Source organism: Furipterus horrens, unplaced genomic scaffold (genome assembly GCF_987537825.1).
Source record: "Furipterus horrens unplaced genomic scaffold, mFurHor1.1.pri manual_scaffold_2, whole genome shotgun sequence".
In the NCBI taxonomy this organism is placed as follows: Eukaryota; Metazoa; Chordata; class Mammalia; order Chiroptera; family Furipteridae; genus Furipterus; species Furipterus horrens.
The window spans coordinates 167,774,443-167,846,531 of record NW_028327172.1 but is presented as its reverse complement, the minus strand read 5'-3'; the positions used below and the strand labels follow the sequence as shown (position 1 = coordinate 167,846,531).

The 72,089-nt window shown below is 41.3% G+C and overlaps 1 protein-coding gene and 3 pseudogenes across 2 annotated transcripts in view; 1 reads left to right on the top strand and 3 right to left on the bottom strand.

The window, feature by feature from the left end:
* CCNG2 (cyclin G2) overlaps positions 1-4,507 on the top strand; it is an 8,888-nt gene extending 4,381 nt beyond the window's left edge. For both annotated transcript variants that reach the window (XM_090268092.1, XM_090268093.1), the window contains exons 7-8: positions 1,921-2,126; positions 3,265-4,507. In XM_090268092.1, coding sequence (XP_090124218.1) covers positions 1,921-2,126; positions 3,265-3,388 — 330 coding nt within the window. In that variant the 3' untranslated portion in view covers positions 3,389-4,507. The remainder of the gene's footprint in view (positions 1-1,920; positions 2,127-3,264) is intronic.
* A 14,731-nt stretch (positions 4,508-19,238) lies between these two features.
* LOC150019900 (DNA/RNA-binding protein KIN17 pseudogene) lies at positions 19,239-20,655 on the bottom strand (annotated as a pseudogene).
* A 1,753-nt stretch (positions 20,656-22,408) lies between these two features.
* Positions 22,409-23,568, bottom strand: LOC150019899 (RNA-binding motif protein, X-linked 2 pseudogene; annotated as a pseudogene).
* Positions 23,569-27,129: 3,561 nt separating this feature from the next.
* LOC150019898 (RNA-binding motif protein, X-linked 2 pseudogene) lies at positions 27,130-28,139 on the bottom strand (annotated as a pseudogene).
* Positions 28,140-72,089: the final 43,950 nt, after the last annotated feature.

Below are 72,089 nucleotides of genomic sequence, written 5' to 3'. Positions count from 1 at the left end.
CCCATTAAGTAGCATTACCAAAATAACAGCTATGTTTTTCTTTTTAAACCCCTTAGGCCAGCCCAATAAGTTTTTGCAGTCATAAAGAGGTGTAAAACAACAAAAGACACAGTCCTTTTCTTAAACAAATAGTCTAGTTGGAGATATATGGAACTTAAACATGTAGTGGTGTGTTCTGTCATTGATTATTCTGTGTCTGAGTGCCAGGAAAGACTGAATGCAGGGAGTACTTTGGGGTTTTGTTAGCAGAGAAGTAAGGCAGACTGTGAGAGGCACTGTGACTGGGAGGCTGGTCCAAAAGAATCTTAGTGAAATTTTGGGCGGCAAAGGTTTATGGCCAGGAAGCTGATAGACTGGAAAGGTTTGAGAATAATTTTAGGGTGGGCTTGTAGATAGAATGTCTAGGTGATAGTCCAAACAGGAGTGAGAATATTTAACTCAAATAGTGGTTTTGGAAGCCAAGCATGGAAATGAGGCAAGGAGCCACAAATGATCAAGATTTAGACCTAATGATGGAGAGAACGTTGGTACCATTGAAGGAAATTGGAGAGAAGTTAATTTATGATCAAAAAAGTATGATTTGACCTTCCAGGTAGTAGATGTCTAGCTGATACTTAGCAGTTTGGAATGAAAACTCAGAAGATAAATTGTAGTTGGGGAATCAAGATTTGAAATTTGTGCCCTTGCTGGTGTGGCTCATTTGGTTGGAGCATCACCCCATAACCAGAAGATTGCAGGTTGGGTTCCTGGTCAGGGCGCATATGGGAGGCAACTGATAAATGTTTCTTTCATGTTGATGTTTCTCCCTTTCTTTCTCAATCTAAAAGTAATGAAAGAATGTCCTCAGGTGAGGATTTAAAAAAATGTAAACAGATTTAAAATTTCTCATGAGGGAATAATAATTGAAACCATAAGAAACTTCTAGGAGTCTTTTGCTCCGAGGTTGGTGGGATTCTAGGTTTTCAGTGGTGACAGTTTAACCATTAGGAGCCGAGTGAAGGAAGGTACACTGCACAGGTAAGAGCACGATCAAGCTGGGAAGAGGTTGTCAAGAAGAAGGTAGTCAAGAAGAGGATTGAATTTTGATGAGAGGCCCAGTGTAATGAGAATTGAAGGAGGTCACTGGATACCTGGGAGGCGATGTCAGTAAAATGAGAAGGGAGTGGTAGAAGCCAGAATGCAAGGGGGTTCAGATGTAGCCGAATTAGGTGGAAATGGAGGTCAAGATGATATAAAATTATCTTCTGTTTGTGGTGAAAGTACTTGCAAAGTATTTTGTTTTTAACAGGTAACTTCTAGCTTGTGTTTTAGTCATGAATTTATGAGTTTTAATGTAAACCTTCTATAATGCTATCTGGAAACATCTTCAGTGAACATTGATTCCTTGAAATAAACTAGGGTGCTCCCGAGCAGTGAAGGAACTATATACCCTTTTGGGGAAATTCCTCTTCTGTCATACTGCTAACTTCTCCATTAGCATATATCTGGTATCTTAATGTAAATACCCATTTTTAGCAATCAAACAATGCTTTGTTATAGAAACCTAACTTATGTTAAATTCCTTTGCATTGAGACTATTAAAGAATATACTTAATAATTGATTTGATTGATTATTAGATCATTGTTTTTAGGTCAATGTGTTTTCTTAATAGGCAAAACATTCTGTGTATTGAATTTTATGTAAATTATCTATATGTATGATGCTCCTCTCCTAAACCAGTGGTTACCAAATTTGACTGCCAACTAGAATCACCTGGGGAACTTTTAAAAATCTTGATTCCCAAATTGATTAAATAAGAATATCTAGGGTGGGAGCCGGGTATTAGTATATTTTTAAGGGGTGCAGGGTGATTCCAAGGTGCAGCAAGGTTTGGCAACCACTAAGTGTAACTACTTTATTGAAATGTTTTTCTTTTTCAGGTTAATGACACTGAATTCATTTACTGGAGGGAGTTAGTTTCTAAATGCCTAGCCGAATATTCTTCTCCTGAATGTTGCAAACCAGATCTTAAGAAACTGGTTTGGATTGTTTCAAGGCGCACAGCTCAAAACCTCCACAACAGCTACTATAGTGTCCCTGAGCTGCCAACAATACCAGAAGGAGGTTGTTTTGATGAAAGTGAAAGGTAAGCAGGTTCCTTAACTAATTAGACTTCCCCAGACTAAATATACTCAAAATGAGAATATTACAAGGCATCAGAGAAAGTCCCTACTCTAATAGCATCATTTATTCAGGTGAGAAAATTAGCCAGAAGTAGTTAATTATTAAAAGAGGTAATAATTTAGAAGTGTGCTCCCTCCCCACTTTTTCTTATTAAAAAAAAAAAGCCAGAAGACCATGCTGTACATTATATCCCCAAGATTTATAACTGTAAGTTTGTACCTTTTGACCATTTTTACCAACTGCCACCCCCCTTTTCTGGCAACTGCCAATCTGTTCCCTGCATCTATGAGTTCTGTTTTTTTCATTTTTAGGTTGCACATATAAGTGAGATGATACAGTATTTTGTCTTTCCTCTGATGTTTCACTCTGTTAAAAAACTGGTTGTTTCCCATCTCCTTTGCTCTTTGAAATATAGTTTAGTTTAAAGAAAAAAAGTGAAACAGCATTCTGGGCTTTTCCATGTTAGTCTGAATTCCTAATATGGTACATGGGAAGAGGCTGCAGGTTAGATACATGGGGGAAAAAAGGGAACTACCACCACAAATGTGGCAGAGTTCTATAGATACTTTTACGGTTTTTGACAGGTGCCATTGTCCTATTCAGAGTTAATTTTGTTTGTAAAATGAATTATTTTGTTTTATTCTGTAGGGATAAAGGTCCAGAAGTTCCATTTCATAGCCTATTGGGTTTTTTGGTTTGATATTTGAAAGCATTAGTGATGCAGTTATTGATGCAAGAAAGACATCAAAGCCATGCGATAGGAGATATGTTGCCCTTAACCTGCATTTATTGGACTTAAAATACTTAAAATTGAATTCTGTTAGTTGATGGTAGAGTTATTAATTGGTACAAGAATAATAGTTTGGCAAATAGTATTTGTTTAAACTTGTTAAGAAAATCTGTTTCCTAAGGAGATTGATTACAATAAACTTCACTTTAGGAATTCCTAATAGTTAAATTTTATCTCTGTAAAGCTTAAATTTTGATTATAAAAATCCTGAGACTAGACATACTCATTTAGCAGTTTTATTTTGTCTGTAAAACATTTAAGTATACTTAAAATAATGGATTTGTCTTTGTCTTTTTTTTTCCCCCTTTAGTGAGGACTCTGGTGAAGATATGAGTTGTGGAGAAGAGAGTTTCAGTAGCTCTCCTTCTGTTGATCAAGAGTGCACTTTCTTTTTCAACTTCAAAGTGGCGCAGACACTGTGCTTTCCATCTTAGAAACTTAATTCTTCTGTGTCAGAATTTAAAGTGTGCGTACAGGTTTTAAAGCAATAAATGGGGGAGTAGGTAGTTTTCTGGTCCAGCCCCCATCTAGACAGGAATTGCATAGACTGGAATATACCTATCTTCTATTTATTATTCAGATCAGATCTGGCCTATTTTCATATTTAATCCTAAGCCATCAAATGGGTTAGTGCCTCTCAAACAATTAACAATACTTTAGACATTGGCACTTTATTTTTCTTGTTGATCTTTAGCTACTTGGGGGAGGAGGGAAGGTGTTGATACCTTCAATTTATTACTTTTCAAGAATTTTTAAAGATGAATAGTATAGCTAGTCTTAAACCTTTTATAAAGCCTTCAGGTGTCTTTATTTAAACAGATTGGGCCAGTGTTTCCTTAGCAGGGAAAATGGATAATCCTTTAATGGTTTATCTTAAATTTCTCCCCTCCCCCCATTCTCAGAACAAAGAATATACACTTAAATGTCAAACACTTTGTTGTTTTTAAATGATCACTTACTATCTGATGCAGGCTCTATAAACTTAGGAATTATAATATTGCCATTTCTGTGAATTTTAGTATGTAATGTGTTAGTTGAGGTTTCTGCCAAAGCAGAAATAATTAGGCTATGGTTGTTAGATAATTGCATTTCTATTGCCTAAGTATTGTCAGACTGTAGTATTATTTTAATGTTATTAAAACAATCCATAATCTGCTAGTTTTGCATGCACCTATATGAAAGCAATGCAGGAAGTTGAACAGAACTAGGTAACTATGGAATGGATAAATGTTGATCTAGTAATACATTTTTTCTCATTTTTATATATTAAAAAAAGTCTGCATGATTACATTTTACTTCCTTTGTAATACACATTTCAAAAGTAATGTTATTAGTATATGGGTGCCAAGATTGAATATGAAGTAAAAAAAACAAAAAAACCCCTTAGCGTTAGAGTTTTAAGTATATCTGTGTGGTGGTACAGCCATAAAAATAGGGATTTATAAACTCTGTACACTTGAAATTTTGTACAGAGAATTTTTTACACTTTATAAACTATGAAAATGTAAATCTTAAAAAATGTACATAAAATACTGTATTTTTTTACCTTGTGTGTGATATATAAATTGCATGTAAATATAATTTATTGTGTATTCTGTATTATAAATCAAACATGATGACTTCCTTTTTTAGTGGTAAGTCATCATCTGTTGGATGTTTTCTGAAGTGGGTCTTTTTGAAGTAATAATGGATTACAACTCAAAATAAAAATATTAATGAATCATACTACCTTGTTTTCAGTCACATTTTAATTTTTTGGTAAAAGACAAAGTGCTTACTTTATTTCAGTGAGAAGCCTTGAAATGAGGCTGAAGTGCCTCCAGGATAAGCCCTCTATTTGGTTACCAGAAGTCCTCTGGGTAGTATTTCCTTATCACAGTTTGGCCCATAGCCTTGGAGGCACCGAAAGTGAATCTGTCATTTGAGAATTGACCTCTCTGGGATGAACTCACATTAAACAAAATGCATATTAATTTATAGTGAAAGGCAACAGGTATCAAGTAGACCACAATACTCAGGTTGTCAGATTAGTACAGTCTCTGTGGACAAGCCAAATTCTAATCAGATTGCTTGGTGAAGAAGCACTTGGGGTGATATTGGCTGTGAGTGGACCTGGCCAGCCTGTGGCTCTTTGGAACTCTTACAACCTTGGGCCTGTTTTGCAAGTGGTTGGGGTGGTATTTTTCTTTTTGGTTTTTGTTTTGGCATAGGTTCACCATCTAGTTTGATTTTATAAACCTTTGTTTTTTCTAGTTGGTTAGAGAATCAGATATACTGAATGTGGTGTTAATGTAATACCTCTTCTCACTTGGCAATATGGACATGTTTTCCTACTTTGCTAGTGGAGAGTCTCTGCTTACATAATTTTGGTAAATATACAATATAGTCTGCTTTCAGAGTCTGATATGTTGAGATGTAAATGTTATTTGTGGCATTCCAAATTTTGAAACCTTTAGTTCCTCTAGGGCTTTACTGCTTTTATTACTATATTCTTTTTCTGTGTGAATTTCTCCACACATGACTTCATCTGTTCCCCTTTCTGGTTTTCAGTATGTTTATTTAGTCTAGAGCTCTTTACCTTACTCTCAACATGTTTATTCACAACTGACCATCCTACTTGGAGGTTTCTGATCACTCCCGAACCTGCTCTTCTGTATATCTGTCTCGGTGAAAATGCATTCTGTCTACTCAAGTAGGAAACTTAGGTGATATCCTAGTCTCCCACTTTTTCACAGGAGGTCACCATTTATCACTGAGAAGGTTTTATTTACTTTTAAGTTATTTTTTATTTATTTACTTTTAGAAAGGGAAAGAGAAGGAGAAAAGGAGAGAAACAACATGGGAGAGATACCTGGATCGGTTGCCTGTTGCATGCCCCCAACTGGGGACCTGGCCCACAAGACAGACATGCCCTGACGGAATCAAACCAGCAAACTGGTTTGCAGGCTGGTACTCAATTCACTGAGCCACACCAGCCAGAGCAAGACTTCATTTGTACTGGATAGCTCTACTCTGACTCCTATTCTGCCACTGATTTGGTTCAGACTTGTGCTCTCATCAGCAGGGTTACTTCAATCTTAGTGATCTCCGAGCCTTCAGGCTTGCTCCTGATCCAGGCTTACTCCATGGATATTCTTTTACAATATGCAATATAATATGTCTCTCCTGAAAAAATTGTTCAATAGGCACCTCAGTCAGGATAAAGTCTACCACGACATGCAGGTCTTTTCCTATCAAAACACTACACCTGCCTCTGGCCTTTTTTTCCTATTTCTTGGAGCAAGGTAACTCTGGAAGCTGTGTGGAAGATGGACTGGAGCAGGTAGAGATGAGTAGGCAGGAGACCAGTCAGGAGTCCTGCAAAAATCCAACAGAGGTGATGACGGACTGAACTAAGGCAGTGGCAGTGGGGTTGAGAAAAAGGAAGGAATTGGGAGGCACTGTTCATTCTCTAGGCATTATTCAGCTACCCAGACAAGCCCAGGAGCCTGGTTATACTCTCCCTGGGCCATTCAACCAGGTGGCTTCGCCATAACTGTGATGAATAAAATTAAGATTTCATCCTCCTGCCCCTTTCAGAGAGTGAAAGAAGGCAACCATTTGGTCTTGTATGTGCTCCTTGACTTGGCAAGAGATTTGGCTTTTCAGGTTTTGATTCTGTCATTTCCTAGGATGTGGTGTGCAAACTTTGCAGCTTCTGCTGTTGTGCATGCTGAAGTATCACTCTAGTCCCTGGTCTCCACCCATTTGTCCTTCAGAAAGTGAGATTGGACAAATAACATGTTTTAATCACTTGTCATACTCAGAGTCAATAGGCAAAGTGTAGAGGCGTTGGTTGCAGAATCCTCACAACATTTTTAACTTTTTTTTTTGTCTAGGATCTGAATTTTTCCTTAAGTTCCTTTTATTTCTATATTAGGTTTAAAATGGAATGTCCCCCTCTGCCTTCCACCTTCCCCTGTTACACATGCAAATTGTCAGCTTATTTAGGTAACCTATTTATCAGAATCTATTATGGACAAAGACCATGTATTTGCATTTGTCACTTTTGAATTCAGTTTTTCCAGTTACTTGTACAATACCAGAAATAGTCAACAACTTACTGTCTTTGTATTTAGCAAATCCGATTGTGTGGTACATAGTTTTCCCAATAGTTAATAAGTTTTCCTATCCCCTCAAATTTCAGTTGGCCTTGTGCCTGGCTTTGCCTACTAAAGTGCAGTGGAAGAAGTTCGGTGCATGTCCAAGCCTGGGCTTTAAGAGGACTGGCAGCTCCCTTTTATCCCTCTTGGAAGCCAGCCACCATGCAGCAGAGAAGCTCAGGAGGGATTACTGAAAAGATGAGAGGCCATGTGCAGAGAGGATCCTGAGGATGAGAGGCCATCTTGGATATTCCAGCCTCAGTTAAGGGGCCAGCTGAATGCAGCCTGCAGAGCATCCTCAGCTAAATAACACAGCACAGGAACCACCCAGCTGATCCCGATCAATCCAAAGACTCATGAGAAACAAATTGTTTTAGGCCACTCAGTTTTGGGGCGGTTTGCTACAGAGCAACAGATAGCTGAGACAGTTTGCTGGTAATTTACAGTCAAGTGGATGGTCATATCTGAGTAGTAAGATCACAGGTGATTTTTTTTCTAATGATGATGATCTGTAGCTTTCATCCCCCCCCAAAAAATGGATTTGAATTATTAGTGTAATAACAGAATAAAGAATGAATATTTACAAACACTGATTGTATTTTTTCCTTGATTAAAATCCTTAATGGCGTCCCAGTGTTCTGGAGCATCAAGTTCAAACCCCTTACTGTAGCTTACAATACCCCATTTGATTTTGTCCCTGCCCTCTTAGCCTCATGTGCATGGCATGCACATACACACACTTTCTGGCCTAATTGCATTTCAGCTCCTCCCCCTCGCCATACATTTGCTCACTTTGTGACTTCATGCACACTATTTCACCTGCCTGGCACATTTTTCCTGTCATCCTCACTAGGCAAACTCCTACTTATCACCTGAGGAGTCCACCTTAGTCCCTCATTTATTCATTCTTCATTCACCCACCAATTTCAGTGCCTCTTCTGTGCCAGGCACCACACGAAGTGCTTGATAGAGAAAACCAAACACGATGTCCCTGCAACTTATATTCTAGTTGCAGAACCAAATAATTAAATTCATAGGAAAGAACTTAATTTTTAAGGTTGTGATGATGTTTTCTCCCAAGAAACCTTCCTGGAACTCCTCAGCTTTCCTATTCTTGTCAGTGCTGCATGTTTCCATATAACTTTATATTTTCTTGTTCCAGCCATTAATACCTTGTCTGTCTGTCTCCCATGTCTGCTTACCTTACCTGTCTGCTCTGGGAAGGAAGGGGCTGTTGGTTTTTCTTGTTCATTGGTGAATTCCCAGCACCTAGCATAGTATTTGGCCCAAACTTCTCCTGCTGTTACCAGTAGCAGGTAACTTCACTGACTACTTAATATGTTTCAGGCACCTTACATAAATGGCTTAATTCACACCACAAGACAAGTACTGCTATAGTTTCTTTACATATGAAGAAACTAAGGATTAGAGAAGTACTTAGACATAGATCTGGTAGGTAGCAGGGCTATGATTCAAACCAAGTCTATCTGCCAAACTCTACACTTAACCACAATGCTAAACTACCACTCAAACCTTGACAGTGCTCATTAAACAGCTGTAGAACGCATGAAACAATAAAAGCTCTTATAAAGAATATTCTACTCCTAATACCAGTAAAATAAACCACAGTGTTTTCCTGTTGTTCAATTCTTAAGTGCTTTCACCCATAGGAAAAAATGGTTAAGATTTAGAGTTAAAATATCTTCAATCACCCTGCCAAACATGGTAATGTGCCAATTCCAAGCAGTATAGTGATAGAGAAAATAAAACCTCATCAAAAGCTGGGGATTTTAATTTGCCCTGGGAACTTTTCCGTTCTCAGGCTTATGGGCCCTTCCCAACCCCTATATGTTGAGTTCCTTTTACATGTAGGTTATAGTTTATACTTGATCATTACCTTGGGTTCCAAGGCCCATTGTCATTCAGTGTTAAGGAGGTGGAACTTTGTAACAATAGAGGACTCTTTTGTTAAAGGCTTGCTTGCCCTTTGCCTGTTTTACTATTATCCTGCATAGCAATCATCTGCCACTTACTCATTGACTGTTCTGGGATTATTCCAATTAATTCTTTCATGTGTCTGTGGCTTATCCCCTTACCTAAACTCAGAGCTTCTCCTGAGAAGAGACCGTGTCCTCTGCTTTCTTTATATCCTTTATACATGTCTAGCATAATGCTGGGACATATGTCAACACATTTTTACACATGTCACACCTGACAGTGTCTTTTCCACTCCTGATTGCAGCAGTTCATAGTTGGTAAAGGTCAACTTCCACGCATGCAAGGATGAATTCACCCTCTCCCATGTTAGGATTTCAAAGGTGTGCAGGGGGTGTACTAGGGTGTGCAGGGGGCATAGCCACTGCTACTATTATGTGTACCTTACTCAAGAGTAAGATGTAGTGATCGGGAATGCAGGCTTTTTAACTAGACTGTCAGGGTTTGATCCTGGTTTGGCCACTCACTATCTGACTTCACTGGCTATTAACTAAAGTGTTTCTGCCTCAGTTTCTTCACCTGTATAAAGGGGTCAATGACATTAGCTACCTGTGGTGGGTATGGAAATGTGTTACCTAGATGTCTGGCTACTGTGAGTGCTGTTGGTGCACACCCTTCAGCTAATGGCCCTTTTGTGCCTGCCTACCCAGAGAGCAGCCTGACCCAAGGTCATGCCATGTCCCGAAGGGCTCACATCAAATGACTAATTAAGGTAGAGGGAGATGTAAAGTCTTGGTCACTTTGATCCAAGAACAGAATAACACAGATAAGATCATTTTGGTCCCAAAGTTCCCGGTGGGGTTGGCTGAGGCTGTTTTGTGGCTCAGTTTCCCCACCCAACCTTGCTTTCTTCCCCTCCCTGCTATGAGTGTTGATCCCAAAGGCACCTCCTAATGAGCATCCTGCACTCCAGCCTTTGTCTCAGATTCTTTTACCTACAAAACACCAACTGCAGCACCAACTAGGGTTCCCGTGTGTATTGAGTGCATAGTAAAGAATTTGGAACAGTGCCTGGTATGCACTGTTACTTCCCTGCTGAGATAAGATTAAATTATTTATCACACTATTATTGAGCTACTGTGATGTACTGAGTTTTGTTCTAGGCACTGGAAAAGCAAAAAAGAATCAGAACACAGGTCTTACACCGAGGACTTAATACATACTCTAAAGAGAGAGACAGACATATCAATTACCATGCAATGGAAGAAGCACAGTAGTGGAAATATGTCTAAGGTCCTGTGCTAGTGTCCTGGCCTTTCCTCTGCATGGATTCTCCAATCTTCCAGAAGGAACTAGAAAACCATTTGGCGTGATTTCAGTCATTCCAGGGAGGTCTTGATTTTCTGTCCTCTCCTCAGTACCCCTCACATCACTATTTCCCTCTAGTTCATTCTGTCATTCCCATTTCTAGAAAGACTTTTTTTTTCCTAAAGATTTTGAGTCTGGATAAAATCCAAATATCTCCAACAGGGTTTACACTTTCAATGGAATTCAGAAACTGATTTGGGCCCGGGACCGAGCACCTATTCATTGTGAGTAGAGTTTTGGACAAACCACACGTTATTTTGGGTACCCCAGGAAGCAGATGAAGTCAGAGTGCAGTAGATATATTGGGGTGACACCTATTGATGAGAAAGGGTAAGGAAGGAGGGTTGGGCAGGGAGAACCTGGGAGTGTGGTGCAGATCGAACAAGATTCAGCCAATCTGGGATGTGGCAGCACAAGTTGACAATTAGAAGAACTCCATGTTGGGCGGAACTGGGCAGGCCTAGCACCCCCAGTGCACAATCATTGTCTCAGGATTATTCAAGAAGAGTGTGGCTTTAGCTGGAATGCTGAGGGTGGCTCCTGAAGGGGCTGCCACTTGAGGCTGAAGCTACTGTCCTCCTTGTGGTGGACGATTTGTATGGTGCACCTCCAAGGTACTGAGCCATATAACCTTTCTGAGAATTAGCTTTTTAATCTGAAAAGGGGAACTACTGAGACCTGCAAAAGCTTTTGGCAAGAACACTTCATTCAACCCCTTGCATTAAGAGACTTGACCAAACTTTTGCATGGCTTCTAGAAGCTTAAGACAGTATCCCTGGGACAACCCAGCTTCCTAATGAATTTCTGTCTGGGAAAGCTCAGGGCCATCAACAGAATTTACTGTTTATTCTAGCCAACACCCATGGCCCTATCCTAGAGCACTTACTAAAAAGGACTTACAATTGTGAAAACTTTTTCTGTCCCTTAGAGATACGTATATATGTTTCCTATAACTCAGGGGTATTTTTCTCAAGGGTCTGAAAGCCATTCCTTTGAAATATAATCACCAGAAAGGAAAGGACCTCTGTCTCCTCTCCAGCCTCTCTCTCCAGCCTCCCTGGGAAGATAGAATCCCAACTTCCATAATTGCCAGCTTGTAAACATAGCTGGCCTATCATATTGAAACTCACCAACTCTCTGTGATTTTTCATTGAGCTGTCACTTGCTTCCCCTCCCTTTACCCTCCTCCTCCCTTTGAAACACCCAGTCATCTCTGCCCAGAATCTGAAGGGAGCTCAGCTATTTCCTCCAGTCTTAGAGGAAGGTGTCACTAAAGGGGATAGAGGAAGCATAGACCACAAAAGCTGGGCTCAGAAAGTAACCTGCTGTCTTCCTTCAGTTTGGTCCCAGGTCACAGCTCGTACACCTCCTAAGCCACTAGAATGCTTGGACTCCTTTAAGTAGGACGTGGGAGGCAAGCAACTGCAGGGCCATCCTTTGGCCTGGGCCAGCAAAATCCTTTCTGCACAGTGTTGGAGAAAGCCTTGCCTGCAGTTATAACTGCCTGGCCCAAGCTCTTGTCCCATCTTGCACATTAAAGAGGAGCAAGGTTGACGTGTCCCATAAAGGAAAGGCATTCAAAGGCTAGACCAGCTGCCAACTCTCAGAAGTGGTGCTGTGCCTGAACTTGGGGCCTGGCTGCAGGAGCAGACATTTATCTTGGTTGCTCCAGGAAGGTTTTCATATTATTTTTTGGGTGGGGAATCGGGGGAGGGGAAGGAGGTGAAGAAGACAGGGAGCCACAAATTACCTGCCTCTGTTCCTGTATTGTACCAGCTCCAGGGCTCTTCCTTTTCCCTCTTCTTTTTTTTCATTATTAATTTTGCTAAAATTGAAAATATTTGAGTATATAACTTCTATCCTAAACTTAAAAATCCTAATCAAAAGCTCATCCATTATGTATTCATTCTAATGCCACAAATGTCTTCATGATATACGTTACCTGCCAGCTGTTGTCAAGGAAGTTTCTATATTTCACATAGCTTCATCTTACACTAAGCAGCTTTAAGACACAATAGTGCAGCTGCTGAACAGCTGTTGCCTGGACTTATGGCAGAGGCCCTGTCTGAGGTTCAATGACATAGCTCCTTTATGTAGTTTCCAGGACTCTGAGTTCCAAAATAGACAGGGCTGCTTAAGCAAGAAGTGTAATGGTCCTGAGAGGCCTTTTTCCTTTGTCCCAGGAGTGGGGAGAATGGTGTGTCTGCTTTCCCAGGGCCAAACGCAGCAGATTCTCAGGACTGCTCTCCCTCCCTTTTTTGCTGCTGTTGGAAGAGTATGAAAAAAGATAGCACAGAGAGGAGCTGGCCTAATTATACATTTCCTCAACTCATTAGTACCCACTACTCTTGCGATTGTCCACTCTTGAAGGGAAAATAACCTACCATAGTTAAAGCAAACAATTATGCACAATAGATAGTTGTTATTTTATCAACAGGCAGAAGCTATAGAGGGCCCTGAAATGCTAAGAAGGGAAGCTGGCTGGACATTAGGGCAGAGCTCATAGTGACAACACTTTCATGCGGTCACCAGATGTAAGGTAAGAGCCTCAGCTCTCCAGGTCCAGAGCTAGAGTCTAACACATGGAGTAAAAGGGTCTTTAAGGGGAAGGAAGTAGGCGTACCAACTAACTAATTTATACAAGATGATTTCTCCTCCTTGGATCTTGAATGTTAATGTCATTCATCAGAAATGTTAGTGTCATGTCCCTTCTGCTAGCAGAATATATGAGAAACTGATTGTAATCAGGGAGTCCATGATTGCAATGGACTGAGAATAAACAGTGGGTTTTGTTCTGTGTATGGGCCCATTCAAACCTGATAAAACAATGCATCATCTTGCCCCAAGCAGCTTTCTCCAGTTTCTGTGATGGAAGTTAGTTTGTATTTGTTGTTTGTTTGTTTTTTACTCTCCCCAGTCACTCATTTCCATTGCTACTACAGAGAGTTAATATCATCCATTGCATTTTGAACTGATTATATTACAGAAGACTGTAATTCCTTTAGAGGAACCTTATATCTTTTCTCAAGTACTGAGGGCCCCTAAGCAGTCATTTCAAAACCTGCTTTACCATTCCACATTCCAGAATTACTTTTGTACTAAGTCTTGGGAATGTGGTAGTATTATTTTTCCAGTAGGCTTTATACTGTATTTATAGAATTGTAATTTTAAAGATAGTTCAGAATTTTCATACACAAAAAGCTTTTTTAAAAAAAGTACTGAATATAGAAGACACAAAGATAAACATGCATACTGGCTTCCTCTGTTAGTGATAACGAAGAGAGAGAAAAAACGAAGGGTTTAGGAAGAGGAACACACAACACTGACAGGAATGTAAAAATCCCCATGGAGGGAGAAGCAGGAGGGCAGGAAAGGAGGCTGCAGAGGACAAAAGATGATAAAAGGCAGGTGCGGTGGGGATTAAAATATGGGAGGGAGAAGAACAAGCTGTGGAAGCCAGTGAGACCAGGCAGATTCAGTGTGGGGCCACTGTCAGGAAAAGCTTTGTTGCGGAGTAAGGATCCTGGGGTTCAGCCCCATAGCTGTCAAAGCTGTCTGACCTAAGCAAGCCACCTTATCGTTCCAGAGCTAACGCTCACTCCTCTTTACAAACTGATGGGGTTGAACCAGGTGACTTTGAGGTCCATTGTAGCTTTGCTGTTCTCATTTCACAACTTGGAAGAAAATGCTGAAGCAACTCAAGACTCGTGTCTTCTGGGGAAATGTTTGTTAAATTCTAGACTAGAGGACTGCCATTATTTCTAGTTGTAATCGTTTCTTAAGATTACATCTAGTCCATGATCCAGTCGTGTCTGGCTTAAGCTTTGGCTTACATGCAGTCCAGTCTGTTCTGAGCTTGGTTAATTTTTACTTAGAAGGACAGAACTGATAAATGATTGTATCAATAATTATGGTGGGAGAAAAGAATAATAAGTATCTTTGAATGCGAATGAGCACATTCAGCACAAATACAATCAGAAACCAAGACAACGGTGACAACTTCAATGCAGACATAGTTCCCACTATGTCTCCTATGTGCTAAAGTATGCCTTGTGCAGAAACAGTCACTGTTTGGGCTGCTCCATTATCTGTCAAGCCCTGGTGAGGGAGAAGCCATTTCAGGCAGGCAGGCAGTACTATCAGCAGACAGGATTTGAAGAGGGCACCAGACAGTGCGAAGCAGCACTGGTCAGCAGAAAAGAAGCCACATGCATATTTAATATCCAGTGCATGCAGAGAGGCTATGCTGATCTGAAAAATCTCTGAAGTTGTATCTCATGGCCGATGGAAAGCTTAAAATATTTAGGTTGCAAAAATGTCCTAATGAGTGATTCTCTTTTCCTTGGTTTACGCCTCACCTCTTCTGACTTCATTTCCCCAACTTTGTTTACCTAAAACACAGCTTCCACGAACTTCTTGGGTAAGTGTCTGTGTCTTCATTTTTGTACACCCAGGGTCTCCGAGAGCCTGTCACACAGTAGCTGCTTAATAAATGAAGGTTGAAGGAACAAATGAAGCTACTGCGGGTTCCTCAGAGGGATTTACGCTCTATAACTATATGATTTAGTTTATTTATTTATCTTTCCCAAGGACATTTCTTTTTTTCATTGATTTCCAGAGAGGAAGGGAGAGAGAGTGACAGAAAGAGAGAGGGAGAGAGGGAGAGAGAGGGAGACAGAGAGAGACAAAACATCTATTGGTTTCCTTCTCGTATGTGTACATAATGGGGTTAGAACCCGATACCTGGGTAGGTGCCCTCAAGGAGCCTGGGGCCACTAACCTTCTGGTCTAGGAGAGGACCCTCCTACCAACTGACCTACACCGGCCAGGATTATCTTATTTTTAGCTTTTATATTTTTATTTTTTCTGCTTCTAAGTTTTTGCAACATGACTTTTTATAAATAAGCACCCATACACGTGTGGGGGGATGAGAGTGGAAGAAGAGGGCCGGCAGGGCAGGACAGGCAAGGCCCTGGGGTAGAATTCTGCTCTATGGGTAATAATGCTTCAGTTTCAACCCCTTGCAGATTTCACAGTCCGCTGGAGAAATGGAGTCCTTGGGGAAGGAAAGGAGGCTGCAGAGGACAAAAGATGTACCACTTCTTTAGGATGATCTTGTTCCAATGGGTACCCATTTGGGCTGCTATCAGCTACATAAGGTCCCCAATGGTGTCATCGGTGCTGCACTTCACGAGTACCTTCTTGCCCAGGCGGTCATTGCAAACAACTTTGATCATCCTTTCTGGAGCTCCAGTCGCTTAGAACCTGTGATGCCACAACCTCCCTGCTTGATGGAGAGCAAAGCCAGGGCCAGAGCAGATGCTGAGAAATGGAAAATGAAGTGCGCAGCCCAAAGGTCAGTCCCTCCCTGAGTTCCTCCCAGTGGTGCCAGTGAACACTTGGTAACTTTTTTCGAAGTTTCAGCCCCTCCCACTCCCAGCTCTCCAACATGCCCCCAATCCTGCCCCTGGCACCCCTTCAGCTCCGCCCGTGGGTTTGTGGTGCCCAGTCGAAGTTTTCGGCCCCTAGACTTGTAGCCCCTGTACTGCAGGTCTGATTCCCCAGGGCTGGTGGGATATAGGTAAAAAGGTGTTTCTAGGGAAGTAACCTCACAGGATGATGGGATTATAAACTTGTAATTGGAAGGTTTAAGGTGGGTAATTTCCTCCCAGTTGGTGCTATTTTAGAGACATCTGGCAGGACCCTATAAGAAGTAAGAGGGAGTTGCCAGTGAGGCTTGTTCGAAATCATCAAGCTAACATAAAAAAAAATATATATATATATATATATATATATATATATGCATTTGTTTATTTATATTTGTATTGCCAATACTATTAGAGCTGTCCCCATTTTCTTTCCCTTGCACACTTCCACCCAGCCCCCTCCCTCCACTTCCCTGTGGCCTTCACCACACTGTTGTCTGTGTCTGTGGGTTATGCGTATATGTTCTTTGGCTGATTCCTTCACCTTCTTTCCTCCAGTCCCTCCTACTCTCTCACCCCTGACAGCTATCAGTCTGTTCCATGTGTCCACACCTGTGTTGTTATTTTGGTTGTCAGTTTATTTTGTTCATTAGATTCCACATGTAAGTGAGGTCTTATGGTAGAGAGCAGCTTTTTGAAGAATTTCCTTAAAGCAAAGACAAAACAAGCACACAAATGAAGAGAAAAGAGAACACAGTGTCTCCTGGACCCCAAGGTGGGGAAAACAGGGCTTGGCTGTAGCCCTCCATGTTGGAATCCAATGGTTAAGAAAGCATAAACCAACAGACTGGGAGTGATTTGAATGGAAAGAGGTAAACAGGAGTCAGAGAATCAGAGATCAACTTTGCCAGTGTTTAGCAGTGTAGTCTATGGGCATGGACATCCCTACTGAAAAGAAGAAAGAAAAGCACTGATGTTAGGAGTATCTTCACAGTGAAGACGGCTTAGTCAGAGAAGCCTAGCTTGTTCTGATCCTATATTCTTTTAGCACAAATATTTGATTTCCATGGAGACTTCCTTATAGGGAAGATACTCAGATGTAAGCCCTCTGCTGTAAATTCCACTCCTATAGAAAGTGGGTGCTGAGGTGGAGTTTGGAGTACAGAGGTTTATTGCGAGGTGGTGGCAGGTAATGGCCATGTGAGATAAAGGGGGAGTAGGAGAACAGGATTGGGCAGGCAAAGACTTGAGACCACAATGCATACTTGACACCTGTGAAAGGAAATGAGAAGGAAGCAGAATTGGGCAGGGAGAGCTTCAATCTGTGCTGTGGATCTGAACAAGTCTCTAGCAAGCTCTGGAACAAAGATTAGAGGAGTCCCACACTGGGCAGACATGGCCAGACCCTAGCCCTCCCAGTACAGGACTGGCTGGGGGCTACCCAGGAACAAGGTGGCCTCAGCTTGGACATGCAGTATATCCTGAAGGCCCTGTGGCTAGAGGCGGTGAGCCAACTGCCTTCCTTGATGCGGAACAAGCTGCCACACTATTCAAAGCCATTTCCAAAGCTGTTATTTCATGCTGACCCTCACTATAGAATGTGGCTGGAGAGTTAGATGCTTGTTTTCCCAGCCTGCCTGATCATTGGAATGGCCACATAACCCAGTTCTGGCCATTGGGGGTTCTGGGAAGCTAACCAGGTAAAAAGACAAAGCTTTATCAAAAGAGAGTAGTCTCCCCTCCCCAACCAGCTATTTGTTTCCTGACTTCGAATGCAGCACTGATGTGTGTGTGTGGTGGCAGGTGCCTTGTTCCCAGGAGGCCATAGGCAAACATGCTAAAGGAAAGAGTTCCTTGAGGATAATGATAAGACTGCTTTCTCTTCTTGTTGAATAAGCCATGAAAAATGTTATGGTTTGATTCATTGGTTTGCTTTCCTTTACATGAAGCTATCTGATACACCTGTTGCTGGGCTCCCATCAGTTAGAGCGTATATATAAAAATTCCCATATGATAGATCTTAAAATAAATTAGTTAAGTTGGCATTCTGCTTTGTATGGCCACCTGTTATTACTTGGGTTACAATGAGCCAATCCTTGTGAAATCAGCATCCACCTAGTAAACTGAGAAAATAGTGTTAAGATGTGAAAAGCTAAAGACTAGACCTGAAAAAGGGTGTCATTGCATGGTTGCAAGTCTCCTAGGGAACTTTAGAGTTTAGGAGAAAGAAAGTTAAGTCAAAAAGGAGATCCCAGTGGGTGAGGCTTAGGGTAGGTGAATGCTAGCTTCTTTGAGGGGATTTATCTGATTCCCACAGTCCAGTATTTCAGGGGAGGTCTCAGGGGAGGATCTCAATAGACTACTCATCAGCATTTCCAGGTGTGTGCCTTCAGGGTGGTGGTCTCCACTGATGGGTTGGCACCATAGGTCAAGGCATTAGCCATCTCTGTTGGCCCTGGGGTTGTCCGCCTGGTTTTGCTGCTTCTTTGCGGCCTGGAGCTGAAATACCACTGAGGCACAGGCATTCTCTCAAGGGAGGAAAGCTCAGCAGAGGGACGGAACCGAATGACCAGCCAAGTGCCAGGGGAGGAAAGGCCACCCTAGGAGCGAAGTCCCCCACCAGTTTTGCCAGTTGCTAGACACTCAGGGCTTTCTGCCCTGGTTACCTTCTGTGTCTGGCTATAAATAGCTCAGCAAGCTTGTTTATCTATCTGTCTCATTTCCTCATTCCACCTGCCAACGAATTTTCCTAGCTTCTTACTGTCCTGACTTGTATTGCACCCTCATTAGTATTCTTGAACTTCTTAAGACTTATAAAGCTGTCAGTGATTCTCATCCTGGAGAGAAACTATTGCATGTTTTCCATGGACTCTTCCAGATCCCCTCCCAACCTCTTTTCACCCTGCTCTGTGTCCTGCACAATGGACCGATGTTGATTGCATCATTAGCTCGCTCCCTTGCCCTCCAGCTTCTGGTTGCTTTGGCTCTTGAGAGGCAGTTTCAGGAGCCTGGGAATGAGAGAAGAGTGAGTTTTTTATTTCCTCTCTTTCAATCATGCCACGTTGGACTCATATCCACTGAAGGCAACACCTCCTGTCAGCTGGTCCTCCTGGGCAGCAAATCTCTGAGAGCTACACTCTCAGACTCCTGCTGTAGCTGGCCGCATGGATACTTTATGTTTTTTTTATTTTACAATTCTAAATTGTCTTACATAAAACTTATTGAAAAATTTTTTAAAAAGGAAATATTATTTAAAAAACAAATATAAGAACAAGTTCATATAGGTTTGATACTTCATGAGATATAATTAGATTTTTTTATTTTATTCGATTTTTTATTAAAAAATTTTTATTGTATTTTTTTCCATATGTCCCCCTTATACTCGCCTCCACCCCAGTGCTTGCAGTCACCCCACTACTGTCTGTGTCCATGGGTTCCTTTCCTTCCCTTAAAAATATTTTTTAGCAAACAACTATACAATAATATTTAGATAAATCCATTTGTTTTATACAAAAGAAACTCCCTCCCACAGAAGAGTCTTATAACGCTTTGACAAATACCAATTTGATGCTTTAGGATTTTAATATGTTAACAAAATCTGAAACTCAAGCAAGTTTATAAATATCTTCATATGGAATTCCTTCAACTCTGCGTCTTTTTGAAGGGCCAGTTTCAATGACTATAGTAGCTGAAAAGGTCTTCTCATAGATGGATTCTAAGGTAGCTTCGCTTTCTCTGTAGCCTCCATTTAGAATGAGAATTCTTTTTCCTGGTGCTGGAATTACTGTTTCTAAATGGGTCTGGTCAAGTTTCAGCTTGTCTCCAGAGTCAATCATTTTTACAACAGCTGTATATTTTCCAGTTACTTCCTCAACAGTGCCCTTTTTCTTATATTTCTCTCCAAGTTGTCTGGTTATCATTTTCATGATGATTTCAGGCTGCAGCTAGCAGTCTGTTCAGGCATCTCTTTTCTTTCCCTGTTCTATCTCAATGATTTCAACAAGGGTGGATTTCTTTCTCTTCTTTTCTCTTGGTTGCGCTGAGCTCTGGAAAGAGTGTTTCTGTTTCACCAATGCTACAGTCTCTATCGTCTTCAATGTGCTTGGTCCCAAAGAACTTGACTTGGAAGATGTTGCTGTTGAATTACATGCTCCTTTATTCAAATTAAATGTCACTTTCTCTTCATCGTTTTCTCTGATTAATTCTATAAAATCAGGGCCTCCTCTTCTTCCCCTTCCAGACCTCTTCTCACCTGCTCTTCAATAAAGTTGGCAGTTTTCTCTTCATCATCCAGGTCCTGCTTCTTCTTTTTTTCTAGTTCCAGAAGCCTGCCGAAGGCTTCTGGGTCCCTGTCAATATATTGAGTGTACCAGCCTTTTGGTGTCTCCTCCACTATGCACAAGCCTTCTCTGCCCAGCCACTTGGTAAAATCAGTCAGAGTCTCCCACTGAGTGGCATTCATGTGGAGGTGCTCTCCATGGCTGATGTACTTGTAAACCGCGTTTTTGTGAACTCTTTGTGCCAAAGCGTCTCCTGAGAAGTTCTAGAAAGTCATTTTGGAATTGCTCTGAGAAATGATCCATAAACTGCTGCTGATTTCCAAATCCAGCATATATTGTCTGATGCGATTCGGACATACAATGACACTTAAAGCCATTCTTGTCCCGGCACTGCTTCTGGCACATCTGGCAATACCAGCGCAGCTTCTGAGGCCTCTTGGATTTCATACGGTTGGCAATGGCTGTAGGGGTAAGAAAATCTGTCTTCTCCATCGCGACCACAGCAGCAGTAACTTCCTGGAGCCCAGCGGTCTGCCATCAGGAAGTGGGCAGAAAGGGACTGACAGGAGTGGGCGGAACAGCTTCATCCCACCCCACAGCCCGACCCCCAACCCCTATTTAATTTTTTAAATGGGTTTCCCTTACCTTGTCTACATCTTTATTAGTAGTTGCTTTATCATACTTGCCTGAATTGCATGCTTTGAGTGTACCTATTCTTTCTAGATATAGCAACCTAGCCATTTATTCATCCCCTTGTTTTTTAAAAAATATTTATTTTTAGAGAGGGGAAAGGAGGGAGGGAGAGAGGGAAAGAAACATTGATGGGCCCTAGCTGGGGACCCAACCTGCAACCCAGGCATGAGTGCCCTGACTGGAAATGGTCCCCACAACATTTTTGGTGCGGGGGAGGATGCTCCAGCCAGTGGAGCTGCCCAGCCAAGGCTGGTATGCATTTTAAACTGCCAGCCCATCTCAGTTCACACTAGCCCCATTTCAAGAGCTCAATGACTAGTGTTTGTTGTGTTGGACTAAAGAAAAAGGTAACTTTGGGGCCTACTAGTCCCCCTAAACCTTATTTGCCATCTGTTTCAGAGAGATGTTGGTTTAAATGACTTGCACAGAATGTAGTTTCAGTATTTCTGTCAGGTGAGCAGGGATCTTTCCAGAGGCAAATTCCCAGGAACCAGAACATGGAAACCATTTAAGCTAGTTACTTGAACTTTGTCAGAATGACTGCCCTTGTATTTTTTTTTTTTTTTTTTTCTTATTGTAGGACTCCTTTTATATGAAATGACCAGGACAGGTAAATCCGTAGAATGGAAGGCACATTGCTGGTTGCCATGGACTAGGTTAAGGAGAGAATGGGGAATAACTGCTTAATGGGTACAGCGTTTCATTGTGGGGTGATGAAAATATTTTGGAACTAGGTAGGGGTGGTGGCCTTTACAAAACTGTGAATGTACTGCATGCCACTGAATTGTTCCCTTTAAAATGATTACTTTTCTGTTATGTAAATCTTACCTCACTAAAGATAAATAAATACACAGATTGCAAGAAAAAACTGTGGAGGCATGTATCAACAACAAAAAAAAGCAAGATATGTTTACAATTACAAAAGCAGGATGGGGTGGGGAGGGAGTGAGCTGATGTCATGAGTCATAATCACATTCACATCAAGCTGTCCAAACCTCATTCAGTCACACTTCTGTACCCTTGGGGCCTACCTGCCAACTGGAAAGGTCGCTAAGTGTTCTGAACATCTAGCACAAAGACTAGAATTCCAGAATTACCTGGTATTTCCCCTTTAATAGATCTCATCATCAGTTGGGGTCATAAATTCAAGGACCATATTTATAAATCTAGTTTTTGGATACACACTCTGATAAATAACAAGCATATTTCCAGGGACTATGGATATTACTCAAAAGTCCAGGACATTCAGCTGTTGAAACTACAGCTCTTTCAAGGACTCTAACACTCAAGGGATTAAAGGATGCAGACTCAGAGATTTTACCTACAGAAAAGCACCACTGAATTTAACTGCATTTTTATTTTACCTTTTGGTCCTCTACTGAGGACACGTTTCCATTACTTTTTAGAGAGAAAGGAAGGGAGGGAGGGAGGGAGGGAGGGAGAAAGGAAAAGGAGAGGTAAGGCGAGGAGAGGTGGGAAACGAGAGAGAGAGAGAGAGAGAGAGAGAGAGAGAGAGAGAGAGAGAGAGAGAGAGAGATCAGTTGCTTCCTACTGCCCCAATTGGAGATGAATCCCAACCAGGAATCCAATCAGCAACACTTCTGTGCATTTAAAAAATGTAGCTTATTTCCAGTTCTGCGCAGCAGCTGCCTGGGGAGCGGTTCCAGTCAGATGCCCGAGGTCGCTGGGATTCAAGGAGTACAGGTCTGGGGAGTGCCGGGACCTTTTAGGCCTGTGGGGTTTACCTCGACTTCCACATTAATGGCTATGTCCCTCAGAACGTCCCTCGGGCCGGCCAGTCTGAGCTTCGATCTCAGTCCCCATCCCTCCATTTTCTTTTCTTTCTTCCTTCCTGCTTGAGGGCTTGTGCTCCTGCTTGGGCATCTCCTCCTTCAGCTCCTTCTCCCAGATTTCCCCTCTCCCCACAGGTTGTCCTGACCTCAGGGGAGCTGGGTGGTGCCTCAGCACGTCCTGGACTCTGGCTTCTGACCCCTTTTTGAGTTCTCGCTGCTGTGCATTTTAGAGCCTGGGTCATCCTTTTCCTTTATTGTCTTACTTCTTGGCGTTGAAGAGAAGGCTGGCTACTCCGCCAGTACCTCTCTGTCAGTCTTGCTTTCTTCCCCCCACCCCCCCTTTTTTTGTGGGGGTGCTTTTGGTAGGTATGTCATCTCCGGAGCCCTCAGATGAATTCAGTGAGGGATTCTGAGCCCCACAGCTCTCATCCTGGAGTTCTTTGGTCACACTATCTGTTTTTCTGAGTCCTTGGGAGCCCGATAGTTAGACACGTGATCCACTCGGATAGTTCTTCCTTTGATCTTGATCCCATTAAAATTGTCAACAGCCAGGATTGTGCTCCTCTGGTCTTCATAGCAGAGGAAACCGAATCCTTTGGATTTCCCAGTCTTCTTGTCCCGCACCAGATTAATGTTAACAATCTCCCCATATTGTGAGAACACACAGATGATGTCCCCTTCAGTCAGCTCACAAGGAAGTCCTCCCAGGAAGATCCAGGCGCTGTCCTTGTACTGGGTGTGCCAGGACACCGCCTCCGCCACCCCGAGCTGGATCTCACGCTCATTCAGCTCATTGATCAGCTTGACTTTGGTTAAAGGGTTCATGTCCGTGGACTGGGATTTCTTCGGCAGCCCCAGAAGCCGCACGCAGGTTGTCCCACGGACTGCGAGCCTTCTATGAGTGGCCGTGCAACTGCAGTTGACGAAATAGGGACAGTGGAGGGCCCGCCAGCGGTAACACACCCTCTCTTTCCGTTTGCTACCGCTATCTTGACCCCTCGTCCCAGGCCGCCGCACTGCTTGCTGGGAAGTTGAGTTTGGGTTCCGTTTGCCCGGGGCCAGACAACTAGCATTAGAACTACATTTCCCATGACACACTGCGGCATGGACCCGGCCACGGGAAGTAATTATTACTCTTGTGCTTCCTGGAAACGCTTTGATGCCTCCGCATCGTACAGAGGAATGTCTTGCTTCAGGGCGGTAGGCCCGGTAGGAGTGGACTTGTTCTTGCCAGGTATTTATTCCTTCGTGTAGGCATTTGAAAATTTTTATTCACTGCCTACTGTGTACACGTTACTATGCTCTACGATGACAGATTAAATACTCGACAAGCTCTGGGTTCATATATTAAGAAATTCGACCTCCTTCTCGTTCGAAGCTCCTAGTCCAGTGGGGAACAAGGACCCCCACCGTCCTGGGGGCGCAGGCGCAATGTGTTGTCCGGCGTGCGTCCCACCTGCGGCGCGCTTTTGGGGCCGCTAGGGGGTGTGCGTCCAGCAGTTTGACTAGCCAATGGCTCAAACCTTAACTAACCCTTAGGGTGGCCTTACCTGAAATCCCAGAGTTGTGCCAAGGCCACTTTGGGTCCAACTCTAGGTTTCTGCTTAGAATCCGGTGTTCACCTAGAGCTGCTCAACACCAGTGGCTACTTGCCCACGAGACTGGTGTAGCCATGTATTGTAGTTCTTAGCACCAGCTCTCTCTAAAATTGTCCCTGGTTAAAGATAGCTATTGCTATCTGAATTGTAATATGCCACTCAGACAAGTACTAGACAATGAAGAGGGGGGTAGCAGAGGACATTCAGTGATTGAAACTGGAAACTGGTAGACTAAAACTTGTGCCTCTTCAAGAAGCTGTTAGTTTCTTAGGAGGTATTTGTTGAAGCAAGCTTTCTGTGATCATCAGGACCCCCACACCCCACATAGCTACATGTAGGTGAGCCAATATTAGATGTTGTAAGTCAAGCCGGAGGCTTCTGAACCACTTTGTGTGTGTGTGTGTGTAATATTGTCACATAGCGAAGTAAGAAAAGCCTGCTGTGGGAGCAGCATGGGAGGGTGTATACAGAACCCCTTCTCTAGCTTACTGCCCAACTACCCAGGGAATATCGAAGGTACTGAATAACACAAGACTTGAAAGTGTTTTAATAAAAGACATCATCTTATGAAAGATGCTCACCCATTAGTTATTAAAAACCCCAGACCAGTCCCTATTCAGAAAGACACCTCAAACTTGAAATTGTGGTTATAGAGTTACTGTCTTCAAATTCTCAGGCTGCCTCCAGGGAAACTCTTTATGTCGGCCTCATTTCTTCTTGTGGCGAATTTAAGCATAAGCAGGACTGATCACGCTGGGCCCACCGGCTTCCATAACGTCCGTTCCAGTGTTTCCAGGTGTGGGGTCTTCAATGGGATGGAGGAGAAGCTGGAAAAAATACTCTCACTAGGAAGGTGGGCTTTCACTGTAGTTTGAATTTTCGGATCCTTAAAGCAATTTGCTTACAGACAATCCTTTCAGGCATCTGATTCTGTCTGAGTCGAATGGTTGGTATTTTTTTCCTCTGGGGAACGAATCCTTTAGAAGCCTGTGGGTGAGAGCTGTGGTAGAGTTTACCCAGGTCAAGGAGGTTCTCCTTGCCCCACCTCCTGAACTAGAGCCATGGTCATGAGACCCGTGACTGGAGCAAGTGACTATCTGGCAGCAAACAACTGCTCTGAAGCTTGTTTCATGTGAGAGTAGTGTGAAGATGACTCTTGTCAACGCTCCTGTACTGAGCATGCTCTGGAAGGGAGGTCTTGTCTTCCCATAGGAGCCTGCAGCACAGCTTAGGTAGGAACACAGACACCCAACTGAGACTCCAGGCACTTTATCCAGAGCAATACACAACTTCCCACAGAAAAGGGTGAGGGAAAGCTGGCTGGTTATGAAAACAGAGTTTTATGTCAGCCTTTTTTCCTTCAAGGTAACTCTGAAAACAATGCTGGAGAGGACTTGAAGTTTGACCTCAACTCTTCATTCTTGTGGGTCTAAATTTTGATGTCTCACCAGGTTACAGCTAGATAAAAGATGGTGTTGAAGAACCTAAATATGGAGTGAGGAGACTAAAGCTTTTTTTTTTCCCCCAGTAGTAGGAAAGCCCTATAAATGACCACGAAATCTGGGCTCACTTCCTTAATGTGATGGTCTGATGAAAAGGCCAAGTTTTGAGATGAAGAGGAAGTTTGAAATAGCCCAGTATGGTTTTTGTACTGTGCTACTGTTGGTGAAGTTACTGAAGCATTTTGGCAAAATTTTAGGTGTTTAGATTAGGCATAATCAGCTAAATGAAAAGCAATAATTTGTAAGTATATATAATTCTTTTGTTTATATTCTTTTGTCTTCCTAATTCATTTAGTCTTCAGAACTGGTGTCTAGGAGGTCTCTGGTAAGAGATGGGATATGGTGTAAGTGGAATGGTTTTGTGATATTCTCTAGTTACCTGAAATCGAATTCTAAACAGCACAAAGACTAGAATTCTAAAATTACCTGGAATTGTCCCTTTCCTGGATAGTTTATCAATTAGTTGGGGTCACAAATTCAAGGGCTATATTTTTTAACCGAATTTTAGGATACACACTCTGCTAAATACCAAGTATATTCCCAGGAACAATGGATTTTGCTCATAACTCTGGAACATTTGGCTGTTGAAACTACAGCTCTCTTGATGACTCTGATACTCAAGGGATTAAACAATGCAGCCTCAGGTTTTATACAGAAACAGTAAAAGTATTAGTGAATTTGTAACTACACACACAGGTTAGGTTGCTTGTTGCTTTGAAAGCCGATAGTCTTGAGACAGGTGCTAATGCAATGAAAAGTGGTTTATTCAGATGCTGGCCATCTGGGAGATGGGGGACTCATGTCTCAAAGCCTACCTTAATTTCTCAGTGCAGGCAGAGGTTTTTATAAAGAGGGAAAGGGGAAGCAGAACAAAGAGGTCAAGGGATGTTTTGAAAATTTCTCTGAGCAGATGAGCACAGTCCATTTGAAAAGGCAAGTGATGGTTTGGTTTTCATCATCCTGGTTTGGTCATTTTGACTTCACAGTATTCTTGCTTCATGGTCAAAGGTCAGTAAATCTCCTGGAACTGGGATGCCTGAACATCAGAGTTTGTATCTTTTGTTAAACAATTTTTTCATTTTTTTAAAAAGATTTTATTTATTTTTAGAGAGAGGGGAAGGGAGGGAGAAAGAGGAGAGAAACATCAATGTGTGGTTGCCTCTTATGTACCCCTACCTGGGGACCTGGCCTGCAACCCAGGCACGTGCCCTGACTGGGAATCAAACCAGCAACCCTTTGGTTTACAGGCTGGTGCTCAATCCACTGAGCCACACTAGCCAGGGCAGTGTATAACTTTTGAAGTTAGTTTCTAGGACCCTTATACAAACATACTGTTTATCTACAAGCTACATATTAGTCAAAGTCAGCATTTAGAGAAAAAATGTCAAAGAATGGTGGGGTAGGTTAGAACTCCCCACTGTTACAAATTTGTTTGCATTTAAAAAATGTAGGTCATTTCCAGTTCTGCGCAGCAGCTGCCTGGGGAGCGGTTCCAGTCAGATGCCCGAGGTCGCTGGGATTCAAGGAGTACAGGTCTGGGGAGTGCCGGGACCTTTTAGGCCTGTGGGGTTTACCTCGACTTCCACATCAATGGCTATGTCCCTCAGAACGTCCCTCGGGCCGGCCAGTCTGAGCTTCGATCTCAGTCCCCATCCCTCCATTTTCTTTTCTTTCTTCCTTCCTGCTTGAGGGCTTGTGCTCCTGCTTGGGCATCTCCTCCTTCAGCTCCTTCTCCCAGATTTCCCCTCTCCCCACAGGTTGTCCTGACCTCAGGGGAGCTGGGAGGTGCCTCAGCACGTCCTGGACTCTGGCTTCTGACCCCTTTTTGAGTTCTTGCTGCTGTGCATTTTAGAGCCTGGGTCATCCTTTTCCTTTATTGTCTTACTTCTTGGCGTTGAAGAGAAGGCTGGCTACTCCGCCAGTACCTCTCTGTCAGTCTTGCTTTCTTTTCTCCCCCCCCCTTTTTTTTTGTGGGGGTGCTTTTGGTAGGTATGTCATCTCCGGAGCCCTCAGATGAATTCAGTGAGGGATTTTGAGTCCCACAGCTCTCATCCTGGAGTTCTTTGGTCACACTATCTGTTTTTCTGAGTCCTTGGGAGCCCGATAGTTAGACACGTGATCCACTCGGATAGTTCTTCCTTTGATCTTGATCTCATTAAAATTGTCAACAGCCAGGATTGTGCTCCTCTGGTCTTCATAGCAGAGGAAACCAAATCCTTTGAATTTCCCAGTCTTCTTGTCCCGCACCAGATTAATGTTAACAATCTCCCCATATTGTGAGAACACACAGATGATGTCCCCTTCAGTCAGCTCACAAGGAAGTCCTCCCAGGAAGATCCAGGCGCTGTCCTTGTACTGGGTGTGCCAGGACACCGCCTCCGCCACCCCGAGCTGGATCTCACGCTCATTCAGCTCATTGATCAGCTTGATTTTGGTTAAAGGGTTCATTTCTTCAAGAAATCCTTTTTGGAACCACACAGTCTGTCTCCATCTATTGGCTGCTGGGCTGTGTGGCTGAAGCTGAATAAAGGAGGAGCAGTGGAGGGCCCAATGACTATAAAACACCCTCTATGGCATCTGCCTTCTTGCCCTTCTTCCCAGGCCGCTGCACTGCTTGCTGGGAAGTTAAGTTTGAGTTCCACTTACCCGGGGCCAGATAACCAGCATTAGAACTTCCTTTCCCTTGAGACACTGTGGCATCGGCAGGAAAAATGAGGGGCCATGGGAAGTAATTATTCCTCTTGTACTGCATAGAAACTCTTCGTGGCCCCCAGAGCATATGGGGGATTGTAATTCTTCAGGGAGGTAGGCCCGGGAGGAGGTGGACTCATTCTTGCCATGTATTCATTCCTTTGTGTGGACATTTGCCCATATTTATCGATTGCCTACTATGTGCATGTTACTTTACCCTATGATGCCAGATTTAATATTTGACAAACTTGCCTTGTTTGTGTGGCTCAGTGGGTTGAGCATCATCTCACAAACTGAAATGTCAGTGGTTTGATTCGTGTTCAGAGCACATGCCTGCATTGCATCCAGGTCCTCATTTCGGGGCGTGTGAGAAGCAAGCAATTGAGGTTTCTCTTGCACATTGATGTTTCTTTCCTTCTCTTTCACCCTTCCTTCTCCTCTCTCTAAAAAATAAAAGAAAGAGTCTAATATTTGACAAGCTCTGGGTTCAAATATTAATAAAACTGACCTTTTTTTTTTTAGAGGCTCTAGTGCAGCAGGGAGGATTGACATGCACCATCCTCGGGGCTTAGGTGTAATGTGACATCTGCCCAGCGTACCAGCCTCGCCATGTCACTGAGGCCTGGAAGCTGGCAAGGAGGCTTGACTTTAGAGGTCTTCTTAAAAAACACCCTACATCCTCTCTGTTCGAGTTCTCTTTTGTATTTTTTTAGTTCCATTCTCGTGTTCATGTTACCAAAGAAAAACTGAGGGGGTTTGGTTGCCTGCCACCACAAATGAGAAACTTGTAGGTGAGTGCTGATGCAAAATGAAAAGGGTTTTATTCAGATGTTGCGCCATCTTGGAGAATGTGAGACTTCTGTCTCAAAGCTCACCTCCTCCACAAAACCTAGACCAAGCCCAGTCATTCTCAGTAAGACCAAAACAAAAGATAGTGCCCAGAGTTGCAGCTCCATTTTAAAGGACCGTCTTTTAGAGACTGTGGTGGCTGCTAAGTTGTCATCCAAGTAGCTTAGCTTGTTCCCAGCTGCTGTCTGGTTTCAGGCTCCCTCCAGGAGAGTGCATGTGAAACTGGTGTCATTATGGGTCATGGGTCATGTTACTACTATGGTCACAAGGTTGCATGCTTTCTGACAAGATAATACTCAAATTCGTCAGCAAATGCTTCACCAGGTTGAGGAATGACAGAGAGGACTTTACCTGGAGGCTATGTGCCACATGGCCTTAGAAGCCATGTGCAGGTCCTAAGCAATGAGCAAGAGTGAGTCAAATTTTTTGTTCTCCTGGGATTATATTAGTTTTGGGTGTGAGACAGACCATGTACTTTTGCAGAATGACCAATCAACTTTGTAAACTTTTGTGTGCTTTGCATGAGTCCCCCTGGCAGCCTATCCCTTCTTTCCCCAGGCTAGACTAACAGACGTCTTTGGTCTAGCACCTTCCCCTGCCACCATTCTGACTTCTGTGACACATGTGCTGGCCTTGCCCTGGTTCCACCCCGAATTTGGTACCAGGAGGGTGGGGCACGGGCTTTTCCCCTCATCCAATTACCTTTCCAGCTTTCGGTATGCTTGGGGACCCATCCATTCCTCTTTCCAGCTAATGGCGTAGTCCTGGCCCATATATTCATCTCCCCAGCCTTTGGTGCCTTCAGGTGCTGTCCATTCATCTTTCTAGCCTTTAGCATGCTTGGACCCAATCCATTAATCTTTTCAGCCCCCTAGCACACCTGGGCCTTGTCTATTCACATTCCTAGCCCTCTGTGCACTCAGTGTAAGAACCTCCTCCTGCTGCCATCCTGGCTGGGGGGAGGCTCTGCTGACTGCGCTGTGTTCTGAGTCTGCCCGGCTTCCCTGCCCTCGGCCTTGGGCTGTGCAGAGGTGGCTCCACCGTCTCCAAGTGAAGGCTCCGCAGCAGGTGGGCCCAACCACTGCTCCCCTGGGGGAGGCAGTGCCCTGCAGCCCATGGTTCCTGTGGGGTTCCAGCCACCTCTGGCCAGGCAGTCACACAGAGGGGCACTCCTCCTCCCTGCACCTTGGCATAGTTGGCCCAGCACCAGGCACCTTGGCTCTCTGAGAAGGTGCGGACTAGGGGTATAGGCTCGTCCACCAGTAACATTCACACTAGCTCCTTTCTTGCCTAACTTTATACCACCTTCCCCCTGCCTCTCTTGATCATTTATGTTTGTGTTCTCTTCCCTGTCCTTAGTCCATTTTTACCACTTTGCTTTAAACTTTAGTGGATATTGGATATTCTGGTTCTCCCTTTCCTAATGTCATAAGCACTTTTAGTCTATATACATATTATTTAAATATGTAGGACCATGGTGATAATTATTTAAATGGTAGATCAGGGTAGTGATTATCTCTATAAAATGTGTGGGTGTGGACAAGGAGTAGTAGCAACAGTAGCTAAGCCTTTATAACATTGTTCTGAATGCTTTACGTGTACTTGCTGATTTATTCCTTAGTAGTAAGTACCTGATGAGGAGGTTTCATCACTTCATAGATGAAAAAATTCTAAGGCCCAGAGGTTAAGTCACTTTCTCAACTTAACCTATAACTAATAATTTCCTAAGTGTCTTTGTGTACAATTAAACTGCCCTTATAATGACTTTCTATAACCTGAATATAGAGCAAGTTTCACCTAATGCTAAATATAGTTAAGGGTTAGGTGTCATACTGAATCTCTAAAATGAACCAAAACCACACATAATGGTGTTGCTGTCATTCCTGCCTTGCTTAGCAGGAAACTAAATGTCTTAGGGGAACAGCAGTCACTTCCTGTGTCACAAAGTCCTGTTTGCTTACCCAGCTCTTATACACTGACTCAAATGCCAACTGTGGGTGACATGGAGCTCTTACTACTACATGAGCAGAAGTGTTTGGTGTGGCAAGATGACTGGTTAAGTGTCATAAGCTTAGTCATGTACGTGTTTGCGTCAGACTAAATAACCAAACGGACATTAAAGGGTGGCATAAATGCCACAGTAACTTGGGACATATCTTTTTCTTGATTCCTTTTTTGGTGGCTTAACTCCATCTAATAGATTTCTGAGCTGTTTCAGTTAAAATAGTTACAGGCTACTGCTTGTCATACATAATTAATGCATGCATGTACTTAATTTCCCTACTTAATAGTAAAATCTAGATTCACCTAACATAATTCCTGTCTGATTCAGCAAAGCAATCAGCACCTGTCACCTGATAAACTAGAATTGATGTGGAAATCTTACTGTGATGTATTACAACAGCTAGTTTCTACTTCCACTAACTTAACCAAGAAAGCATTCCAATATTGGCCCAATGCCACATAAATGAATCTCAGCTAATTAGTTCTAGGTAGTTATCAACTTACAGGTGATGCATAGAAGCTAACTGCCCAGTCTCCCTATGAGAGTTGCTGGGATTTTGAACCCCAGGGCTCCTTCCAAGGCCAGTTCCTATAATAGTGCTGAGGTCTGCAGATGTGATAGGATGGTTGTGGAGATGCCTCCCTCATCCCCTGACTCATCTTACTGTTAATTGCTTTTATTCAACTTCCTCATGAAAGGGCGGTTAACAATTTGCTCTTTGTTTTCCCAAATAACTAACCCAGTTGTTTCACTCAATGACCCTGTCTTCCTTCCTAGCTTACTTTTTCAACTCTTCCCACTTCAGTCCTATTAAGATTGTTCTATGTCTTCATATGGACTTCCAGTCTGTTGACCTTTTTGCTTTATCTCAAGGCCCAGTTGCTGTCTCTATTTCCTTGTTAGTTGGTCTTTTCCCAAGTTAATAGTCGTATAGCTCTATTTGTTATGCCTTTCTAATAAACATTAACCCAGCATGAGTCAAAGTATCTACTCCGTCCTAATATTGGAAAGGTAGAGCTTGGGAATATTAAAAAAGACCTAATAAAGAATTAGGTAATATTAATTAGGTAACTATTAAAGAATTAATAAAGTGGATTCATGCCTTAAACTCATCACTGAGTTTGGATTCTCCCAACTGCCAAACATTAGCAGAGGGGAGGAAGGGGAGAAGCCAGGAAAACAGTGTTTTGGGGCAGTCTTAAGCTTAGACTTCTCTAAAACAAAAACAAAAATGAGAAGAAACATGGAATTTTTCTTTTTTCATAACAAAAACTTCCCCTTGCCTTCAAAGATTATAAATAAGTTGGTAAAACATGCGTTCATAACACAAATTGATGTAGCGTGAATTGAGATTTGGGTTTTGACCTTATTCTCACTAATTCTGACATATTAAACTCTCCAGTTTAAGTATCTGCCATATTCTAAGATGGACTCCTCCCATTGACTTCCTTCTTTCTGAATCAGTCTCTGGTATCTGACTGTTAGAGGCTCAATTCTGTGACTGTTTCTATCAGCAAGGACATACACACACACAGAGCCCTTGACCTAGATAATGTGAAACTCTACAGGGTGATGGAGACATTAGGCCTCTGAATATGACAAAGTTCCACAGTATGTTGAATGACTTGTCCTAAGAAGGAGGGTTTGGGTGACTGTATTTTTAACCAGTTTAGAAGACAGCCATGCCTCACCTTTCCTCTGGAAGGTAGTATGAAACCGAGAGCAACTATCATCTAGTGGACTTTAACTAAAAATGTTTCCTTCTATCTATCTCAGTAAAAGTGGCAATATCCACACTTTCAGCCCCCAAATTTTAGGCAAATTAGCAAAACCAATCATGGTTTTTCAATCTAAAGCTTTCCCTTATTGCTGCGGTTACTAAGTCCCTCTTGTTGGGAAATGTGGTTAAAGTTCTAATTGGTGGTTGTGCCCTGAAATCTTCAAATAGTAAGACCCTGTGTGTTTCATCTCTGATCAGAGACCAAGGCTTTGCAAATGTGAGCCATGGCATTAGATCTGCATTAGGTTATCTCCCTGTGGCCTTTGCTTTGATACGTATTTGCCACAGCTTCCTTGTTGGGGCCTTTTCTTGTCTGGGTCTCATCCCAGGCTGATGCTTTTGGGGTTGGTATCTATCAACACTATCCCTCCATTCTTCCCACCAAAGGCTAGTTACTTTGTTTTCATTTGCCCAAGATATTTGAGAATGGGTAAAACCAGAAATTTTGAGTTGGTTAGGACCCCAAACACTGGCTTCTGATTCGTCCTGAAAAAACACCTATGATTCCCAATAATACTTTCCTATTTTTAGGTGGAAGTTTTAGGACCTGTGGGAAATGAAGTGACAGGAGTAAAATAGTTAACTTTCTAGACAGTAATCATTTTTATTAAATGAGTTTATAAGGCTGGAGTGACCCAGACTGGTGCATCTCAGACTATCTGGGGTAGAACCAGTTTGTTTCTAAGCTGTCATGGGCCAAGATCTTATAAAATACAGTAAAATGAATTATAAAAAAATAAAAGCCAAATTCTAGAAGACTTAATAGACAAAAAACTACATTTTGAAAAACATAATCAGAACAAAAATGGAAGAACTATACATTTGATATTTATTAAAATAATAGGTGACAAGAAGTATTACAATTGCAGAATGATAGGTTAGTGTTATCAAGAATTATAATTATTGTACTAAATGCTCTTACGCAGAATGAATACTATGCATAAGTACTTCAAGCACTTAGTTTTTAATGTGACAAATTTGCTTTTTAATTTATTGAATCTGTGTTGGATTGACAGCAGTGCTACTCACAAAAGGTAATGTAACTAAAGTACTGTGTTTTGTTTCAATAATTCTCCTAGTAGGGAGACTAGTTTCATACAGGTATGTTGATAAGAACGGAAGAAGACTCTAAAGCCATCACAGCAGACTTGGGAGATACTTACCTTAGCCAAAATAAATCAAGGAATGCTGTATTTTAAAAACTCACCTTTAATCCTTTATTGCTAGCCAGTTGCAGTTAAAGCTAGGGTTATCTTTCTGCAAAATAAATGGGCTCCAGGTTTGAATTTTCTATGCATGGATCTCTTTATGGAAAGAAAAATGCTCTAATTCATAAGATCTGTGATTGTCTTGCAAATGTGCAATATCAAGAGCTCTTACTTCACTGATAATTCATCAAAGTGTGTAATGTAATAACTTCATTGGTTCAAGAGTGTAACTTTTTCTTTTGCTCCTCTATCTTACCTATAACTGCATACCTATTTTGATATTTGGAAGCTTTTCAAGGCTGCTGGTATGGTTTGGAGGGCAGGGAGGATGTAGAAGACCCCTTATCTGCTCATCCACTTAGATCACTCTATCAGTTAGGTTATCGTTAAATACTAGAGGAAGGTAGGTTATAAATAAATGACATCAACTATTTGGAGCTATAGCTCTTGGAGTTTTATGTGGCTGGGGAAGGACTAAAATTTATGATGTGAACCTTAAAATTGTTGGAGAACTGAAGTTGCCAAAATTTCACTCTGAAAAGATTCAAAAGTGGCTAAATCCTAGAGATAGCTACACTTGGGATGCCATGCCTACAAATTCCCTTAAAAGACTATGCCAACAGATGGCTTGAAGAGTTCTAGCCACCTCCTCTTTCTCCCATGATACCCCCTACCCCATTCTGTCCTCTATTCTTTGACAATGCAATTGGTTCTTGCTTAATTAATACAGCTTGACATTAAACATGGTTTCAAGTCATAAGTGCATTTGTATGCAGACCAGGCTGTCATTCCTTAAGCCCATCCTATATAGAATTTTGGAGATGCTGCTTTTCCATGGACTAGTCTGAGCTTTGCAGGGAGGTGACATAATTTAGACATTAGAACACAGACTTGGCAGCCTCATCTGAGTTGGGGTTCTAGATCTTCTATCTTCTGACTGTAGAACCTGTTGGCAAATCAGTTACCCTCTTCAAGTCTCAGTTGTTTGGTTAGAAATAGATACCAGGGTTGTTGGGATTGAACGAAGTATAGAGAAGGAATTTTGCATAGGACCAGGAAATAGTTGATCACTCCAGTTATTTTTTGACCTGTTACAGGACTTAGTCTACTACTAGAGTTGTCTAAGATAAAGTTCTTCAGTAAAGGGAATGGAGGTAGAAAGAGTGGGTGAAGTCCAGAGCCTGCACAAAACCGGTGTTTAAAACACGTTGCTCACAAAACTGGAACACTGAATCTCCCATAGCAAAGTAGTCTACTACAACACTTTTAACCATGGCGCGCATGGAAAATATTTGTATAACACACACTGGAGGGGATTTGGGAAGCTAGATAAAGCTGCTCAAGGCTGCGGGCCCCAGTGCTCCTGAGGATGAGAGATCTGTATCACATCTATCAATATAACCCATGTGCCATGGCTTTGCAGGTGGGAAGTTCTGCTCAAGGGTCTGGTCTATGTGGAGAAAATGCCCCTGGGAAACACTTGCTAGGAAAAACAGCATATTTCAGACTATATTCTGTACACCAGGGAAATTTGGAGCTCAAAGTCATCCTTCTTAAACATGAATAATCATTGTTAATGGGAAAGCAGGGTGGGTAGAAAAGCTTCACGTTGTAAAAGCTCTTAGCGTTAACTCAGGATCTAGAGCCGCTTCTATTTCTTATGGTCTCCTAGGTCTGCAGTGATCACTTAGTATTGTCAGGTCTGCTACTGCTCCTGTGCTGAACTTCATACACTTTTAGTGACTAATTTTTTGTTTGCCTGTATTCTGAGCTCCCATGTTGAACACCAGTCTCAAGAACTTGGTCCCTTCTTAAATCCACTTTGAGAACTGTGGCAATGCGCTATGCAGTTTACCCAGGAGGAGTGGCTCTCTCTGAGGCATAGTTTCCCTGTGTAGTGTCCATGTCCTGACCAACCCTGGTAACGGCTTGTTCTACCACTGAACTCTACCATGAATCAGTTCTGACTGAGGTGGGTAGCCTCCTCTCAGGTTCACTTTGGTCATTCTATAAAGTAAGGATGAAGAGTGGTATTAGATCTAAATTCTCAACTACTCAAAATTGGACTGATCTTAGAGTTTCTTTTGGTGTGACTGAAGGTCAGGGGAAGAAGGGAGATGGAAACATAACAGATTACTCTCTTTACCTTGTCATGTACCACCTTGATATAATAGAGTCATGCCTTAGTTATGCTGTATTACTCAGAGGTCTCTGACCAAACAGGGGGTATGAGTTCTAAGTGAGATGCATGCCCAGACATGAGCTCTGGGACTTTTTCTGTGCCTTCCTGTACAAGAACAGCTATGACTAGATCTCCTTTGTATATTGGGCTTTCTCTGAATGGTCATTTGAAAACAGGTTTCAACATTGGAGTTTGGAAAAACCCTGCACATCATTATGGTCAATATCAGAATTAACACCAAATACTAAGCTGGTCAAAGTTCCCTAGGTCCTTCTGGTGAAGGGTTGCCTTGTGATCCAGACTAGGGCTAGCAAAAAGACATGGAAGTACAGTTGTCCTCTTGAGTCAAGGGGCCTGTCTCTCTTTAGCTGGCTTTTGAAAGGCAAAGAGATAAGGGTTGCTTGAATTAATTCTTATTTCTTTGATTTTAGGGGGAAAGAAAGAATGTGACTTCTGAACTAAATGGGAAAGGGGACAGTGAAACACTGGACACATGGAAGCTGGGGAGGATTGAGGCAGTGGTCACTGCTGTGAGTTGTGCCAGAAGACCATGTGGAATTGAGGAGTGGGCAGTGGAATGGCAAGAAGCAGCCTAGGTTGTAGCTGCTTGGCCATGTGTTCTTTGCAGGACCTGTAGTCTTATTAACATCTTTAGATGTCATGGGATGACCAAAGTGTACTGTAGGCATGAAACACCCAGTAGTATTGTCTAGTAGGGTTATATCAAAGGAAAGGAAATAAAGAAGGGTTTTAGTATTGGAGCACCCTAGCAGTAATTTTCTTTCCATGGTCACATGAAAAGAAAACTTAAATATACGTTTTGTTGCAATGTTTTGTAAGAGCCAGCTGTTGGTCCCTTGAATAAAAGATAAATTGAGTGAAAAAGCTGGTAGGGTTACCCTTTGTGGGTGGGTAGTGATAGTTTTGTTCTCTGGGTGTGCGTTGGGATGGAAACCTGGAGTGCCTTAAAGAGGTCCTTTGGAATGGACAGTGGAGTTAGGAAAGTGAGTTGAAAGACTGTTTAAAAAAGAGAAAAAAATTTTTTTTTCACCCAGGATGGCTTTACTGTACCTATGAAATAGAATTGGAATTCTCTTATGAATTAGAAAGTTTCTTTCTGGCTTCTGTTTTTCTCCCTATCCCCTTACTCAGGATTTTTTTCCAACTCCACCACTGTTTCCAGTCCATTTTTGTGGGAAAAAGAAATCCCATAATCCAAAAATCCGCAATAAAACAATGTTGGAAATCACTATGAAAACACGAGACAGGTGAAAGACATCAGGTATTTTCCAAGACTCACATTTAGGAAGTCCATAAAATTCAGAATGAATCACTTATCAAGTTGAATAAATTAAATATGTACATTTTTTGTATGTTAATCATATCTCAGTAAAATGATTTAAAGAAAATGAATCATGCAAAAGAAAACCATGCTTTTTGGCTTAGTGTTACTGAACTAAGAGCAGTAGCAGTGATTCTGAGGCGGGAAATTCCACAGGGAGCACAGTGTTGTTTCCTCACTCATCCCCTTTACAGCGCTCACTCAGCTCGGCCTCCCACTGTGATAGAACAGCTGAAGTCACTTCTATTTAGAAACATTTGGTAGCATGAACAACTTTTTCATCTTCTTAACTGGGATAAATGATAACTTGTGAAGTGCTTTTCTCTTTTAAAACATGAAGCAGCAGGACTGTAGGGGGTCTGAGAGTAACCCACCAGCCTGTGTCCCTTGTAAGAAGAAAGCATGGAGTATGGAGTGGCTCAGAGTTCAGCTGTCAGTGGTACCACAGAGTTGATTGGCATTTTTCTACCATTAATTTTAATCATAGCTGACCCTATTTCCTGGCATAGTAGTTTCAATGGAAGCTTTTCATTAACACCTTATTCCTCTGAACACGTGTGGGGTAGAACGTATTGCCCTTCAGGTGTCGGGGTGCAGAGTGGCAGGCAGGAGGCAAGAAGAGCGTACAAATTCTCCCAGTTTCCCAGGAAGCCAGGCTTGTCCAGTATAACACTGTAGGTGAGCCCACCCTTGTGTGTGTGCAGGGAGGTGTCTACTCCATTAAGGAAAGCAATAGACCCTTCAAGAGCAGGCAGCCCCTCAGGGGGAGTGCCATCTTTGGTGGCCAAGAAGCTTTGTCATCTTTCATGGGTATTTGTTTGGTCCCCTTTGCAGAGGTTCTCTGTATACTTGGTTCACCAGCAGCTCACTGTTCCTCTTCAGCTTCTATTGACAGAGGTTCAAATTTGCAAGTCATACCCCCCCCCACCCCAACTTCTTTGTGGAGTTCCTTTGGAAGATTTTTTTCTTTCTTTTATTCTTGATCTCTTCCAAATGAATGTTTCCCAGAGGAATACTAGCCCTCCAGCCAATGGTTTATTGTTCCTCCCCTTGCTCAATCATATCCAAGGGAAGAAGAATTGGCTTCATGAGACTGGGGACAATTCATGAGGCATATGTAGCTGAAACAATCTCTTTAGCTTTTAGAGGCATCTACCCTCTTCAGTTTGGGGGGAAAATTTGAAAAACAAGTAGGATTTCTCCACTTATGTCAGAAGGTCCATTCAGCCTGGCTCAGGACAACCGTTTCTTCCAAGCTTTGTTCTCTGATCAGTGGAATAGCAAAGGTGATTTGATACTAGACTTTGGTCTAGTTTTCCATTTGTTCATAACCACACAGGGAAAGTGAGGTGAGTGGCACCTCAAACACCAGCCTGGGACGGGAACTGCTGTGGTGTCATGAGACAGCTCGGAGAGACACGGCAGCTGCATGCTGCTGCTAGTTCCACATCCATGGCTCCACACTGGTGTGCAGAGGGGCTGAGGCCCAGCTAAGCATTCTCAAGGGCCCAGGTGCACCTATGATGTTTGGCCCCAGCAGAGCAGTAGGGTCAGGCCCTCCTCCATGGTGGGGATAGCACCATTCCAGAAATTTACTGTAAATGTGGGGTCACACAGACTTGGAACTCAGCCAGGTCTTACTGCATGTGACAGTGTTTTTGGGAAATGGTCTGTCAGGTTCTTGTCATGTGTTCTATCATAGAAGTTCTGGATAAGCATTTCTTCCCAGACATGCTGGTTTGGAAACACAATGGCCCTAGCTTTCCATGATAGACAAAGGTCAGACTCTAATCTCCTGGGAGAACAGCCTGTGCTGTCTGTTGGGTCAGGGTTTTTATGGTAGGAAAGACGGAGTAGAAGCAGCTAGTACTGCCTCACCCTACAAAAGTAGTAAGCGAAGGGCAATATCGCATTCTGAAGACAAGTACTACTATCAGGGACTTAAAAGAGGAAGGGATGTGATGCCTGCTACATCCCTATTCAGCTTGCCTATTTGGCTTGTGCAGAAAACAGATGGAGCTTGAAGAATGACAGTCAGGATTATCATAAACTTAGGTGATGGCTCTAAATGTGGCTACTGTCACAGATGTGATTTCACTGTCTGAGCAAATTGACATATCCTCTGGTGCCTAATAGGCAGCTTTTGGTCTGGCAAATGCCTGTTAGTAAAAACCTATTACTATGTCTTAGCTTTGTTGGTCTGTGAGTGGGTGGAACTGAAGTTGGACTTCCATGCAGTGCCCCAAAGGCTGGAGAGGCAGATGGCTCACCCTGCTTCCCTTTCCTGGCATGGGGACCTCTTTCTAGATGGGGGGATGTGGGGGTTTCCTGTTAACACTGAGCAATGCCTTCCTGGGGGATGGGATGAGAGTCATCCTCTTTTTGTGCAGTTATTCTCAGGATTTTTGTGGACTCCAGAACTTTCCCAGAGCTGCTTCTGTTCATGGATAACTGTATAATAGTTGATCTTCGTTAGGGAACAGAGACTGGGGTCTCCTATCTTGTAGTCAGGTGATGTCACTTCAGATTAAGTATGGTTTAAAGTGTTGCATAGGGTGCCAAGTTGATAAGGGGTAGACGGTTGTCTTTGATGTGTCAGCTTGGCCAGACTACAGTCCTCAGTTATTCAATCAAACATAAATCTAGCTGTTTCTGTGAAGGTTGTTTGTAGATGGAATCAAAGTCCGTAACAGTTTTTTTTAAAAGAGGTTTTATTTACTTATTTTTAGAGAGAGGGGAAGAGAGGGAGAGAAGCATCGATGTGCAAGAGAAACAGAGAAACATCGATCGGTTGGTTGCTTCTTGCGTGCCCCCAGCGGGGGACCTGTCTTGCAACCCAGGCATGTGCCCTGACTGGGAATTGAACTGGAAGATGCCCAACCCACTGGGTCACTCCAATCAGGGCTATAACAGTTGTTTTTAAGTAAAGGAGATTACTTTAGATAACTAGGGGTCTAATCCAATGTAAAAGATTTAAAAGCAGAGCTCAGGCTTCTCAGAAGATGAAATCTGCCTGAGGGCAAGTCTTGGCCCTGTTTAATTGTTTCAGCTACCCTCCCTAACAGCTGCCCTACAGATCGTGGATTTACTTCAGCAGCCCCACGACTGTAGAACCCAATTCCTTGCAGTCAGTATCTTAATTTTTATCTCCTACTGATTCTGTTTCTCTGATTGAACACTGACTGACAGTTATTGTTAAGTATCTGATATAACTTTCAAGACTAAAAAAACTTTTCCCCCCAAATAGTTTCAACCGCTCGAGGGGAGAGTGACTTACACAGTCTTACAGGTCTGAGCCTTCAGTGCCCGCTGTCTTATGAGTTATCCTCTTCTGCCATCTTGTGGTAATACTTGGGATTTTACAGTGATGACTGCTGAAGGAATGCACCTCAAAATTCTTAAGCAATTCTGCTGAGTCACCATCTCATAAGAAAATAGGGAATTAGGCCAAGATTACAGACCGGTGAATCACATTCCTCTATTTCTCCAGTAATTGGAACTGAGTACTTAAACATGCAATCTGTTACCTTCTTAGCTGAAAACATACTTTAGAATGGGAATATTTGTGATACGTTAGAATAAGTGTTTATTTCTTTGTATTAAAAGTTCAGAATTAGAAGAGCAATATATTCTCTGTAGGAAAGCTTTGTATATTTTTCTCTTGAGGTTCAAAGTCAAAGTTCCTCTTTTCTCACTACCCACCCTCCCATCCCACTTAACAGGTGTTCTCTGTCAAAGTCACTGAAGGTCATGCTTCAGAAGGCTGAGCAAATACTGTTATGGTGCAGTCGTGAGCAAAGAGGAAGCAAGACAATTTAGAAGCAAATTGCACATTTATTTACCTGGTCAGGAACGGTTCTTTCCCACACAAAAAAAAACAGAAGATGGGAGAACCACCCCACCTTACAAACTAAAAGGTTTTTAAAGGCAAAAAACTACAAAGGTAAAAATTGTACTCATGCTCCTGCAGCTGCCAGATAACAGCGACAGGTGGGAAAAACTGCACACACACACATTTTTTTCTTTATTATTTTTAGAGGGATTTTAGCTGATGAACACTCAGTGCGTTTGGGCTACTGGGGGTTAAGATAGCGGCTGGGGTAAGCAAGTGAAGAGGGGGCTACACAGCTGCTGGGGTGAACAAGCAAAAATAACCGGTAACAATACAAATGAACATAAAGGTTATAGGGGCACAAGAATTACTTTGCAAAAAAGTTGATTATAATGTACATGTTTTATGTAATTTCCCTTTATACTTGCTATATCATGGTCATTCTTCACTAAAGATCTGCTCACTCCTTAATGTATCTCCAGTAATATATAGTATAAATGGACCATAATTTATTTAATGTTCTCCTTATTGATAGACATATAGTCTTGTCTAGCTTCTTGGAAATGAAGAATAATTCAGTGAACAAACTTACAACTATAGTCTTGCTCTCTGTGACAGTATTTCTATAGAGTATGTCGTTAGAACAGCAACAACCCCTTTTTGATACTGATGCTGAATACCTTGTCCACTGCCAGAAGTAACAAATCTAGCCTATGATGGTCCTTCTGACTGTTTTCTCTTGTATTGCTGTCTACCCTTCAGCTGTACAGTTGTCAAAGACAAGTATGGCCTTGAAAATATTCTGCATAGATCTCCCTGAAAGAAAGAGCTTTCCATTCAGCTGTTGGGAGTTCAGATGAGACACAGCCTCCAGATGTTGGTCCTTCAGGATCCACCTCAGCTTTTGAGCAAGGGTGTGGTCTTACTGGGTAGCCTCCAGCCAATGACTGAGCATGAAGTTATGACTAAGACCTATTTCTGCCCAAATGTATGATCCTGCTAACAACAATCTTTAACCTGTAGGTTCCTATTGGGTTGGCATAGCAGTGGAGTCTCTCCCCTGCCACATTCTCTCTGCTTTCCACACATGCTGGATCTGCACAGCCTCCTGGAGTTTTTTTGCTGCTTGTGGCAGAAAGAATAATGCCCCCTAAAGATAACTACATCCTAATTCCATGAACCTGTGAATATTACTGTACATGGCAAAGAGGATTTGCAGATGTGATTAAGTTGAGGATCTTGAGATGTGAGGTTATCTTGGATTATGTGGGTTGACCCAATGTAATCACATGGGTTCTTACAAGTGAAAAGGGGTGTGTGTAAGAAGGAGAAGTAGAGGTCAGAATGATGTGAGGCCAGGAGTGTGGGCTGCCTCTTAGAAGCTGGATAAAGTAAGGAAAAGGGTATTCCCCTAGAACTTCCAGAAGAAATGTACCCTGCTAAGACTTTGATTTTTAGTCTATTGAAACCCATTTTGGGCTTAAATTCACTGTCTTATAGTTCTGAGGGTTGTATCTTAAGCCGTTAAATTTGTGGTCATTTGTTACAGCAGTAATAGGAAATTAATACTCCTGCTCAACCTTGTGTCCACTTTTTGTCTTTTACAGGCATTACCCTCAGGAAACCTATCACATTCCAAACCCCAGCGGTCTCCAGTAACTCAAAAGGGCTGTTATCAACACATTTGTGCAGCAAAATTCATGAAGCCTGCAAAATAATCATCATAGCTGATAAATCTAAGGAACACATTAAACAGGTGAAAGAGAAAATCTTGGGAGAGAAAGATATATTACAATGACAAGTGGCTACCAGCTCCTCAGAGCCACCTTGATTGTTGGAATCAACACATCTGGCAGCTTCTAAGACAGAGAGTTCAACCTAGAAGACAAAACTTGCTCACTGGAGATCTCTGTGACTGCTGTTTGGACCACATTTCTTTAGTAGTGATGGTAATTTTAATATCCTTAATTTCAGCACACTAGTTTACCACCTTAAATTAAGGGGTTTTCAGCTCAAAGAATTCTGCATAGTAGGAGAACAAAATCAATATACAACAATCTGTTGCATTTCTATATACAGTACTAACAACAAACTATCAGAAAGAGAAGTGAAGAAAATAATCCCATTTATAACCGTAACAAAAAGAATAACATACATAAGAATAAACTTAACAAAGGAGATGAAAGACCTGTACACTGAGAACTATACAACATCATTGAAACAAATTTAAGAAGACACAAGGAAATGGAAAGATGTTTTGTGTTCATGGGCTGAAAGAATTAACATTGTTAACATGTCCATATTACCTAAAGCAATCTACAGATTCAATCCAATCTCTGTCAGAATCCCAAAATCATGTGTTACAAAAATGGGCAACTAATTTCTGACAAAGGAGCCAAGAATTTACAATGGAGAAAGGAAAGTTTCTTCAATAAATTGCTTTGAAAAAACCAGACAGCCATATATAAAATAATGAAACTAGACCACTATCTTATAACATAAACAAAAATTAATTCAAAATGGATTAAGGACTGAATGTAAGCCCTGAAACAATAAAAATACATAAAAGAAAACAGAAGCACTAATTTTCTGGACATCAGTTTCAGGGGTGTTTTTGTGAATTTGACCCCAAAGGCAAGGGAAACAAAAACAAAAATAGTCTTTTCTTTTTCCCCTCACCCAAGCATATGTCTGATTTTAGAGAGATAGGGAGGAGGGAAGGAGGGAGAAGGGGAAAAAGGGAGGGAGAGAGGAAGGGAAAAAGAGGGAGGGGGGAGAGAGAGAGACATTGAAACATCAGTAGGTTGCCTCTGGTAGCCTAGGCATGTGCCCTGACTGAGAATTGAACCCACAACTTTTTGGTGTACAGGATAACACTTGAACCTCTTCATTCTCTTTTTTTCTTTCATTTTTTTCTCTGTTTTCTCCATTCTCTCTTTGTTCTATTAGTTCTCTCCATTTGGTAATGAGCAAGCAATAGAGTATACAGATATTAAATTATAATGTACATCTGAAATTTGTTATTAACGTTACTCAATAAAAAAATAATTAAAAAGGAAGATTATTAGCAGTGCAATGCAATCCTTTTAATTCAAGGAACTGAGATCCAGAGGGCATGAAATTGATCTAAGGCCGGATTAAAACCTTTGCTGACGCCAGTGGTCATAAAATTTTCATGATGCCCTGCCAGCTTTTCAGCTTATATCCTTAACAAGGAAGAAAGGACTCTTCCTTTATTAATCTTATTAATAGATTTCTTGAGAATAATGTTTGAAAGCCTAGGCAGTTTCATCTTGTCACTCTTTTTCTAAGTATGGTACTTACTTATAGGGACATTTTTGTTGGCAGGATGAACATTTGTAAGTTTTCTTTAGAATAGAGAATAGAACCCCTGGAACTTTAGAATCCTCCCCCCCCCCCATTCCTCCAAGGCTGCTGTCATAGGTATAATCTGAGTACTCTAATACAACATGGAAATATGAAAGGACTCTGAACAATGGGAGAGACAACAGGAAATCAATGCTCTATAGTAGAGATAGAGTTAAGTAGATAGCAGGCTTGTAAGAGGTGAACAGCCAACTCGACTTGAAGATTTACATAGTGGGTGATACTTGAGAGTTGGAAATGAGTAGACATTTATCAAGTGAGGAGGGCATTCTAAGCAAAAGCATGTGCAAATGCTCAGTGTTTTGAAAATAATTGGTATGATCAGGCAAATGTCTATTTTCTACCCTGGGATTGGCAGGAGTTGAGTGGAAAGTAAGCAGGAACCACACCACATGAGCCTATTCCCTGTTATAAACTTGGTCTCTCTGCCTCCGATCTTGTCTCAAGTTGCTGTAATTGTCTAGATGAGTGATGAGGGCCTAAACTATGGAATGAGACATGATAGATTTGAAAGATATACAGATTGACCAGGTGCCAGCTGAAACTTTTCCAGGGTCCCAGTTCTGTGGAGCCTCAAACTAATTGGGAGACAACTGGCAGCCAAGAGATGGGAACATTGGTAATTATCCAATTTCCTGTCTAATTCAAGATTCCCTGATTTATCTGAGATCCATATCCAAGGCACTTTTTCAGGGACAATAAAAGGCATTTAGGCATATTACTAATACTTGTGATTCTGAATTTCTTTTCAGCACACTGTGAGAGTAGTCAAAACTTATAAACCATAAACCATAAGTAAGTCATGAGTTAAGAATAGAGTTCAAGCTTGAATCCTGGTCATTACTAACATAAAAGGTTGCTAGCACTTGAGTCTTGGTACAGTTCATTTCCAATGCAAAAACACACAATAAATGATTGCTATTTTGATTGTGCTGTATCATAGTAATTGAAATATATCGAGCTAATATTTTTGCTTGTGTTTCAAAGGCAAATGGTGTATGGTACATTAATACCACCCTTACTCCTAAAATTCTTCCCTACCTTCTTTCACTGTAATTTCACCAGTGAGACAGTTTGAACTGTCTATACCAGCAGATCCATGGCTAATCAATTTCAAAGTTTGGCTAAATAAATGACATTCAGCTTAAAAACAAAATGGCCCATTGGCCTTCTGTAAACAGAAAATAAATTTAATGGAGGATATTGGGCAACTCATGGATTTATCAGCAGCAGGAGAATTAGGCTCAGAAAAACATGTAAATAAAGGCAGAGCTTAAAAAACTCACCACGTATTATGCCGCATGAAATAAGACAAAGAAAGAAAAATACTATATAATTTCCCTTATATGTGGACTCTAACCAACAAAATCAATGAATAAACGAAATAGAAACAGACTCACAGATATAGAGAACAAACTGATTGTTGACAAAGGAGAGGGGACTTGAGGGACTGGGTGAAGAAGGTGAAGGGGTTAAGAAGTACAAATTGGATGCCCTGGCTGCTGTGGCTCAGTGGATTGAACATCGGCCTGTGAACAAAGTGTCACTGGTTCGATTCCCAGTAAAGGCACATGACTAGATTGCACGTCAGGTCCCCAGTTGGGGGCACATGAGAGGCAACCACACAGTGATGTTTTTCTCCCTCTCTTTCCCTTTCCCCCTCTCTCTATAAATAAACAAACAAACAAATAAATAAACAAACAAACAAACCAAATATTAAAAAGAAAAAGTACAAATTGATAGTTACAGAATAGTCACAAGCATGTAAAGTACAGCATAGAGAATATAGTCAATTGTATTGCTATAACCATGTATGGTGCTAGCTGGGTACTGGAAATATTGGGGTGGACAACTTGTAGAGTATATGATTGTCTAATCACTATGCTGTACACCTGGAACTAATACAAAATTATATTGAATGTCGTCGTCGTCGGCAGCCGTCCATCTCGAGAGACGATGGTATAGCTTCTTAAGAGTCTATCTGCACCGCCGAGAATGGTTGTGCAGTCCGACTCGGGAGTGACACGGTATCTGTCTCCTCCCGTGTTGAATCGACATCTTGCGATGACGCTGGAGTGTCCTCTCCAGTGAAGCTGAAGCTACAGAGCCTGGGCAGGGTGATATGGAGGGTCTGCTGTTGCCCATGCAGCAGACCCCCCCTCTCTTCGCAGCTGAAGGGTCCAAGGGAAAGACGGAGTCAATACAGCTTGGCTTCAGGTGCGCCGCAGGAGTTGCCGGTGTTGAGTACAACGTCAAACCGCCTTAGGGACTCCGGCTCCGGATTTTCTGTCGGGGTTTACTCCCTTAGCCTTTCCCCTGAAGAGGTATGCCGCAAGGCAGCGGAGGTTTTTTGGAATCAGAGTTTTCCTTCTCTGATGTGCCCTGACTGGAAGATCGAACCAGCGACACTTAGCTCGCAGGCCGACGCCCAATCCACTGAGCCAAACCAGCCAGGGTTACAGGAAGCTCGAAGACTACAAATCCCAGTAAGCCTCGAATCCGGTGAGTGGCAAGGCACAACACATGCCGGGATCCGTAGTCCAGTTCTAGTTCAGGAAAGGCCCAGAACGTCCCTTGACGTCAGGAGGGCTCCGGAAAGGAGTCGAAACGGTGCAGGTTCAAGTTAAATCCTTCTCTAGAGAGCAGAGGCTGGTTTTTCGCTGGTGACCGGGATTCAGGTCCCACCCCACAGTTAGAGGACCTATGATGTGCGTTGAGTAGCCTCTCGCATGACTTCTTCACAGTTAAAGGAAAAGGCCCAGCGGGCAAGCATAAGCGGCCTCCTGCCCTTCAGGTGCCGGCTAGTTAGAGTAGTGGTACGCGGGCACTACCCTTGACAGGGGCTTCCCCAGCAGCGCTGATGGGGACGTGGAAAAACTGTCCCTGACGACCGCTTCCCTTCCCTCCGCCCATCTGCCCAGAGGCGTGAGAAGCGCAAAGTGAATGTAAACTATAGTTAAAAGTATAAAATTTAAATTAAAAAATTCACCACAAAAATTAACTGAAGATGCAGGCATCAATACTGGGAGCTAATGCAGATAGCAATGCTACCATCAATGAATCTGGAACAAGCAACACCAAGAAACAAAGACACTTGAGAATTTTTTTTGTTTTAGAATTATTTTTTAGTCTTGTTATTCTATTACAGTTGTCCCAATTTTTCCCCCTTTGCCCTCTTCTGTCCACTCCTCTCCCCGCTCCCACTGTCAATTCCCACACTGTTGTCCGTGTCTGTGTGTTATTAATACATGTTCTTTGTCTAGTCCCTTCCCCTTTTTTCCACCATTATCCACCCCCCTCCCCTCTGGTGACTTTCAGTCTGTTCCATATTTCCATGCCTGTGGTTCTATTTTGTTTGTGAGTTTATTTTGTTCATTAGATTCCTCTTGTGGGTGAGATCACATGGATATTTGTCTTTCACCAACTGGCTTATTTCACTTAACATAGTATTATCCAGGTCCATCCATGCTGTCATGAAAAGTAAGAGTTCCTTCTTTCTTTCTGCTGCATAGTATTCCATTGTGTAAATGTACCAATGTTTTTCAACCACTCATTTACTGATGGACGCTTAAGCTGTTTCCAGCACTTGGCGATTGTAAGTAAGACCAGTATGAACATAGGGATACATAAGTTCTTTTGAATTGGTGACTCAGGATTCTTTGGGTGTGTTCCCAGCAGCAGAACCACTGGGTCAAAAGGCAGTTTCATTTTTAGTTTTTTAAAAAAATTCCACACTGCTTTCCCATCAACAGTGCACTAGGGTTCCCTTTTCTCTGCACCCTCACCAGCACTTGTTGTTTGTTGATTTATTAATGATAGCCATTCTGACAGGTGAGGGGTGATAACTCATCGTAGTTTTAATTTGCATTTCTCTGATGGCTAGTGATGTTGAGCATCTTTTCATATGTCTATGGGCCATCTGTATGTCCTCCTCGGAGAAGTGTCTATTCAGGTCCTTTGCCCATTTTTCAGTTAGATTGTCTTCCTGGTGTTGAGTCATATAAATTCTTTATATATTTTCAAGATCAAAACTTTGTCTGATGTATCATTGGCAAATATGTTCTCTCATACAGTCAGTTCTCTTTTCATTTTGATGATAGTTCCTTTAGCCGTGCAGAAGTTTTTTAGTTTGATGTAGTCTCATTTGTTAATTTTTTCATTTCCTTTGCCCTAGGAGATATATTGGCAAAAATATTGCTACATGGGATATCTGAAAATTTCCTGCCTATATTTTCCTCTAGGACTTTTATGGTGTCATGATTTATATTTAAATCTTTTATCCATTTTGAGTTTTTTCTGGTGTATGGTGTAAGTTGGTCATCTAGCTTCATTTTTTTTTTTTTCCATGTACCAGTCCAGTTCTCCGAACACAATTTATTGAAGAGGCTATCTTTACTCCATTTTATGCTCATGCCTTCTTTTTCAAATTTTAATTAACTGTAGATATTTTGGTTTATTTCTGGGTACTCTATTCTGTTCCATTGATCCATGTGTCTGTTCTTATTCCAGTACCAGACTGTTTCAGTTACAGTGGACTTGTAGTGTAGTTTGATATTGGGTATTGTGATCCCTCCTACCTTCTTCTTCTTTCTCAAGATTGCTGAGGTTATTCAGGGTGTTTTTTGGTTCCATAAAAATTTTTGAAATATTTGTTCTAGACCTGTGAAATATGTCATTGGTATTTTAATAGGGATTGCATTGAATCTAACGCTTGAGAATTTTGACATTTTCATTATTGGATACTGCTACAGTTAAAGTCCCATATGCAAACATTTGATTGACTGAGCCCAGTTGCCAAGGAAACAAGGGGAAGTTGAATATACTTTTGGACTTCTAGGTTTGTAGCAGGAGCTAAGTGCTATTACACACCAAGACTCACATAGGACCCAATAAGAAGGGGTTCATGCTGGGTATATATTATGTATTGCCACACTAATGCTGCATTAAAATCCAGCCCAGATTTAGTGGCTTAAGACAACCATTTGTTGTGCTCACAAGACTATGGATCTACAAAATAGTTCTGCTGGGTTTAGTTGGGCAGTTTGTTTGGTCTTGGCTGGATTCACTCTTCTGGTTGGCGAGTCTAGAAAGGTCTCAGCTGGGATTACAGGCTCTAGTCTATGTATTTTATCTTCCAACCCAATTTCTTGGGTACGTTCTCATGGCAATTGTAGAGGTCTAATACCTAGACTTGAACTGACCACTTGTTCTATCACATTCAATTGGCTGAACTCCAGATTGAAAGGATAGGAAAATTGTGTTTCTTCTCATGAAGAGGTGGAATCTAAAACTGATGCCAAAATAACCCCAGTTCTTCACCTCTTCTATATCTATACTCCTTTTACTTTTAGAATGATGGACAAAATCTCATCTACCCTTTCACCTCGCCTCCTAACTTCTTCTATTTTTGTAGATATTGTCAGTAATTATAGGTAAGTATGTATGCATGCTTCCTTTTGTACTTAAATGATTGCATATTCCACATAATTCTGCACTTGATTATTTGCAGTTCATGCGACTTGAAGATTATTGTACATTCATTGGTGTATATATCTGTAGTATCAATTTCTTCAAGTGGAGTTACTCTGTCAAAGGATATATGCATTTTAAAATTTGATAGTGACAAACTGCCCTCCATAACAAATAGTACTAATATACCTTCTCATCCAGAAATCTGGGATTATATACTTGTTTTCCAACCCCTTGCCAAAAGGGCAATCATCAAACTATTTTATATTATAAACATGTGGCTTTTCAAAAGGTATCTCAGTAAATTATTAAAATTTATTTTAAAATCTCAAACTTATGGGAAAGTGATAAGAATAGTAAAGTACTACCATGTTCCCCTCACCAGGAATCCCCAATTATTAATAACTATTAATTTAATTTTTCTCTGTAGTCTTCTCTGTATATAAATATCCCATTGTTATTATTTTTCCAAGCCACTTCAGAGCAAGTTGCTAACATAATGCCCCTTTCACCTCTAAATACTCCAGTATGTACTTCTGGAACACAAAGACCCTCTCTTACTTATAAAGCAACAATGCAACCATCCAAATCAGGATTTCAACACTGATAGAACACCACTGTCCAAAAATGGTACTGTGCAGTGCCTCACATCAGAAGGCACAGGACGTTGACCTGCTTCACCACTCTTGATGTTAACCTTGATCACCTTTTTAGGTTGGTGTCTGATAAATTTACAGGTGAAGAAGCCTGACATTTCCCCTTATGTAATTGAGAAGTATTTTGTCGGAAGATCTCTGATGAAAAATGGAATATTGGCCTAGTCTTAAACTTTCGCCCACCAGCCTTAGCAACCATTATGACTCCCATTTGAATTAATCATTGCAATGGTTATCAGATGGTAAGGTATTTTCCCTATCATTCCTTCTACATGTGTTAGTTGACATTCAATTGTAAAGGAAAGCATTTCCTTCTTTCTTGTATTTTTACATCATGTGTACATTTACCATTTTATTCAGTGGATTATAATCCACTTCTGTCCTTTATTTTGATTCTCAAGTTGTCCCAGGTTGGGCTAGTGGGAGCCCCTTAAAGCTGTATCCTATGTCATTTGAGCATCTTATTACTAGATATACCAGGCTTATTTTGTAGTTTCCTGACCTAACCCTGGAATCATCAATTTCTCCAAGGAGCCCTGGTTTCTTTCAGTCAGAGGTTAGAAAACATTTTCTGGGAAGGACTGAATAGTAAATAATTTAGGCTTTGCAGACCATGGGGCTCCGTCATGACTACTTACCTTTGCTGTCACAGTGCAAAAGCAGCTATAGATGACACATAAATGAAAGGGCATGAGTGTCCTCCAATGCAGTTGTCAGGCAGTGAGCCAGATGGGGCCTATAAGCTATCATTTGCTGACCTCTTTCTAGTGAAGCATGGTATTAGTTTAATTTTTAAAAATTGAGATATAATTGACATATTAGTTTTAGGTGTACCACATGATTTGCAATACGGGGTAGACAAAGGTAGGTTTACAGTTGTGAATATGCAAAACAATTTATTCTTTGCACTATTATTTAATAATTATTGTATTTTCCATATGAACAGCTCTAAACCTACTTTTGCCTACCCATACACATATATTGCAAAATGATTACCACAATAAGTTTAGTTAACACCCATCACTTCACAGTTACAAATATTTTTCTCGTGATGAGAATTTTATGATCTAATCACTTAACTTTTAAATATATAGTAGCGTTTTGGTAACTATTGTCACCATCCTGCACATTACATCCCCAGGATTTATTTATAACTGGAAGTTTATATGTTTTGAGGATGATCCTTAGAAACCAAGATCTGGGAACTTAATATACTCATTGCTATGAATATATCTTGCATCTAGGTACTTGCAAGAAATAGAACTAAAAATATATGTATATATAGACACACACACATACAGAACTGTATCTATTTATACTACAAAACTATGAGTTCACACTATTAACCTCCAACTCCAATCCGATACCTCAGGGTTCTTTCTAGCTTTCACCTTCCCTGTATGTAAATCCCTCCTTTGCTCTCATTGCTCTGTCTCTCTGCAGCCAAACAATCCTGGCTCCATGCCAGCTCTCCAGCCACACGTTCTTATCCCCACCACCTCCTCAGCCTCATATTTCCACTTCCGGGGGAAAAAAAGGGGAAGAGCTTAGTGTATTTTTAATTTGAATTTATCTTATAAATAAGGGTGATCATCCTCTCATATGGTTAAGAGCCATTGCTTTTTGTGAATTGTCTGTTTATATACCTTGCCCGGTGTCTCTATTGGATTACTTTCTGTTCATATTTGTTGCTGGTTTTTCCATTAAGTCATTGGTCTTTTTCTTATCACTCTATGGGAGATCTTTTTCTTTTCTTTTTTTAAAATGAATGCTGAATTATATATATGTAATTCTTCAAAATAGAAACAGAACCAGCTTATAGGAAACAAAGACTGAGAAAAACACAGAAAGTAGAAATAAGCTAATACATCTAGTCATTAAGTGCACTGAGAATGGCACTTTATAATCATTAAATTCCAAAGCTCATTGAAAATTTTCACCTTGTAATGAGATTTCATCTGACAACAAAATTCAAATGTAGTAGTGGGTAACAGAAAGGTCTTTAGAGATTAAAAAAGTAAAGTTAATGTTATAGCAGCTTTTTATATAGGGAAATTAGCCCCTCTGAAATGTGTTTTTATATAATCAAATTTATATGCTCTTGTTGAAGTTGTTCTTTTTGCCTGCTAGCTTAGTTGTGGAAGTTTTAGGTGCCATTATACTCTCAATACCCATGAGAAACAATTTTACAGAAATAGCTTGGTTCTGTAGCTAGCAGCTGTAGTGACCACTTCACAACGCAGCGGTAAATGCCCTGTAACTATAAAAATCCTTGAAAAAAACATAGGCCGTAAGCTCCTTGACATAAGCCTCGGTGCTGAGTTTTGAGGCTGACAAGCAAGGGCAGCACAAGCAAAAATAAACAAGTGGAACTGCATCAAACTTTCTCATAGCAAAGGAAATCATCAACAGAACTAAATGGCAACCTATTAAGTGGGAGACTAAATTTGCAAATCATATATCTGATAAAGAGTTAATATCCAACATATATAAGGAACTCATACAACTCAATAGATAAAAAACAAACAAACCTGATTAAAAAATGGGGAGAAGATTCGAACACACATTTTTCCAAGGAAGACATGTAGATGGCGAACAGGTCCACAAAAAGATGTTCAGCATCACTAATCATCAGGGAAATGCAAATCAAAACCACAATGAGGTATCACCCACACCTGTTAGAATGGCTGTTATGAAAAGATAAGAAATAAATGTTGGAAAGGATGTGGAGAAAAGAGAACTCTCATGCACTGTGTCTTGGTGGGACTATAAATTGGTATAGACATGGTGGAAAACAATGAGGGAGGCTGACCTAAAAGTCTGTCATGTTTCTTTTCCATTAAATAAAACACATTTTTAAAATTTTCATTAATAACTATTGATTTGGATATTATGAGTATGTTGGCTATACTGTATCCTGCATTGGCTTCTAGTGGGTATAGGCCAGGGGTGCTGCTAAACATCTTCCAATGTATAAGACTGCCCCACAGCAAAGAATTATTTGGACAAAATGTCGATAGTACCAAGAAACCTTGCAAACCATTTTTAACACATTCAATCAGTCACAGCACCTTCTCCATACACTGCAGAAATCTTTTTTTACGAGTTTTTATTTTTCTTGAAATAATAAAGCATAATACACTGAAAATGTAGTGTATTTTCTTCCATCTTCAATATTGAAATGGCTGCACAGCCCTGGCTGGTGTGGCTCAGTGGATTGAGTGCTGGCCTGGGAACCAAAGGGTTGCTGGTTCTATTCCCAGTTAGGGCACATGCCTGGGTTGCAGGCCAGGTCCCCAGTTGTTGGTGCACAGGAGGCAACCATACATTGATGTTTCCCTCCCTCTCTTTCTCTCTCCCTTCCCCTGTCTCTAAAAATAAATAAATAAAATCTTTTAAAAATGGCTGCACAAATAGTCACCAATTTTGGTAAGTTTTTAAAAAAATGCATGCTGATATGACAGCTGTTACAATACAATCTAACAAAATTGTTTCGAATGAAGTTAAAGGCATCTGAGCACTGGTAGAGCCATTGTATGGAAAAACTAAATGAACTTTTAGGCCAGCCCAATAAAAATAGAACTACCATATGATCCAGCAATTGAATTTTGGGGATTTACTCACAGAAAACAAAAACACTAATATGAAAAGATATATGTACCTCAGTGTTTACTTCAGCATTATTTACAATAGATATGGAAATAACCTAAAAGTCCATCAATGGATGATTTGATGAAGAAAATGCACAATGGAATATTTAGCTATAAAAGAACAATGCTGTCTGCCATTTGCAACAACATAGATGGATCTTGAAGGCATGCTAAATGAAATAAGTCAGACAGAAAAAGATGACTACCATATGATCTCACTTATATGTGGTTTCTAAAAAAGAAAAAACAAAAACCTAAACAACCCCCTCACTGAGCAAACAAGAAAACCTGAGTTAGTGGATATAGCATGGTGACTATAATTAATAATATGGTGTTTTATATTTGAAAGTAGCTAGGAGAGTGGATCTTTAAGGTTCTCATTACAAGGAAACAAATTTATACTATGTATGGTGACAGATGTTAAGTGGACTATTGTGGTAATCATTTTGCACTATATATAAATAAATCACTGTTACACACTTGAAACTAATATAATGTTATGTGATATGTCAGTTAAATCTCAATTTAAAAAATCTGTATTGTGGCTTTAGGAGTCACACCTGACAGTTTACTCTAGAGTTTGTTTCTTCCATCAATTCTATAAACTAGTTTGGCATCCTTTTAAGTCCTTCTCTACTTTAATGAGAAGGAATAGGCTCCATTGTCTGTGCTTGAACTCTGATTGAACATGCATTGTTATTGTTGGACTGAGATGCCACTTTCTTTTAATTTTCACATCCCGGACTCCAAAATGTTGCTATAGTGAAAACATTTAACTTCACTAATACTGATGACTATGTTGGAGTTTGAGGGAGGGCCCTATGAATACTAACCACTCTTCTTTACCTGGGTTCAGAACAGGTTGGTCATAAAGATGAGAATTGGTGACATGGAGATCAAAAGACCTCTTTTGTTAGCTGATCAAACTGTTGGAAGAAATGTAATTTATATTTTTGGTCAAAAAGACTTGTAAATACTGTACCTAAAATTAAATTTACTAACCGTAACCAAGTATAGCCCCTGAAACTGGAGCATCTGAACACAGTGGACCAATACTGTTACAGAACCTGTGGGATCTCTGATTGAAACAGAACCCACGGGCTGTTTTGTTAGGGGCCCAATTGCCTGCCGCCAGAGTTTAGTGAAAAGAAAAAGAATTGTTTATTGAATAGTTATATAGATTGAGATTATTTGTGGATTTCTGCCGTTAAGTCTTATGTTCCTTAAAGCACATATTTCTGCCTCCCCCTACTAAACCAGGCTAGTTTTAGAAAAGTTAGAGATACCGTTTCCCTACTTTCTAAACACAGTTCAGCTTTACCAGGAGCCAATCATTTAATTCTGATTGGGAAGGCCTTTCTGTGTTGTGATGTCTACCAGCTTTTTAATCCAGAACCGCATGAATTCCCAGCCTTTCCTTTCCAAAACCACAAGGTCAGTTCTTTGTGATCCGCATGGAGAACTTTTCAAAACCCATGGTCAGTGTCCCCCCTTAAATTCGCATGGGCAGCCTAGTTAAAATGTCTGCCGCTTATTTTTAAATCCCTGACTGCATCCTGTGACGCAGTGGGCATGGCACTCAGTTCTGACCATTCACAGTACCCCATGTTGGCTCTGTGTGCTTTTTCCATACCATCCCACAGTCCAAGACCCCTCCCATCTACCTGAAGCCTTGGATGCATTAAAGCCATATTGCATAACAAAGACACTAGCCACCTAGCCTCAGGTATGTGAAGGCATCCCGAAAGCTGCTTCCTTCTCCCCATCCCCCAGCCGCAAGTTCTGGGGTTTTTTGGACACCCCCCTTTCTGTAACAATACTACTTTTCAGACATGGGCTTAAGTCAGGACCCCAAAACTATTAGATTGAGTGGGCTCAGCAAATCCATTGTCAGATGGAGTGGTACATCTAGGGTCAAGCATGAGCAGGGCTAGAGGACAAAGCAGCAAAGCAGATAGCTCAGACCTCCAGGTCATTATCATTGTTGCTCTTGTGTCTTTTGCTCAGGTCACACCCAAGACATCAAAGTCCCTTCTGACCATAAGATGGAGTGGGAGAAAAAGGATGTCAAATCCTTTGAAGAGTTCCAGCTGGCCTAAAGGACTCCACACAATAGCATGAAGGAGACACTGTCTACCAAAGCCACGAGTAATGTGCTGATAAAAAGAGAAGCATCCCCCTACCTGGTGTGGCTAAGTGGGTTGGTCATCATCTGGAAAACCAAGAAGTTGCCAGTTTGATTCCTGGTCAGGACACGTGCCTGGGTTGTGAGCCAGGTCCCCAGTTGGAGGCGTGCAAGAGGCAACTGATTGATGTTCTCTCTTGCACATCAATGTTTCTCTCCCTCACTTTCTCCCTTTTTTTCCCTCTCTCTAACAATAAATAAATAAAACCTTTAAGAAAAAAGAAAAAAGAAAGGGGAGCATCAACATCACTAAGAACTTCAGTGGTGGCTGCCCTCTGTAGGCCAGAGCTGCTGACAGTGGAAGATGCTGATTCAGGCTGGGACCCCTGAGAGCAAAGGGGATGATCACAAGCTGAAACAGGGAAGCAGGTGATAGCGCATAACCATCAGAAGCCAATTGAGCACTATCATTATAATCAAAGGCATGGTGAGAGCAGCAGCCAGAGGGTCACAGTCTGGCCCAATGAGATCTGAACTGGAAGGACATCTTGTGGAATGTAACATCGGTCTACTAGATAGGTAACATCCTGGTAATCTGGCTAGATGAACAAAAAATGGCTAATAGTTTGGAGGCCTTGGCAAGGTACATGCATATGGGCAAGCGCAAAAAGTAAAATTTGAAGATTTGGTGTTCTACTGCATCAATAAAATTTTTAGGGCTTCAGTGGTATTGGATATTCCAGTATGTCCACTTCCCTTAGCTTCTTTATTCCTTCCTGTACTCTCCGGTTGGGCAACTCAGGCTTTTTTCATTTTACTGCATATTGCTCATCATCTTTAAAATTTTTTTAAATTTTGTAACTACAGTTTACATTCAATATCATTTTGTATCAGTTTCAGGTATATAGCATAAGGTTTGACAATCAAAAACTTTTATAAAGTGGTCCCCTCAATATTTTGAGTACCAACCTCGCACCATACATAGTTATTACAATGTTATTGACTATATTGCCTATGCTGTACTTTACATCCCCGTGACTCTTTTGTATCAGTTTGTAGTTCTTAATTCCTTCACCTTTCTCACCCATCTCTCCAAGCCCCTCCCCTCTGGCATCACCTTTTATAGGATTTTAATTGCCATTCCAGCAGCAAGTTTGATCCATTCCCTGAGGTCATTGCCAGTGTATTAAACTCAGTGTCTCAAGAAAGTGCTCTGAAATCAACAAATTCTTGGTTTTCCAGGCTTATATGTTAGCCCTTCCTTGATTCGGCGTCCTCAAAATCCAAACCCAAGTGCTCTGCCCTAACTTCTGGTGTTATATGCTATCTAATTCTTGCAACAGGTGTATAGTTTCCCTCTCCCTTACCAGGCCCAGCACACCCACTAGATTATGCTGAGGTTTAACTCTAGTTACCAGCCTAGAAACCAGGAAAGGAAGTGGGAGGTCTTACAGAGTTAACATCTTCATGGGCATCCATGAAAATGTCTAGGTTCCATGTTTTAAGGTCCCAGGTTTTACCCACTAGGGGTTGACTTTTGCATACAAAAATACCTTGTGTGAGCACTCCAGCATCTCTGGAGCTCTGTGACTAACAACTTAAGAATGCAGACTGGCCCTGGCCAGAGTAGCTCATTTGGTTAGAGCATCGTCCCCATATGTCAAGGCTGTGGGTTTGATCCCTGGCCGGGGCACATACAAGAATCAACCAATGAGTGCATAAATAAGTGGAACAACAAATCGATGTCTGTCTCTTCCCCTCTTCCTCTCCCTCTAAAATCAATAAATAAAAAAAAGAAAAAGAAAAAGAATGCAGACTGTTGCTCAGCTGTGTCTGCTCTTCTACTGCAGGAGAGCCAGGCCTCTTTGTCAGCTATCACAGAGGCCATGTGACTCGCATTTACCCACAAACTGTATATTAACAGTCCTCAGTCTCTCCATCTCCTGCTGCATGGCATGGTACAGCTCTCCAGTAATTAATCAACTCTACTGTCTTTGTAGGTGTTCTCTCTCTCTGTATTTTTCAAAAGCCTGCATCATTGCAGTTGCAGCATTTCCCTCCACCAGGGCATTTCAGGCTTCTTTCAGTGAAGTCCTTACAAATGAAGCCAGCATCTGTGACAGATTCTATTTGTGCCCCACCTACCAGGATAGGGTTTTCTTTGCCTGCTAGATTTAGAATGGGCAGCAGGTTAGCCCATTCTAAATTCTCACTACTGTATTTTTTTCTCAGATAATTTCTGGCATCACATGAGAAGCAGATGATAAAACAGGATTAGACATGCAAGAAATGTATTAGAGAACATGCCTATCGGAACGTGGAGAGGGATCCAGGTGAGGCTGAGAGAGTCATCGGGCTGAAATGCAGGTCTAACCTTCTGTGGAGAGAAGTAAACTGGCTTGGAATCTTCTTAAGAGTGCAATGCTAAGAAAAGCTTGACAAGGCCATCAAAGAATCTTCACCCTTGTCACTTCCCTGCTTGTCCTGCCTGAGGGCTCAGTGTGAAGAAGACCAAAGGTTCTTTGTCTCAGATAGTGGGGACAAGATGACAGCTCCACTATTGACTTGACTTTGGTGGAATTACAATTCCATGCCCATGTATTTCAGAGCAATTAATTGATTTGTGGAATTCATCAGACAGTGGGAGTTGCTGTTAATCTTCATCTGGCATCTCTTGAAATCTAGTATCTTATTTGGATTCAATCAAATAAAATTATATCCCGTGTTATTGTTTTATATTACTTGAGGCATTAAAGTGACTCCAGATAAATTAAATTTGTGCAGCATTCTCTTTTGGATGAACTCTATTAATCAAATGTATTTTATAACTATTGTTTATTTAATCATCAAACCCTGAGAGTAAGTTTAAGATGATTTTAATTTTCTGGGAAATACATGCCAAAACATGAAATCAGGAAGATTTCTATAAAAGGCAAGGGATATCTAAAATGATGGCGCTACCACAACTGACTAGCTCATAAGTAATACAGTATTTGTATGATTTTACAGGCTGGTTGCCAATAATTATATCAGTTATTCCTGCTAAGGAAATATATCATTCCAAGATATTAAAGTAAGACCTTAATGCAGAAAATCCATAAATATCATTATAAACACACAGGATTTTAATATCAGTAATCAGTTATATAGACATGGGACAGCTTTGGAAGAATACCCTTGGGCAGGCAGGTGGGTGGGTGGGGGGGTCATGGCAGTCATGACCATGAAGAAGATTGATGCTCTCCATTCTTGTATTATAATTGTGTACTATGTCAACATACCAATTTAAAGATTATGATCAAAACCAAAGCTATAAATCAGAGTTGGTACAATCATCACTTTAAAATCACATACTATTTTGAAACTATGATATACTTACTGTGGGAAGTATTAACTTGGATTTACATTTGAACATATTACATACTACAGTTTCTGTTTTGTTAAAATCCAGACCCATCTCTAGAAGATCCTTTCTAGGATAACAACATGACCATAGCCAATGTGGAATGACCTAGGTTTAAGTAAATATACCAACGTACCACTAACACCACAAAACCACACCATGGTAATCCTATGAGACCACATCATGAGTCCTGGGGATTAGGGAAAGACATTTCCCCGTTATCTCTGGGGTAAGAAATGAGATGTGTTTTTGGAACAAAGAGAGTGAGGAGGTTGGAGAAGCTATGCTGGTGGGGGAGCTCTACATGGAGAAAGACAGGAATGACAGGCAACACCCGACCTCCTCTTGGTGGCAACAGTGGCATTGTAGAGCCATCCCTTCCTGAGCAGCTAGGATCCTCTAGGATGGGCCTCCAAATGCCAGGGGGTGGGTCTGAGCTCTGGCCCTGCTACTGAGTGGCCAGACTGACATTTGGACATGTGGTTATCAGGCTTGCCTTCCTGAATTTGAGATGGGATATCAATGAGGGGTCACCCTTAAAGAGGGCTTTGTTCAGCAGAGTGACAGTGATGATGTTACTTATCAGGATCAGTAACAGAAGGAAGCAATTTGCAATGGCCAGGTGAAGAGGTTGGAGTAAAAACATCTGAGATCGTCTTTCCAGGGTACATGTGAGATGATACCTTTACAAATAGCTAGAAGTCAGTGTCCCTTCCACTACCCTTTTGACAAAAATGCCTGTGGGAACTATGTTAATAATTTGGCCTTTAAAGGAAGTATAGCAATGGCTATAAGCTAGGGACCTCAATGGATTACCCTATATCAGCCCCAAGTTCAGTAATTTCATGGGCTTGTAGAGAAAGCTTCAAAAAAAAAAAAAAAGAAAGAAGAAGAAGAAAAAAAAAAAAGAAAAAAGAAAGGAAGGACAGAAGGAAGGAAGAAAGGAAGAAAGGAAGAAAGAAAAAACCCAAAACAAACATTTGGTCTGGTCACATAGTTCAGAAGCCCCATGGACTGAGATCTCTTTCTGGGAAGCTGAGAGCAGGATGTTTTATCGTCCTGGGTCTCAGGTCAACTCCCCCATCTAGGAAACAACGCCATCAGAGCTAGAGGAGCCATGCTCTTCCTTGGGAACCCGAATCTCTGACCTTATTTAAATAAGGCTCTCAGTTCCTGATAGGCAAAGTACCAGAAGGGACAGTTACTACACTCTTATCAAATGAGGAAAAATTATGCCTTTTACTCAAGGGATACACAGCCTTTTCTAGTAGGCAACTTCATCAGAAAATTTTCATGAGCGATTTTCTAGAGCAAGAACTGAGGGACGTAATGGGCAATGTCTTCTATGTTCCTGGAACAGAAAGAATAATGGATTTCATTAGCCAGTGTTTTTCTAGCACTCCTTGATGAAAGTAGAAGGCGCAAAACCAAAACATAACACAGTAAATGTGATTACGTGTGAGGCCAAGAAAATATTGTCCAAGTACACAAGGGTCCTGTTCCATCTGAGGATGGAATGTGGAATAATAAGAACTGGATATGCTACATGACCTCCAATCAATTTTTCATAAACATCACTTCTTTTAATTAGTCTTTTGGAATAAGGCAGCAGACATTTGAAATTAACCTCTGGTAAGGGAATAGAGAAAAATTGTTTTACTTGTTCAAAGTTTATCTAATACTTCAAAAACCACATGAGTATGGGGTAAAGTTAATGCTCAACATTATGATAATTAAACAGATTAGCCAAGGCCTCTGATCCAGATAAATTTCCATGTCTCTTTTGTATGCGGTAACCTGGGAGGTTCAATAGGCAAAACTAGAAGTTTTTAATGTCTCAAATTGACCAAGTACCCAATTATAGGCTGGAGAAGTTCCTATGCATTTAGACTTTTAGGCTATAGGTTATTTTTAACCATTTCTAGAAACCTACCTCTGGCAGCTACTTTAAATTCTGAAAGGCCTGTTTGGTTTCAGGAACTATACTTGCCATCTGGTATCCAGATATTTTTGTCCAGAGATCTTTCCCTTTTGTGATCCTGAGGAAATTCCTACAGCAGAGCTTATGATTCCTGAAGTCCTGGCAAATGTTGCAGGCAAGATCTAGCTCCAGCCAGGGGGATCTTATGTGCCAGTAGAGCCTGGGAATGAGGAATGGGAGGAGATAATATCTACAGGGTCGGCTGGATTAGAACTTGGATGGGTAGTTAGCACATTTGGTTTTAGCTCCTTAGCTTTAATACAAATGTTGAATATGTTATTTGGCCAGTTTCTCTTTTGGGAAGTAGGCTCCTTATGCCTGCTGGAGTTTCTTTATCAAACATTAGCAACTCAACAAGAGACTGTTTTATGTTTATGTGGAATCATCCTTCAGAAATATAACTCCAACAGCTACTGTATAGAAACCCAGCTTAACCTTGGTTACTAGGCGAAACTGCTTAGAAGTCCATGTGAAGACAAGTATGTATTCAAAATAAAGACAGTAACTTTTTAAGATCCCCTTCAAATGACTCATTTGACCAGCTAGTTTGAAGACAAAATAATGAGGCCCAGGATCCAGAGCTGATGTTCCTCAATGGAAAAGATGCATTCTGAGAGAGGTGTCAACTTTCGATGGGTCCACAGGGCAGCACTAGCAGGTAACACTAAATTCTAAGCCTTAGAAGAAGCAGAGTGGGAGAATGTCAGGATTCTCGTTCTAATCCTGGCTGGCAGTGTAGATGAGCAATGCACACAATTAAGTCCAAGGTGAACTAATTGCTGGGGCAGACCAGGAGATGGCAGTGTCTAATTACATAGCTGAGTTTACTGAGCCCTGAGGCAACTTGGCTGGATAAAGCCCCAACTAGGTGGCTTCTGAGAGGGCTTTCTGGGGTGAAACAATCAGCAGTGACCATCTCCATTAGTTTAGAAGGATGTCTGAGTTCTACAACTGTGGGTAAAGATACATCTTGGTAGGAGAGTGGCCAGGCTAAGTAAGTGACCCAGAGGCTAATTAGCAGAAAGAGGACCCCAAGAAGAGGAGGAGATCCTGAAATGCTAACACAGAGCAAAGATAAGCCAGAGAAGAAGCAAGAGTTGGATTGAAAGGTATAGGTCTCAGAAGAGAACCCAAACCAGGGAGGCCAGAGAAAAGCCTGGTTCTGTTAGTGTGGGAATTGTGGGAATTGCATTTCAAAGCACTAGTGCTTATGGTTTAATTGACCTTCCCTCCCTCACTAAACAAACAGATTATGCCCCAAACATATGTTGACCTAGCTTAGTTGGCAGCAGGTGAGCAAGACACAAATCGTCCCTATTGTTGGATCTGTATTTTCTGGTTAAGACATCTGATCTCTTTTAGCTGCTTTGGGAGGGATGTTCCTGACACTGGTAGAGCAATCCCACCTGTGTATCTTGCCAAAAGGTGGATGCTCTCTGACTATATGTATTGATCTGAGTTCTACTCTAATGGAAATGGTGTGTTTGTTGCAGGGGTGGGGGGAGTGAGGGCTTTTATGAGATAAGAGATACTGTGTGCCACAGAGAGAAAACCTAAATCAGTATTACTGCAGCAACTTTGGTTCTAAGATATAAAACCAGCGCCCTTTAGTAATTTGCCTATAAGATAAAATACTTAAGAAAAAAAGCTTACTAGATACTGGTTTATACTTAAGTTCCAATTATTTTGTTCCACAGCCATTAGATATAAGGCTAAAACATTAAAATAGTGGTTTATACTTATTTAAAGGTTTTTGTGTAATTCCATTTGTTAATCAGTGACTTATTGGGCACATTCTATCACTGACAACCTCATCTGGAGCACGAGCGACTAACTTGCCCAGGGTACCTCAACTCTGAGAGTTGGACCAGTTCTGGATCCCAGGACTCCTGATTTAGGCCAGTGAACTTTGTCGACACACCATGCTACAATCTAGTTTATGTAAGCAGAAATTGTATCTATGTACTCTTCCAGGTCCCATTGGTTTCCATATTAAGCTATAAAAACTTTGAACATTAATAAAACCTCTGAAGCACTCCTTTGTGGGAAGGTAACTGATAGTGATCAGGGAACCATTCAGAACTTTGCTCGGGGGAGTGGGACTTGAGAAACTGTTGCTTCATCTCCTCCTACAAGCTTGTGATTCTGCAATCCTTCCAGCCACCCAACTGCAGAACATGAATCATTCTTGAAGTCTATCCAAAATACTGCAATGCCCATTGTGGGCTCTGTTTTATCCTGGTTTCATGAAGCGAGACCAATGTTGACTTCCTTAGGTATTTGTGTTTCAGAGCCAGATGGATGATTGGCACATAAAAAAACCTCTGGGGAAGGAGCCATCACTGGGCAGGGAGCCAGACCACTGAACTAAATAATTGGCCCCCAAGGCCACAAATAACTTTTCAGTAGTCATGGAATTAGTGACTCGAGGGGTCTTTGAGGGGGGTATCCTGGTGGTAACCTTGGGAAGCCCTATGGTGGGATCATATTTGGGTCAAACATCTCATCAAAGGTTTCTAGTTTAGTGTTTTACCTTCATAATACCCTGTTCTCAGGTATTTCCTACCTTGCCAACCTGTTGAACTCCCTCTGATACCTTAAGTCATTGGAGCAGCTCACATCCAGATCAATGTCGTTTCTCTTGTGTGCCCCATGTTTTGTTGAAAGAGAATGGTTTTTATCAAAGGAAAGACTTATTTTGAATATGACTCAGAGTTTAGGTGAAATGAGCCAAAGCAAGGGTATGTCCCCTCAGTCACCTATGACTTCATTTACACCTGCAGGAGATTATTAGTCTTATTCATGCTGATGGTGTTCACACTGGACCTTTCTTGGTGGACTTGGCTTTTGCCAACCCAGGCCCTTTCCTATGTGCAGCTGGGAAGAGGTGAGGAGTGGATCTTGAGGGCAAGTCTGAGAAGTATACAGATCCTCTACAGAGGTGAAAAGATGGAGTTCCATACTGTGCCTCACACTGGCTCTTCCTCCTTTCCTATTACACTCTTCTTCTTTTTTCACTCCTATTTCCTGGGTGCAGAGTTTGTTAGAAGGTCATCTTGTTCAGTCCTTATCTCAAGCTCTGCTTTTAGGGAAACCCAAACTTAGACGTAGACCCCAGAATTAGGATGTTGATCACTTACTGAAAAACCCTGTAATTTAAAAAAGTGAGTGAGGGAGCAATAAATCATAAGCTTTAAATCACAGGAAGGTACCATTCAATAATGAAAGAAGAGACCAGAGGTGACCTCAGGGAACTTCTATTTAGTGGTTTCAGTTTCCTCCACTAGTGAAGAAATAGGAAAACCAGCTTCTAACATGCTTTGCATCCTTTCTGTTGTTTGAGCCTTGCCAGTCCTTGGCTGGTGGTCTTTTTCTCTAAACTTTCTTTTCAGCCTTGTAGGAGCCAATAAATCCTGGTGCTGCTTGCCTCTGCTGCTCTCTACAACTGCTGTTTTCTTATTATTTCAAAGAGTGGCTTATGCCTCAATTGTAGGGGAGATCTAAGCTTATCTGCTGATTCTGAGTGAGAGGCTGAGGGGGTCTGCCTTGAGAAACTAGTGCCCTGTGCAGAGGTTCCAATAGAGGTGGCAACATAGGATGCTCCTGAATCCACCTCCTCCCACAGACACAATGAACCAAAATTACCTACGGAAAAATTCCCTCCAAAAGAGACCCAGAACTAGCTGAGTGACTCTTCTTACACATTGAGTGAATAAGAAAAACCCACATCAAACTGGGTGGGTCAGTGTGACAGATTCTTGCCATCAACCCTACCCCTGGCACAGTGCCATACAACTGAAAGGGAACTGTGAACCTCCAGCTTCTCCCTGAGGAATGAAGGGTTTGGACCCAATATCTAGCATCCCAGCTCTTAAAACTTCCAACTGAGGGATGGGCCGCCAAAATGCCCCGTTCAACATGCCCATAGAGTTTACATCTATTAGACTCACCAGACCATAGCAAACAAAGGAATAGTTGTTAATAGGTGTCTGACAACTCCCCATGGCTATTCCCCCAGGGCTCCGCAGGAGGGAACAGTCAGAAATGCCCATCTCACAGTCTTTCACTGAAAGAGGCTTATTTGCACGTCTTAAAAGCTGAAGCCTGAGGGTCAGGCTCCTAATTAGCACCTATTCAGGGGTAATTGCTTTCCATCCCTGAGACCAGAGAGGCCACCCAGAGCCATGTTCACACTCTCCCTCTGCCCTGATACAGGTTGTGTCTCCCTGAAAGGAGCTTGTGCACACAACTGGAGCCCTGGCTTTTGTGGCTTCTGGCTAGCGGATGCCCCCCTTGTCACTTGCCTCTGGTGGTTAGGTGTGGCTTCTGTTCTCCATTCTCACAGGACTATAGCAAACAAAGAATCAGTTGTTAATCAGCTATTCCCCCACGACTCAGTGAAGAGTGGGCAGATAGGAAAACCCAACCGCCATTCTTTCTCTGTAAAAGGTCTACTTGATACATAAAGTGCTGCTGCCCAAGGGTCTGGAATTTAGGTTTTGACTGCAATTCTCCCTTTTAGGACACTGATAGGTTTTGGAACACTCTCAACTAGTTCGAATCAATGAGACAAAGAAGGAAGCTTGGACAATCACAAAAGTTTGAGAGACAACCAAGAACTAGGGTCAATAAGACTCATCTCCTCATGAAGCCATTTTTTCAAGACTAGGAGAAATGGATATTTTATCTAATGTGCATAAACAAACACAGAACATCAAGGAAAATGAAGAAATAAAGGAATATGTTCCAAACAACAACAAAACAATATAAAACTCCAGAAACAGATCTTAATATAAGTTATTTACCTGATAAAGTGATAAGTGGTTTACCTAATTAAGAGTTCCAAGTCATGGTTATAAACATGTTCACCAAGGTCAGGAGAACAATTTGGGAACAAAGTACAAATTTCACCAAAGAGAGAGAAAATATTAAAAAAGTACCAAACAGAAACCACAGAACTAAAAAATATAATAATGGAACTGAAAAAAAAAATTCAATAGAAGAATTCAAGGACAGACTATGTGAAGCAGAAGATGGATGCAAAAGCTCGAAGATGTGTCAGAGAAATCTATCCAATAAGCAGCAAAAAGAAAGAAGAGTGAAAAAGAGTATAGATAGCGATAGAGACATATGAGATAACATCCAGTTGACCAAAATTCACATTATAGGGGAATTTCATAAGGAGGAAAGGGAGAGAAGGGGCCAGAAAACTTATTTAAAGAAATAAAGGCTGAAAAATTTTGTAACACAGGAAAGGAAACAAACATCTAAATCCAGGAATCCCAGAGAGTTCCAAATAAGATAAACTGAAAGAGATCCACACCAAGAAACATTACAATTAAAACGACAAAAGTTAAGACAGGAGAGAATCTTAAAAGCAATAAGACAAAAACAACTTGTTACATACAAGGGACCACCATAAGACTAAGCAGATTTGCAACTTTGTAGGTTGGAAGGGAGTGGAATGATATATTCAAAATGCTGAAAGAAACAAACTGCCAATCAAAAAACACGTTCCAGATAGGCAAAAGCTGAAAGAATTAATTACCACTAAACCAACGTTAAAAGGTATATTAAAGAGACTTGTTTGAGTTAAACTGAAAGGGCACTAATCAGTAATAGGAAAACATGAAAGCATAAACTTCACTGGTAAAGATAAATATATAGTTAAATTCAGAACACTCTAATGTTGTAATAATGGTAGGGGTAAATCATTTATAAATCTAGTATGAAGTATGAAGATTAAAACAAAAATTAGTAAAAACAATTATAACTGTAATGATTTTTTAATGGAAGCACAAGGAAAAATGTAAAATGTGTTACTGAAAACATAAAACATTTGTAATTAAATGCATAAGCTTAAAAGCTTAAAATAGACTGTTATAAATATAAGATGTTTTATGTAAGCCTAATGTTAATCACAAGTAAAAACTTATAGCAGACACAGAAAATATAAAGGAAAAGAAATCTAAGCATACCACTACAGAAAAATCACCAAATTATTAATACAAAGGAAGAGACAAAGAGGAGAGAGGAACAAAGGCCTTACAAGTAGCCAGAAAACAATTAAAAAATGACAATAGTTAAATCCATGGCTATTAATAACTTCTTTAAATGTAAATGTAGTAAATTTTCCAATCAAAAGACATAGAATGGCTGAATGATACAAACAGGACCCAACTATGATGCCTACAAGAGACTCACTTCAGATGTAAGAATTGAAAGTGAGGGGATGAAAAAAGATACGCCATGTAAACAGAAACCAAAGAAATCAGGGGTAGCTATATTTTATAAAACAAAGTAGACTTCATGACAAAGACTATAATAAAAGAGAAATTATTTTAATTAAAGGCTTAAATTCCCTACTTCCTGAGGACCTCTAAAGACATCTTGATTAGGCCTTGGAAAGGTAATTACCATGTTGAGCCATTTTTATAGGCCTAGTTAACAGGGGTCTGAACTTTCCTTTCCTTAAGATTCTGCCCCATATGGAAGGCTTATAGCTTCTCTTCCATAGGACTTCTTTCAGTTATTTTTAACTAGAGTAGTACTAATTGTTCATTTAAAAAAAAAAGGCTTTTTCTGAAAGCAGTGTCAAACTTCCAGCATATTATACTTGACTTAAGTTGTCCATACTTCCATTATAAGGAAGGAGGACCTTGTGTAGTTGAATCTACAAGGAAGCCACAAGAAAAGAAGAGGGCCCGCACTCTAGCTGTCTCATCCACAACTGGGTGATGGAGGAGACCACTGTTTAGAGCTTTAATTTCCTCATCTGAAAAATGAAAAGAACTCCTAGTGTTTTTGGTGAGTCAGAGAAAAATATGAACATACTATAGAAATCATAAGGCAAAGATTAGACAATGATGGTCAGTGGGACAGGTCTGGTCTACAGGTATGCTGAGTGTGGCCCACACCAGACTTTTAAAATCAGAAATTGTAACAGAAACTCTGGCTTTCTGCCTTCTTTTGAAAAATCTCACATGACAACATTCCAATAGCAGGGAATAGCAACTGCCCCTTATACAGGGTATGTTTTCTCCAATTCACTCCTGTCCCTCAAACCAGACAAGAACACTACTGAAAAAGAAAAATTATAGGCCAATATCCCTGATGAACATAGATGCAAAAATCATCAAGAAATGTTAGAAAACTGAATTAAATAGTAGATTTAAAGGATCATACAACATGATCCAGTGGGATTTATCCCAGGGATGCAGGGATGGTTCAGCACTCACAAATCAATCAATGCAATACACTATTTTAACAGAATGAAAAATAATTTGCCAAAATTTAACATTCAATCATTACAAAAACTCTCAACTTATTAGAGAGGAAATATACCTGAACATAATAAAGATTATATGTGATAAGCCCATAGCTAAGATCATACTAAATGTGCAACAATTAAATGGAAAATTCTTGTAGTTATACATGGGTGTCCAGCTTCTGGTACCACTTTACAAATGGACATGCAAAAGAGGATTCTAATACAAAGGATGGAGCACCACCCTGATGATCCTCCATGTCTCTGCTTTGGGCAGATACTCCCTGTGTCAGTTCAGGTCCTCAAAGAGTCAGAACTAAGATGGATTAGACATGAAGGATATGGAGAGAAGCTCATAAAGTATAAAGGAGTAAAGAGTGGGAGTAGGCAGAGAGAGAGAGAGACAGACAGATGGACAGACACAGAGACAGAGACTTCAGACTATCATGAAGATCCGACACCTGTGAAAGGAGGGGAGAGGAAGTAGGATGGGCAGTCACACTGTCATGTGGGCTTGACAAAGCCTAGCTGGCCAGGCAGGGAGATCTGGAACAAGTATTGCCCATCAGCATCATCCTGCATGGCACCAAAGTGGCCACACATTTGTACCTTCATCTCAGTCACCACATGTGAGATGCTCAGGAAGGGCATGACCTCAGGTGAGACAACTCTGGACTAAGGTAGATCCTGAAGGAGGGTACATTTGGAGCTGCTGGTCACACTCTCTGGATCAGGATGGTACATCTCCTTGTCCACCACAGGAAGAAAGCCAATGCAGTTGAGCAGGCAGGAGGATACCACTATGGACAACTAAGGTTTAGTTCCTCTGGGGGCTCTCTGAGCATTTACTGACACTATGCCTCAGGATTGTCCTACCAAGGGATTCAGCCTTTCTCTACTGATTTCCATCTGTCATTGTTTGAGGGATAATTGCAAGGGGCAATCAATCCCTGGTACTTCTAGGCAAGCGTCTTTTGTGCCAGAGAAAACCCTCAGGCAGAAAAGCTCAGATAGGTGCTTGAGGTGGGAGGCTGTCTGCTGCAGCTGCAGACCAGCTTGGAAGTGAGATCAGCAGCATCTGCCATGTTCCTGAATAGACTAGCAATGCCGTCTATTCTAAAGTTAAGTAGTAATTCTAACTTTCTGCTGCATTTTCGTGTTGTCCCCAATGGGTATATTAGTCTGTGATTGGTCTATGTCTAGCAAATGTGAGCTCCAATATTCATTCTAGTAGCAAAGAATGAATAGAGTGTGAATGATAACTGGTAGGGCTGTCAGTGATGTGAGACTTTAATCCCACTGGCGACAGGAGTGTGTGCAATTGAGGGTGCATTTAAACAATCTTTGACTTTCAGTAAGTAAATACAGTTGCCCTGGCAGTGTTGTTCAGTTGGCTGGAGTGTCACCCTGTACACCAAAATGTTGCAGGTTCAATCCTGGGTCAGGAAACATACCTAGATTGCAGGTTTGATTCCTGGTCAGGGTGTGTACAGAGGAAAGCAATCGATGTTTCTTTCTCTCATTAGTCTCTCTCTCTCTCTCTCTCTCACTCTCTTGCTCTCTCTCTCAAAAATCACTAAACATCTTCAGGCAAGGATTAAAAAAATAGAGATATGGAGTCTACTTTGTAAGAACAAATGTTTGGCTTCGGGAGATATTTGAGCCTCTTCCTAGTCATCCAGTAGTTCAATATCAACATTCTGTACCATACATAGTGGAGAAATCCTGAAATGGCTGGTACATGAAGTGCCGTAGCTTCCTGGGGGATGTCCTGTTCAAGCCCATCCTTCCCCCAACATCCTCACATCTGGTATGACCTACAGAAATGAGTTTAGACATGTGAATGCCTAAATACAGATTTCTAGAAGCTGAGCTTCTTGTATGTTCTACCACTACTAACTGTGAGCCTCTAGAATTTCTACTCTAGTTTAATATAAGTCTTTAGTGATCATTGTCCTACAGCTGATACAGAGGACTGTTCCCCCACGCCCTTCTACTGTTAAACAGAAACTTTTCCTCTCTTGGATGAAATCAGGACACAGTGGGTCTAGTGGGAAGGGAGTCTTAAAGAGCTGGCAGGGGAGGCAGACTGCTTGAAGTACTTCTGTGTTTTGTCTAGAAAGCAATGGCTTCTGGACCATTCTCCAGTGTTCCTCTGCCCTGCAGGATTAATAATGCACAAACCATCTGTTCTCTCCCTCAGATGGCCTGTGCTGTCCAGGAAGCTGACTGGTCCTCTGCTTGCATGAGGAGAACATGGCTCAGTTTTGAATTACTCTTCTCTTTTTAGAATATGCACTGCCAGTTGTCTGTGTGGTGGAACTTGGCTAAGAGTCAAGATACTTACAACTTGCAACTGACTATTTTTGTCCTTAAGAAACTATAATTATATAATAAAATGAACCTTAGGAAGACAACAGTGTCTTGTGATTATGCCTAGAAAATGAGTACGACAGAAACAAAAATATTAATATATACATGTACCTGTAGCCTTGCCCTGGCTGGTTTAGCTCAGTGGATTGAGCGTCGGCCTGCGAGCTAAGTGTCGCTGGTTCGATCTTCCAGTCAGGG